The sequence below is a fragment of the Delphinapterus leucas genome, chromosome 15 (genome assembly GCF_059928025.1).
Source record: "Delphinapterus leucas isolate spDelLeu-1000000601 "Yukka" chromosome 15, BTC_Dleu_Yukka2, whole genome shotgun sequence".
Taxonomy (NCBI): domain Eukaryota; kingdom Metazoa; phylum Chordata; class Mammalia; order Artiodactyla; family Monodontidae; genus Delphinapterus; species Delphinapterus leucas.
In genome coordinates, this window is record NC_143143.1 from 63,528,219 (window position 1) to 63,591,144 (window position 62,926).

Here is a 62,926-nt window from a genome sequence, read left to right on the forward strand (position 1 = left end):
GTCTCAGGCAATTGGACAGAGGTCTGTATCACAGAGCTGGAGTCAGGTCCAGTGTGGTGGGGCTGGAGGTCCAGAAAACAGGGTTGGGAGGTGCCTGTGTGCAACAGGGATGGGGTCAGTGCACAGAGTTAGGGGTTCAAATTGAGACAGGCTGGGACCTGGGACCCTTTGCTGCAATGCTGCAATGCTTGCACCTGGACACACATCTCCCTGAGCAACAAAATACAAAGAAACTATATGGGACTAAAAATAACTGTGTGCATGCATGCACGGTTGGGGCAAATTATGGACCCCAAAGATACAAAAAGACAAAAAAACCCAACTGCCATTTGTGAAGAACCAGGAACAAAAACTGGGTGTTGGGAGCAAAAGCAGGGTACTGCACATGTCCCCTTGCACACAATACCACCTAAGGGGTGGACAAAACACCTAAGCCACCCCTCCACTTAACCCCTGGACACACCCCTACCTTCACACCATATAAGGAACAAGCTTGCCCTCCCTCAGCAAGCAAGCAAGGGAACCTGTCGTTTGCTCTCCCTCCCTGCTGCTGCAGCAAGGGCCCCAATAAAGCCTTGCCTGAATTTCTTATCTGGCCTCTAGTCAACTTCCATTCATTGGGGAAAGCCAAGAACCCTGGTTGGTATCAAAATGCTGCAGAGATAGGGGTCCACGTGTCCAATAACTGGGTTATCCAGGTGGGGCTGGGAGAGCCCCGGGATGCTGGGGGTCCCGCGAGCCATTCCTGGTTTTCCGGGATGGTGGAGGAGCTCCGAGGGGGAAGGAGGGCGCCCCCTGGCGGCCCCGACGCCGCCGCCACCACGGCTCCCACAATGCTCGCGCAGCCCGGCTTCGGGCTCCAGCGGCGGCGGCTCCAAAATGGCGCAGACGATCTTCGAGGCCCTGGAGGGTGAGCGGCGGCGGGGACTGGGGAGGCGGCTGTTCCGCCTTGCGCCTCCTCCCGCCGCGAACTCGCAGCGCGGGGCCCAGGGCGCGTGGCGCCTGCGGGGCGGAGGGCGCCGGGCCGGAACAGCCAGCGGGGCGGGAGGGCCACGGATGGGAACAGCCGCGGGAGCGGAGGTCGGCAGGGGTGGGGGAGCAGTGGGGCCTGAACAGAAGCGGAGTTGAGGCTCAGTGGTGGTTGTGGGGGCATCTCGTGACCGGAACAGCCGCGGGAGCCTAGGCCCGGCGGCGGCTGCGGCGGCGGGTGGGGGGTGGGTAGGGTGGTGCGTTCAACCGGACAGGCACAGCGGGAGAGAGAAGGCCCTGGGGGAGAGCACCGAGAGCGGAACAGCCGTAGACGGCTGGCGCAGCGGGAGGGGAGCCTCGGACCAGAACAGCTGCCGCCGCTAGGGCCCGGGCGGCGCGCGGTTGGGGCTGGGGGGCAGTTTCCTGGAGGGAACAGCCGGGAACCGCGAGGCGAGCATGGCTGCACCGCGGACGCGAGGGCTGGGGAGGGCTGCATCCAGGGGGACCGTGGTGCAGCAGCGGCTGCGGGGGGAGAGGAGCTGAGCGAGGGGTCTTGACCATTAAGAACTTGTATTGAGCGCCAACTGTGTGCCTTGCGCTCTGACATAGTGTCTTCAATTCAGACCAGGAAAGGATCGGCGCCGCCTGTGTACAAGGCCAGGCCTTGGACCGAAACCAGCAAACACGGGGTGACTACTTTGTGCACCATTATGGGGTGCAGAGTATTATAAACCCAGACCAAGAAAGGATGGGTGCCAACGGTGTGGTTGGCCGGGACGCCAAGTTACCAGACCCAAACCAGCAAACACCGCACCGACTGGTTGTCCCATGCTCTGCGAGATCCTAGGATGTGAATGGTCCTCAGGCTCTGGGAATTGTGAGCTTTGGAGACAGGCAAACACTGAGAGCCTCCATGTGCACTTGCTAGGAGTTGGAAAGGAAGCCTCAGAGAATTCAGGGCCATGGCCCAGAGTTGATGCTAGGGGGATACAGACCCAAGAATGCTCTTGGAGGGATGAGATGAGTATACACATAATTAGAGTGCAAACTGAAAGTAGGCTGGACTAGTGGTATGTGGCCGAGGCTTTGAGTCCTGCAACTCCCCAGGAGGTCTCAGCTGTGTCTCTTAACATCTTGGAGGATCAGCTCTCTCACCACGAAACGTGTAATCCTCCCCACATCTGGGAAGGTTAAGTTTCAGGAATACTCGTTGGTAAGGGATGTAGAAATTATAGAATTATAGAAAAGGTAAACAGTAAAGATAACCTCAGCTGGTGTTCAGTGCTGTGATGGGTGATGGATGCGGAAGGCCAGGGTCATTGGTGGCTCCCTCTGGAAGGCCAACAGGATGGTGTGAGGCCTGCTTTCTCTCTAGGTTCATGGACTTCCTCAGTGTTTGAATTTTCACTACAAGAATGTGTTCCTGTATTGAGTGATGAAGAAGGTAAAGGAAAAATCAGTTCCCGGGACTGTGTTTTGCGTGCTGGGCTAGGAGAAGGGCAGCAGAACTGTGGGGATCCAGAGGTGACCCAGGCAGTGGGGACTGCATTTGCAAAGCCCTGGTGGGGAGAGAGGTCTAGGATTCACAGAAGTTCATGTGAGCAGCTAGAGATGAGGCTTCTGAACTTTGTCTTGGCATCAGTGTGGAACTAAGAAAGGGTTTTCAGCAGGGGAGCTGCACAAGCTAACGTATGTTTATTATAAAGTTCACCCTGGCTGCTCTGAGAACAGACAGGAGGGGTCAGAGTGGCCGAGGGGAGGTGAGACCACTGCGGCTGTCCTGCTGGGAACTGATGGTGGCCTGGGCTCTGGGGACAGCTGTGGGGATGGAGGAAAAGTGGATCTGAGAGATATTTGGGAGACAGAGTAGGCTAGACTTGCTGAAGGACCGGAAATCAGGGTGTGAAGGGAGATAGTTTAAGGGAAGAATCCCTTAAGGTTAAGGGGTGCCCCAGGGGCTTTAGCTGGGTGGACAGTGGTGCCCTGTTCTTATTGATGAGGATTACTAGGAGAGGAACAAACTTAGGGGTGGGGAATGACACATTTGGTTTGAGTTTTACGTAGACAGTATTTTTTTCAAAGACAATTTCTTTAGAGCAGTTTTAGGTTTGCACAGTTGAGAGGAAGGTACAGAGACTTTATGTATACCTTTGATCCTACACATTCATAACCTCCCCTTTAATCAACATAACTCATCAGAGTGGTACATTTGTTACCAAGGATGAACCTGCATTGACACATCATAACCACCCGAAGTCCATAATTTATCTTAAGTTTCACTCTTGGTGGTGTACATTCTATTGGACAGTTGTATAATGACATATATCCATCATTGTAATATTATTGTACAGAGTATTTTCACTGCCCTAAGAATCCTTTGTGCTCTGCCTATACATCCCTCCCCCCACCCCTGGCAACCACTAATCTTTTTATTGTCTCCATAGTTTTGACAGGCAGTATTTTTTATTTTATTAAAAGAAAAATAGTCATTGATTTATTTTGGCTGCACTGGGTTTTACTTGCAGCATGCATGTGGGATTTAGCTCCCCCGACCAGGGATTGAACCCGGGCCCCCCGCATTGGGAGCGTGGAGTCCTACCCAGGCTGGACCACCAGGGAAGTCCCAATATATTTTTAAAAATAAATTTATTTATTTTTGGCTGTGTTGGGTCTTCATTGCTGCGTGGGCTTTTTCTCCAGTTGCGGGGAGCCGGGGCTACTCTTTGTTGCGGTGCGCAGGCTTCTCACTGCGGTGGCTTCTCTTGTGGAGCATGAGCTCTAGGCACGCGGGCTTCAGTAGTTGGGGCTCGTGGGCTCTAGAGCGCAGGCTCAGTAGTCGTGGTGCACGGGCTTAGTCGCTCCGCGGCATGTGGGATCTTCTCGGACCAGGGCTGGAACCTGTGTCCCATGCATTGGCAGACGGATTCTTAACCACTGCGCCACCAGGGAAGCCCCCAATATTTTTTTTAAATTAAACTTTTTATTTTGAAATACTTTTTTTTCTGTAGATTCACGTGCAGTTGTAGAAATAATACAGAGAGATTCCATTTATCCTTTACTTAGTTTCCCACAATGTAACATCTTGTAAAACTATCCTATAGTCTTATAACCAGTCGACATACAGAACAGTTCTATCACTACAAGATGTTGCCCTTTTATGGCCCCACCCACCTCCTTCCCCTGCTCCCCATCCCTGGTGTCCGCCAACCACACTAATCTGTTCTCCATTTCTAAAATATTATCATTTCAGAATGTCATGTAGGGCTTCCCTGGTGGCACAGTGGCTGAGAGTCTGCCTGCCAATGCAGGGGACACGCGTTCAAGCCCTGGTCTGGGAAGATCCCACATTAAACGGAGCAACTAGGCCTGTGAGCCACAACTACCGCGCCTGCGCGTCTGGAGCCTGTGCTCCGCAACAAGAGAGGCCGCGACAGTGAGAGGCCCCCGCTCGCCGCAACTAGAGAAAGCCCTTGCACAGAAACGAAGACCCAACACAGCCAAAAATAAATAAATAAATTTATAAAAAAGAATGTCATGTAATTGGAATCATAAAGTATATAACCTTTGAGATTGGCTTTTTTCACTCATTGTAATTCCCTGGAGATTCGTCCAAGTTGTTTATTGTATCAATAGGTTGCTCCTTTTTATTGCTGAGCAGTGCTCCGTGGTATGGATGCACTGCAGTTTGTTTAACTGTTCACCCACTGAAGGACATCTGACTTGTTTCCAGTTTTTTACTATTATGAATAAAACTGCTATGAACATTCATGTACAGATTTGCACACAAATGCTGACATACAGTTTTGCATTAGATGATAGAAGATTTACTGAAGCTCCTTCTGGAGGAGCATGAACCCCAGGTTTGAAACTCCAGATATTAGGGAGAACTAAATGAGGGCAAGCGAGGATTCTCAGGGAGAGTGTAAGAGGGAGAGGAGAGAGACCAGATGGAAGGAAGCCTTCAAAAATAGAAACATTTAGGGGATGGACAGGAGAAGAGAGTAAGGGAGGCTGGGAAAGAGCGAGCAGAGAGGTAGGGGAAGACCCAGGAAGGGTGGTGCCCTGGAGCCCGAGAAGGGAGTGTTTCAAGAAAGAATGTCTGATGCTGCCAGGTGGTCTTTGGTGATTCTGGTGGAATGATGGGGGCTTAAGCCCCACTGGAGTGGCTGAAGGAGGACTGGGAGGTGGGCAGAGGAGATGGAGGGTGTAGCCAACTCTCATCGGATGCTTGATGTTGAAGGGAGGAGAGATGAGAACATGAGTTCGAGGGAGGCCATTCTAGAGAAACCTGAGTGTGCGTAGCCGCTGCTGGGAAAGAGTTGTGGGCACAGTGTGAGATGGGCCAGCTAGCGGAGAACGGCTTCTGAAGGAGCTGGAGGAGGTGGAGAGAAGGGCTGGCCTCAGGAGGCACACAACCTGCACTGTGACCGGGGAAAGTATGCATTCAGTTTGGCTGCAGGAGCTAAATGGTTCTAGTTACCTTTCAGTTAGAAGCTGGGGCAGGTGTCCAGGTGAGAGGTTGGCTGTGAGGACAGAGAGAAGGAGGCGCCCTCTGGGTTATTGGGGAGGGAGGCAGTGTGCCTTGGTGGCCACTTAGATGTGAGGAGGCCTGTCTTCCAGCTGGTGACACGGCTGGACAATGTACTACTGAGAACCTCAACAGTAACAACTGGTTGGAAAACATGGACGTAGGCAGCTTCTCAAGAGTCCCCCCGACCACAATCCAGATTACGCTGTTTATTGAGGAACTGAAAAAATAAGCACACATTGGAAAACAAGAGAAGCCCAAGTGCAAGCAGATTTGTGGGATTTGTGGGGTGTGGATGGGGAAGACTTAGTAACATGATTTCCAGAGGGGTTGTTGCATTTCGGATTAGATTCAGCCATGAGTAAGAGAGAAGCCCAACCCAGCCGTGGCTTAAACAGGCTAGAAGTTTATTTCTCTCATGTGGGAGTCCAGAAAGAGGCAGTCTAGAGCTGTGACAGTGGCTGTGTTCTACAAGGTGCTCAGAGACCCAGAATCTTTCCAGTCTTTTGCCCTGTAGTGCCCTTGTCCTCATGATCTGGGATGGTGGCTAGAGTTCCCACCATCATCTTCTTGTTCTAGGAAGCAGGATGGAGGATCGGACAAAGAAGGGGGGTCACGTGCCAGGCAGCTTTTAAGAAAACTTCCCCAGAGCTCCCGTTGACCAGAACTTAGACATTCTCTAGCTGCAAGAGTGGCTGGGAGGTGTAATCTTTATTCTGGGGCCATGTTCCCAGCCAAAAATCTTGGGATCTATTGCAATAGAAGTTGGAGAGAAAGCATTTCAGTGCACAGACAGACATTTTTGCCGTGGGGGCCTTGCAATGGGTCTGGCTTGTAAGGGTGAAGTCAGGGTGGGATGCTGGGCCCACCTTCCAGAAAGGCTGCTTTTCTTTCTTCAGGAATGGACAATCAGACTGTCCTAGCTGTCCAGTCACTGTTGGATGGCCAAGGAGCAGTTTCTGATCCAACAGGCCAGAGCGTCAGTGCACCCCCTGCTATCCAGCCACTGGGTGAGTATCTGCTCAGGTTCACCAGTGGGAAGGGTAAGTAGCTTCATGTGAAAACAGGTGGGGCTGATGAGGGGGTGTGGGAGTGAACTGCCCACTGTGGTTCCCAGGTTGTCCTCTCACGTCTGAAGCCTCTCCCCTTCCTCCCAGCCTGGATCTTCAGGCTCAGACTTTTCTCTGCTTAGCTCTGAGGACAGTCTTTTTCAGTCACTTCGTGAATGTGGGGATCATGACAGAGAATGACTAGGAGCCCCGATGCTTAGCAATGCTTGTCCCTTTGACCCAAAGTCATTTCTCAGCTTCCGCTCTATGAGGCTAAGCATGAATCTCTCCAATTTACAGCCCAGGCCTTTGCGACACACAGAGGGCAACGAACTTCCTTTAGAGCCCTGTGTGAGTCTAGGTGTTCATCCATTCATTCTACAAAGATTTTTGAGTACTTGGGAACCATGCTGGGGACAGAGAGACACACACCTGAGTTTGAATCTTTGTTCACATAGTTTGGCTCTGTGACCTTGGGCAAGTGAGTTAACCTCTCTGTGCCCTCAGTTTCCACATCTGTAAAATGGGGATAATAGTCCTACCTCATAGGGATCTTGTGAGGGTACTTGGGATTCGGTTTTAGCTGTCATAAATAAGAAATGCAAGTTTCTTGTAGTTTGTACAAGATTAAAGTTTATTTCTTTGTTGCATAAGTCCTGATGACTCAGACCCCTTCTTTCATATGGCTCTGCTGCTCTCAGCATGTGGTCCAAGATGGCTGCTCCAACCTCCCACTTTCATTTCCACACTCCAGCCAACAGGAAGGGAAGAAAGAAGGAAGTAGAAGTCATACCCCTTCCTTTTAGGAGGAAGTTGTGTAGACAGTATACTTCTCTTCTCCTATTGGTCAGAATTCAGTCACATGACATGTCTAGCTGCAAAAAAGTCTGGGAAATATGGTCTTTAACTAGATGGCCATGTTTCTCACTAAAATTTGTATTACTTTTTAAGAAGGAAGAGTGAATATTGAATGACAATTAGACATTTCTGCCACAACATATCAAGAGCTTGGCACAGTGCATGGCCTGTGGTGGGCCTTCAATAATGGATGGTGTTAACTGTAGCTGATTGATTTAGTTTTTCATGCATTCAGCAGACATCCACTGAAGGCCTCCTATGTGCCCAGAAAATATTTTAGTTATGGTGATAAATAAGAGATATTTCCTTCCCTTAGGAAATATGGTGGTGATGGGAAAAATGTGATAAGAGAGTCTTGCCCAGAGGAAGGAACTGTGAACACTGCTTGAGGAGGGCTTCCTGGAGGAAGTGACATCTGAGCTGAACCTTGCAGAATGAGTTGTTCTGAGAGAGGCAGCTTGGCAGGGAGGACAGGGGATGCAAGGGCACTGAGGAGTGTGATCATGCAGCCCATTTGGGGACTGGTGAATAAATTCAGGCAGGATAAAGATTCTGAATGTCTCAACTTTTGAAGTGAACCCACCTTACGATTTCCTGATTTCTAATTTTTTGATTCCTGGGCGAACCTGGCTGGATATTCCTTCAGGTGCCAGCATGGTTTGAAAGCTCGTAGGAAGCACAGAGTTGATGCTTGACCCTCACGTGTTGAGTCATGGAATGCCGTTACTTTGCCTTTCTCATGGTCCAGCCACGGGCCTCCCGTTTCTCTCTGTGATGCCCCCTCCTTTTTTCTTGCTTTTTTTCGTTATTTCCCTCCCTCTGCTGCTCTGTGGGCATGACCCCTAGATGATGAGGATGTCTTTCTCTGCGGGAAGTGTAAGAAGCAGTTCAACTCACTGCCGGCGTTTATGACCCACAAGCGGGAACAGTGCCAGGGGAGTGCCCCACCCCTGGCCACAGTCTCACTGGCTACCAACAGCATCTACACACCTTCGGCAGCACCCACAGCAGTCCAACAGGCCCCGCCTCCTGCCAATCGCCAGGTATTTATCCATTCGTTTGTTCATTTATCTAGTCAAGTCTTTTTTGAGCACCCACTGTGTGTCAGGCACTGTGTGGGCACTGGGGGTACAGGGGTGGACAAACAGACCAGGTCACTGCCTTCATGGCATTGAGTGAGATAGATAGTACCCAAACAGATGTGTAGAGATGTACTTTTCCCAGGATAAGTGCAGAGAGATAGGGGATGTCAAGACAGGGATGGGAGCTTTTGCCCTTTTGTATATGGGGCTCTGGGACGAGCTCTGTGAAGAGGTGACATTTGTGCAGAGACCTAGGGAGGTGAGAAATAGTCATGAAGCTACTTTGGGGAAGAGTATTCCAGGGGGCCGGATCAGCAAGTGCAAAGGTCCTGAGGCGGAAGCGTGCTGGCTTTATTCCAGGAACAACAAGGAGGTGAGAGTGGCTAGAGCTGAGTGAGTGAGTGAGGAGGGTGAGAGGTGATAAGGTCAGAGAGGCAATAGGGGCATCCTGGCAAATCGTGTCGGTCTGTGGGCTTTTACTCTGCATGAGATGGGAGCCATTGGAGGATTTTGAGCAGAAGAGGGATATAGTCTGATTTACACTTTAACTAGGTCACTGTAGCTGCTGTAGACAGTAGATTTTGATGGGAGTCAAGAGAGAAATCCAGGAGCCTGATTAGGGTGCTACTGTACAAATCCAGGCAGTGGGTAGTGGTGGCTTGACCAGGATAGTGGCAGTGGAGGTGGAGAGAAGGGGTGAGATTTTCAAAATATTTAGAAGGTGGAGCTGACAGAGCTTGTGGATGGATTGGATGTAGGGTGTGAGCTTAAGAGGAGTCAAGGATGACTAGAGTTGGAGTTGCCATTAACCGAAGTGGGGAAAACAACAAGGAGAAGGTTTGTGTGTTGGGGGGGGGTGTCAGGAGTTCAGCTGCTCATGTTGAATTTGAGACGCCCATTGGACCTTTAAGTGGAGGCAGTGAAGATGCAGACAGATATATAAGTCTGGAGGTCACAGGGCAGGCTGTGGGTATCTGGAGAAGTTTGCAGAGTTCTCAGTCAGGAACACAGTTCTGGAGCAAAGACACTGTGGGTGGGAGCTCAGAGGGATTAAAGACTCCTCTAGGGAGGGTGGGAGGGAGGGAGACGCAAGAGGGAAGAGATATGGGAACATATGTATATGTATAACTGATTCACTTTGTTATAAAGCAGAAACTAACACATCATTGTAAAGCAATTATACCCCAATAAAGATGTTTTTTTAAAAAAAAAATAGGGGGCTGGGCATGTCCCATGATGCCAGGTCACGGGGACAGGTTTCCCTCTGGCTTCCTCTTGTCTCCTTATTCCTCTAAAACATTATCTTCACCCATTGTATAGACATAATTCCTGCCATCAAGATAAAAGTGTTCACCTCCAGATCCATAGGACATGTACATTTTCAAGTTACCATAGACATCTTCTAACACAGAACAGTCATTTTCTCACTCCTTGATTATGAGTTTTGTTAGTAGAAAATGTTCCTTCTCCCCCCACTCCCTTTTTTTTTTTTTTTTCAGTAGGAGAGAGGGAAATTCTTCCAGTCCTGGGCAAGGAAAAAACTTTAGAACACAATCCGTTGTTAATGGGCAGACACGAATCCCTCTGCCTAAGTGAGTTGGATGGACGTGAAAATGATTTCCCATTTTTTGTCTCAGCCTAATGCATGTGACATTGTAAAAATACATGTCACTGCCTTTCCTGGCCATGACATGGGGTGTGTCCCTAAACTGCCTGGGTTGTCCTTGCTTGGTTGAGGGCAAGGACATCCTGTTTGAGCAGGGACTCTGGGTTCAGGGGCCCAGTTGCTGCTGTCCCCAGGGGTCCTCCAGACAGATGACTTAGGAAGATGCCAGGAAAGAAAGGCAACAAATAAACAAAACAAAACACGCTTTACATCTGCTGACAGGAATAGTCACTGCATGTTTGACACCCTCTTGTAAGGTCTGCCTTTCATCCTTGCTGTTAACCTGAGAGCATATTATTATACTTTCACACACTTACTTAAGTACGCACAGGAATTACATAGTAGTATCGTTTTAGATTTTTAAAGATGAGGATATATAATGTACATGTTATTGTATAATTTGATTTTCCATGCAATACCTCTTACTTGCTCTCTATAGTATTCTATCCATGACTATATTGTATTTTTTGATCTATTCTCCTACTGATGGACATCAAGGTTATTTCCAGTTTTTCACTATTAGAAACAAGGCTGTGCAGAGTACTCTTTTTCTGTGGACTCCCTGTGGACAGGTGTGAGTGTTTCTCTAGGACAGAGGCCCAGAAGGATTGTTGCTGGGTCACAGGGTATATGCCTTACATGGAGGTGTGACTTGTTCTCCTCGTTTGATAGACGAGGGAATGGAGGTTGAGAGAGGTGGAGTGACTTTCCCAGGGTCACATGGCAGGGAGCAGTAGCAGAAGTGGAAATAGAATCCAGGTCTGTGGGACTTCAGAACCCAGATCTTTTGCATCATGCCATCTGCTTCCTTCCACAGTCTCAGGCGTGTTCTTTCTCTCCCTTCCTCTCCCTTCCTCTCTCTCTCTCTCTCTCTCTCACTGTCCAGATCTCCACGTACATTACCGTGCCCCCATCCCCACTGATCCAGACCCTGGTGCAGGGGAACATCTTGGTAAGCGATGACGTGCTCATGTCTGCCATGTCGGCCTTCACGTCCCTGGACCAGCCCATGCCCCAGGGCCCCCCGCCTGTGCAGGTAAGAAGGTGGCCAGTTTCTCACGGGATCTTGATTCTAGGCCTGCATGTTGACTCCTGCAGATTCAGAATCTTGTAGAGAGAAGGGGGCTTGGCCCCAACTCTCCCTCAAGCTAAGGAGGCCTGTCAGCTTCCCCTTGGCCAGCCCTGCTGTGGGTGGGGAAGCTGCCGCATTCAGCTGGGACCCGGAACATGACTTTGGGGTTTCATAGCCACAGTCCAGTTGTTTTGATTCCTATTTTTATTCTTAACAGAAGTGTTCCATGTGCATTAGAAAAACACTAGAAAGTACACAATAGAAAAGTAAAAAAAAAAAATTTTTTTTTAAAAATTATTCTCAACTGGAAAGTAGAGGGACATGGCAACTGACTGAATTTACAATTCTTGGCTGGATCCTGTATTGGGTGGGGTGTGGGGGAAGCGGTAAAGGCCTTATTGGGACACTTGGGGAGATTAGAATTTGGAGGAATCTGAATATTTTATTTTATTTATTAAAAAAAATATTTATTTATTTGGTTGTGCTGGGTCTTTAGTTGCGGCAGGTGGGCTCCTTAGTTGAGGCTCACCAGCTCCTTAGTTGAAGCACATGGGCTCCTAAGCTGTGGCAGGAGGGCTCCTTAATTGTGGCATGTGAACTCTTAGTTGTGGCATGCATGTGGGATCTAGTTCCCTGACCAGGGATTGAACCCAGGCATCCTGCCCTAGGAGCACAGAGTCTTAACCACTGCGCCACCAGGGAAGTCCCGGAATCTGAATATTTTAGATAATAGTATTATATCGATATTCAATTTCCCGTGTATGATCATTGAATTGTGGTTATATAGGAGAATGCCCTTGTTCTTAGGAGATGCATCTGAGTACAGTTTTAAGGAATAAAGTGTCGTGATGTCTGTAACTAACTTTCAAGTGGCCTGACAAAGCACAAATATGTGTATGTGTGTGTACACACACAGACATTGCAGATGTAGCAAAATGGTAGCAACTGGTGAATTAGATGAAGTATAAAGACTGTTCATTGTATTCTTTTTGCAACCTTTCTGTAGGTTTGAAACTTTACAGAATTAAAATTGGGAAATCAGGGAATTCCTTGGTGGTCCAGTGGTTAGGACTCCACGTTTCTACTGCTGAGGGCCCGGGTTCAATCCCTGGTTGGGGAACTAAAGTCCCACAAGCCAGACGGTGCTGCCAAAAAGAAAAAAAAGAAAAAATTGGGAAATCAGTCAATCAGTCAATCACCCTTACTCTCTCTACCCAAAGAAAACACTGCCAAAATTTTGGTGTCTGGCTTTCCTGACCTTCGAATGCACATAGAGGGACTTCACTGGCGTTCCAGTGGATAAGACTCCACGCTCCCAATGTAGGGGGCCCAGGTTTGATTCCTGGTCAGGGAACTAGATCCCACATGCATGCTGCAACTAAAAGATCGCATGTCGGGATTCTCTGGTGGTGCAGTGGTTAAGAATCCGCCTGCCAATGCAGGGGACGTGAGTATGAACCCTGGTCTGGGAAGATCCCACATGCTGTGGAGCAACTAAGCCCGTACGCCACAGCTACTGAGCCTGCTCTCTAGAGCCTGCAAGCTACAACTACTGAGCCTGTGTGCCACAACTACTGAAGCCTGTGCGCCTAGAGCCCATGCTCTGCAACAAGAGAAGCCACTGCAATGAGAAGCCCGCGCACCACAATGAAGAGTAGCCCCTGCTCACCACAACTAGAGAAAGCCTGCGCACAGCAACAAAGACCCAGTGCAGCCAGAAAAAAAAAAAAAGCTATTTCTGGGCTTCCCTGGTGGCGCAGTGGTTAAGAATCTGCCTAGCCAATGCAGGGGACACAGGTTTGAGCCCTGGTCCGGGAAGATTCCACATGCTGTGGATCAACTAAGCCCATGCGCCACAACTGCAGAGCCTGCGCCCTACCTAGAGCCTGTGAGCCACAACTACTGAGCCCGTGTGCCACAACTACTGAGCCCACGCACCTAGAGCCCATGCTCCACAACAAGAGAAGCCACTGCAATGAGAAGTCCGTGCACTGCAACAAAAAGCGGCCCCCACTTGCCGCAACTAGAGAAAGCCCGCGCGCAGCAACAAAATACCCAAACGAGGCCAAAAATAAAAATTAAATTAAAAAAAATACATACATATCTATATATATACACACATCTATATAAATGGGTCAGGCTATATGCACTGTTCTGGAACTTGCTTTTCTTACTTTGCCTTTTGTATAACATCATTCTCTTTCTGTGCCTACAACCCTACATCAGTATTCCCAAAGTGTTCCTTAGAACAGTGGCTCCTTGGGATTTTCCAATAGAAAAAGGATCCCTGGTCAAACCAGGCTGTGAGGGAGGCATTCTGCCTCTTCCCTTGTTCTGTCCCTGGGTTCTTCCTGCAGTAAAGAAATACTTTTGATTTTGTCACCCCCAAGTTTTCTCTAGACATATATGACTATGGAACCCAAGGAATAGCAATTAAGAGAGACACCCTTTAATGAAATATTGATCAGCACCATCACTTTTTTTTATTTTTATTTTTGTGGTACGCAGGCCTCTCACTGTTGTGGCCTCTCCCGTTGCAGAGCACAGGCTCCGGACGCGCAGGCTCAGTGGCCATGGCTCACGGGTGCAGCCGCTCTGCGGCATGTGGGATCCTCCCGGACCAGGGCACGAACCCGTGTCCCCTGCATCGGCAGGCGGACTCTTAACCACTGCGCCACCAGGGAAGCCCAGCACCATCACTTTAACAACCACAAAGGGTTCTGTTCCATTCCATGTGGATGGACCATCCTCTGTTTAGCCAGGCTTCCATGGAAGGACATTTAGGTCGTTGCCATTTTTTGCTGTTATAAAAACTACTGGAATACCATCCACGTATGGTTATCTTTGCCCACCTGCTTGATTATTTTTGTAGAAAAAATAATTATTTTTGTAGAATCAATTTCTAGAAGTCATTGGCTGTGTTTCGGGGATCCATGCCACCAGCACATTTGGTGACTCTCTAGAAAGACTCCCAGAACTCAGGATGGTTGTGCTCACGGCTGTGGTTTATTAGGTAAAAGGATACACAGCAGGATCAGCAAGGGAAAAAGGCCCAGCAGCTGAAGTCTGGAGAAAATTAACGTTCTTCCAAGTCTCCAAAGTGTTCTCTCTCAGGGAAGTGGCGGGGCTGCATACAGCATGCATCTTCCTTTAGCAGAAAAGAGCAGCAACACGTGCACAGTGTTTCTGCCAGGGAAGCACACCTACGACTCTAAGGCCAGGGCTTTCATTGGGGATCGGTCACGTAGGCACCCAGCCACAAACCAAAATTCCAGACCCCCATGTGGGAAGGAGGGGTTCACCATCAATCACATTGTTTGTGCGAACAGTCTAGCTGGATTGTTGTAGGGTCAGTGCCCAGGTTGGCAAAATAGCCTTATCAACATAGGAAACCTTCTGCAAGGCACGTTCTCAGATGCCAGTTCAGAGTCAGTCTCTCAAGCAAGCCCTTCTAAAGACAACAACATTAGGCCTGCTCTGTGAGCTCATTTCTGCACAAGCTGGGCCATTTTTCTGACTGTCATGGAGAAAAGGGATAGCAACGCCAGACTGATGGCTCCTCGAACTCTCCCATGACTTTGTTTCCATGCCCCCTCTCAGCCCCGTCCTCTGAGCTGCCTATGAGTGGCTGTTCTTTCCGCATGGCTGGCTAGGGCAAATGTCCTTCCCCACTGATAAATCAGACAGCTGGTATCAAGAGGCTGTGACACTTTAATTTTCTCTTCTGATTTCAGAGTAGCCTGAACATGCATTCCGCGCCGAGCTACCTCACCCAGCCTCCACCTCCTCCTCCACCCCCTCCACCACTGCCTCCACCCCCACCCCCCCAGCCTCCACCACCCCCATCCCAGAGCCTGGGTCCCCCTGGACGTCCCAACCCTGGCGGGAATGGCGTGGTGGAGGTGTATAGTGCCACAGCACCCCTGACTGGGAGTGGAACGGTGGAGATCCAGGCATTGGGAATGCAGCCCTACCCACCCTTGGAGGTGAGCAGACGCTGGGGCTTGGGGTGAAGGGGGAGAAACTGGTCATGGTCATCATGGGTAACCTGAACCTTTTCTGAACACCAGCTGTGTGCCAGACACTGCTAGAGATACCGTGGAGGGCAAAACCAGATCGAGCCATTACACGTGTAAATGTAAAATGCAAACCACGAGAAACTGGAATGAAGTAGAGGTTGTAGCAGAAATACAAGCTGCCCTCAGGGAATGCTCAGGACAGTCAAGAGAATACCTGCCTTTTGGGGAAAGGATTCCAAAAAATTACATATGTGAGTGTCTCATTTTTTAACAAGCTAGGTATATTGGTTAGCTATAGCCTTGTAAGAAATATCCACCAAACCTCAGTGGTATATAGGAAAAAGTGTTTATTTTTCTCACGTCTATGGTTGTCAGCTTGGCAACTGCTGATCTTGGCTGGGTTCTCCCACATGTCTGGAGGTTGGCTGGCATCCGCTGCTCTAGAACGGCCCGGTGTGGGATAAGTCTGGTGGGGTGACCCGGCTCTGCTGCATGCATCTTTCATCCTCCAGCAGTTTAGCCAGGCCTGTTCTCACCACAGTGGTGGACGTGCAGTAACGCAAGCAGAAATGCTCAAGACTTCTTGAGGCTTAGGCTTGTAGGTGATACAGTGTCACTTCCGTTGGTCAAAGCAGGTCACAAGGCCAGCTTAGATTTAAGAAGTAGGGAAATAGGTGCCCCCTCTTGATGGGAAAAGCTGCAAGTCACACTGTAAAGGGCCTGGCTACTAGAAGAGGTAAAGAACTGAGGCCATTGAGTCAGTGTACAGGCATACCTTGTTTTATTGCACTTTGTAGATATTGTGCTTTTTTTTTTACAAATTGAAGGTCTGTGGCAACCCTGTGTCAAGCAAGTCTATCAGCGCCATTTTTCCAACAGCATTTGCTCACTCCATGTCTCTGTGTCACATTTTGGTAATCCTTGCAATATTTCAAACTTTTTCATTATTATTATATTTGTCATGGTGATCTGTGATCTTTGATGTTATTACTATGACTCGCTGAAGGCACAGGGTGATGGTTAGCATTTTTTAGCAATAAAGTCAAAAAATTTTTTAAATTAAGGTATATATATATATTTTTTAGATATAATGCTGTTGCATACTTAACAGGTTACAGGATAGTGTAAGCATAACTTTTATATGCACTGGGAAATCAAAATTTTTGTGTGACTTGCTTTATTGCGATATTCGCTTTATTGCAGTGGTCTGTAACTGAACCCACAATAACTCTGAAGTGTGCCTGTTCCATATGTACCATATTAATTCCCGGCTAAAGAGCTCTGAGCTACAAGCAGTCTACTCTCAAGGCACTAAGAGTTCAGAACCATGCCAGACGCCAGTGCTGGGGGGCATGGTTACGATAGAAAGAGACTACCTGCACTTGAGGTCACATTATCTCAGACTCAGTCTAGAATCCAGCCATATAGACATTCCATGTAAGGTAGCATTTATATGGAAAGAGAACTAGACCAGTGGGAAAATTCCTCCACCAGCCATGTGATGTTATAAGAGCCTGCAGGGGGATTTTCCCTAGCCTGGGAGAATAACGCAAAAGGACCTTGTTCAATTAAAAAAAAAAAAATTAAGTCAGTGAGATGCTGAGAGGACGGTGGTGGTCTCATAGGCAGAGGGGGCCAGCATAGGGGTAGCTGCCATTGTTTATTTTCCATGTAGACGAGGGTGCTCTTTGAGGACAGAGCCTGAGCCTTTTTTTTTTTTTTTTTTTTTTTGCGGTACGCGGGCCTCTCACTGTTGTGGTGTCTCCCGTTGCGGAGCACAGGCTCCGGACGCGCAGGCTCAGCGGCCGTGGCTCACAGGCCCAGCCGCTCCACAGCATGTGGGATCTTCCCGGACCGGGGCACGAACCCATGTCCCCTGCATCAGCAGGTGGACTGTCAACCACTGCACCACCAGGGAAGCCCCCTGAGTCATCTTTGATTTTGCATCCTTAGCACCTGGCAGCGTGCCTGGCCTGTGGTACACCTACAGTAGGTATCTGAAATAGGGTCCTCTGACCTCAGTTTCCTTTCCTCTAGAATGGGAACTCCCCTTGCAGAGCTGCGAGGATAATGAGAACTAACCCAGTGGCAGTCATGTAATTGCTCAGTAATGACTTGAACGATGAGTGAATTCATTCACTGTGACAAATATTTACTGAGTTGCATATTGGTCAGGAAAATTGAAACCACTCTAGGTATTTCTGGCAAAGGGATTTAATACAGGAAATTGGGTGCTTACAAAGCTGATGAAGGGCTGGAGGAGCAAAAGTCAGGGTTGTTGAGCACCACTCATTTTCAGGGTCGCTGGTGTTCCTTGGCCCTTAGAACCAGGACACTGCTGCTGTACCCAGAGGTGAGGAAACTGTAGGATTCTGTTGCTGAGGTTCCAGCTGCACTGCTGTCCTTGGGGCTAGTGGTCAGGAGGGGAATGTAGGGCTCAGCCAGCCACTCCGAAACTCATGACTGCAAACCCACCTATCTCCCAGCACAGCTGCCGGAGGAGAATGGTTTCTACCTCCCTTCTGCCTTCCAAATCTCATGCAGATGTTTCTCATGGGCAGAACTTAATCTGTGTTCAGAACTGTGCTGGCAAGGATGCTTGGGAATGTGGTTCCCAGCTTCCCACCTTTACATTTCAGGAGAGGGCATGGGCAGGTGTAGGAATGGTTCCAAGGCCCGACAGACAAGACCCGGCAGAAGCACCTACTGGTGCCATATTAGATGCCCATTACGTACGTAAATGAGTTCATTCATTCAACAAATATTTATTGAGTCCCCACCCTGTGCCAAGCATTGCTCTAGGCCTGGGAATAGCGGAAGAAACAAAAGCAAAGCAAAAGTCCCTGCCTTCACGAAACTAGGCAGATAATAGACAAGATAAGTAAGTAAAATGTACAATTTATTAGATAATGATATGTCTAAGGAGAAAAATAAAGCAGAGAAGGATAGGAAATGGAATTTTGGATAGGCTAGCCCAGGAAGACCAATGAATGCTGAATAGATGAATGAGTAAATGAATTCTTCACACCCCAGTGTCATGATGTAAGCTTAGTGGTCACTGAGTTTGGGTGGCTCAGAATTCATTTGGTAATTTTCTTGTGGCTTCAGTGTCAATTCTTGGCCGAGGGATGTGTGCTGGTGTGGCATCAGGTGGAGTCGGTTAAGAAGTGGAGTTGCTGGTGAGGGCATAGACCCTTCTGACTTCCTAGTTCTCCTGTGCAAGCAAACTACTACTACTAATAATAATGGCAATCACAACAGCTAATGTTGATTGGGTGCTTACTATATGCCAGGCACTGTTTTAAGCTCTTTACTTGTTAACTCGTTTAATCCTCATAACCCCGTGAGAGGGGTGCTATGATTAGCCCCATTTTACAGATGTGGAAGCTGAGACAGAAGTTTAAAAGACTTGCCCAAGGTCAGTTAAATGTTAAGTGGCAGAGTCAGGATTTGAACCCAGGCAGCCTGGTTCCAAAGCTCCTTCTAGCCTGCTGGCATCATGAAGTTCTTGGGAGTGACTGGGGTGACTGAGCAAGGTGGAAGAGTTAGGATGGTGATGTAGATTGGGGGTGGCTAAGATCAGCCAGGGACACAGTGAGGGTCCCACTGGCTGGGGCAGGTCTTCCCCTCCCTTCCCAGGGCACTCTCCCTGACTGTTCTGTACTTATAGGTGACAAACCAGTGTGTGGAGGCTCCAGTATACCCCACCCCCCAGGTGTACAGCCCCGGCAAACAAGGATTCAAACCGAAAGGACCAAACCCTGCTGCCCCCATGACCAGCGCCACCAGGGGCGCAGTGGCCACCTTTGACTCCCCACCATCGCTGAAGACCCGACGGACCAAAGGTTCCAGTGGACTCCCAGAAGGTGGGCCCACAGCCTGCCATGGCATCTTTCCTCAGCGTGGGCCTATCCACAGGCTGCTTAGTTCCAGTCTTCCCTTTTGTGATAGTTAGGATTAAGTTTGGTTGCATGTAATGGAAAATCCAAAATAAGAGTGACTTCAAAATGATACAATTTTGTTGTTCTGTGCGAACTAAGTCCAGAGGCAGGCAATCTGGAGATCGTGTGCCTATATAATTACCAGGTACCCACATTTCTTCTATCTTTCTGCTCTGCCATCCCTAGAACATGGCTTTTGTTCTCAGGGTGCCTCACCATGTAAAATGGCTGCTGGAGATCCAGTCATCAATTTCATATTCCAGGAAGTAAGAAGGATAAAAGAGGCATCTCCCACTCCCAGACGTTCTGCATGATGCTTTTGCTTACCTCTCATTGGTCAACACTTAGTCACTTGACCATATCTAGTTGCAAAGGAAGCTGGGAAATGTCTCTTTTGCTAGGAACATTGGTGTTCCCATTATGTAGGGGATTTATGAAGAAAGAAGAAAGGGTGAGTGGTTAATAGGCCGACAAGCAGTGATGTCTGCCACCCCTTTGGAGATGGTAAGCATGGGGTTAGGGGCAATGTCAAAAAGTGGTGGTAGTGGGGAAAGGCAGAGGAATTCAGAATTCTTCAGGGGGTTTCAGTCAACCTTCCTTCCTTTCACAAACGTGTTGAGCATCTGTGTGCTAGGCTTGGTGTCAAAAACTGGAAATCTAGGGACTTGCCTGGTGGTCCCGTGGCTAAGACTCCACACTCCCAATGCAGGGGGACTGGGTTCCATCCCTGCTCAGGGAACTAGATCCCACATGTCACAACTACGAGTTCGCATGCCGCACCTAAAGATCCCAAATGCCACAAAGAAGATCCCGCATGCCACACCTAAGACCTGGTGCAGCCAAGTTAATAAATTAAATAAATATTAAAACAAACAAACTGGAAATCTAGCATCTTGGGTCATGATTTCCTTACCCTTAATTATTCACAGTTTAATGGGAGAGACAGGGAATAAATAAATATTTATGGGTCACCCTAGGAAGGAGATTAACAGAGTACTATGAGAGTACTGGGGAGAGGCTGGACAATGATGCTGCCTATATGTCTGGGATGAGAAGGAAACAGTCTTGTGACTATCTGAGGGACAAGCATTTTAGGGAAGGGGGAACAGCGGGTGCAAAGGCCCTGAGGTGGGACCATGTTTAAAGTCTTTCAAGGTTAGCAAGGAGTCCGCTGCAGCTGGATGGTAAGAATGATGAGGTTGGAAGGAAGTAGAGGATGCAGAGCCCCATAGGCCACAGCAGAGAGGTTGAATTTTATCCTAGGGCAGAAGGGAGCCTTTGAGGGGTTTGCTCTACTCTCCCAGCCAGAGCGTGTCCTGGGCTTTTCTCCCCCAGGCACTGTGAGAGACTCACCTGTGCTTCTTCCCCTGCCTGTCCATGGGTGTAGACCTCCCAGGGTCTGAGCTGTCTGGCCCCAAGTCCAGGGGGTAGAGTGGCTGGAAGCTGCCCTTGGCACCTTCAGTTCTGTCCTCAGGCTCACCATCCCCTTCTTCCCTCTTTGTCTTTTTTTTTTTGTCAGCTGCAGGGAAGCCAAAGGCTCAGAAACTCAAGTGCTCGTATTGTGACAAGTCATTCACCAAAAACTTCGACCTGCAGCAGCACATCCGAAGGTACCCAGGCATGGTGTGGCAGGCGTTTCCTGGGGGGAGGTAGGCTGAGGGATTCACGTGGAAGCGATGCTCCTTTCTCAGCCCCTTGGTCTGGGTGGTGACCAAGACCCCATATGGCCTGTCATGGTTCTCAGACCTTCAGTCCAGCTCAGGATGATTTTTCCCTTTTTTTTCTCAGGGGCAGTGGGAAGGATCTGTGGGGCCTGCCTGCTGTGATGGGGAAGGTCCAAGTGGGCTGAGGTGGGGGAGGAATTTACTTGAATGGACAGGGGCTTTGTGGGTGGGAGGCATGTCTCAGTCTCACTTCTGCAGAAAGGGCTGACCTCGAGGACAGCCATGCTGTGTGAATATGCCTCTACAAGCTCTCTGCTCACTAACCTTGACACCCCTTGTCCCAAGAACCTGCAAGGAGCCCCTCTGGGCCTCAGGTTTTCCATTGTGAAGTGGAGGGGTGGACTTGTTCAGCGTTTCCCACAGAGTGGCACATTGGGACATGAGATGATTTTAGGTGGTTTATGGATATTGGTGTTGAAAAGACTTGAAAGACATAGTGAGAAAATTATTTTTTCAATTTCTTTCAGGCAAAGGAGAAAGCCTCAGTTTGGTGTAGTCTGTCTTTAATGCCTCTCACATACTTGTTCATCTTTTATAACAGAGAGAGAGAGAGAGCCTGAGATTCCAACCACGGCATGCAGCAGCTTCTCTCTAGACCAGGGTCTACCAGCCTATTGAGATGTTTTAGATCACATCATGCTTTTCTCTGGGGGCTGCCTGGGGCTTGGTAGAATGTTTAGCAGCATCCCTGACCTCTAACCATTAGATGCCAGTAGCACCCCTCACTCCTCAGCTGTGACAACCAAAAATGTCTCCAAACATTGCCAAATGTCCCCGGGAGAGCAAAGTCAATCTCTCTTGAAAACCACTGGTCTACACTAGTGTGTGTCAATAGAACTTTCTGCAAAGAAGGAAAGGCCCCAATAGCCACTGTCCATAGGGTAGCCAGTAAGCATATGGCTACTGAGTACTTGAAATGTAGCTAGTATGACTGAGAAACTGAGCTTTTAACTTTATTTTATTTTAATAAGTTTAAATAGTTCCATGTGGTTTGTGTCTATCTTACTGGATGGTGCACCTATAGATCTTAATAATTGCATTTTTTTGTTACTTTGTATTTATAAGTGGTTTTCCATGTATAATAACAACAGGAAACTTCACTTTAAATTATTAAGTTTTTAAAAAGTACATTGATTTGAAGGAAAATGTTAAATAATGGTACAAGTGCTGTGCTGTGACAGCTAGGATGTCTTCTCCTTCAAAAACCAGAGATCCCTATTTAAACAATTAGGAAATGTTTTCTCTCACAATGTGAGATGGCCACAGAGAAGGTCAGCTCCAGGGCTGGTTGATTCAGCAGCTCAGTAATGTCACCAAGAGCCCAGGGTCTGTCTGTCTCTGGTCTGCCTGCCTCAGCAAGAGGGCTTGTCCTCATGCTGTCAGGATGGTGGCCAGCAGCATGCTCTGCCTGGGCCTTCCTGGTGGCTGTGAGCTCCCGGGCTGAGGCCACAGTCCCGTTCCGACACGCGGGTGCTGACAAGCCTTGTGTCTGCAGCCACACTGGTGAGAAGCCCTTCCAGTGCATTGCATGTGGCCGTGCCTTTGCCCAGAAGTCTAATGTCAAGAAACACATGCAGACCCACAAGGTGTGGCCTCCAGGACGCAGCGGTGGCACCGTTTCTCGCAACTCTGTGACTGTACAGGTCATGGCCCTGAACCCCAGCAGGCAGGAGGATGAGGATAGCACAGGTGGGTAGAAGTGGCCATTGGGCTGTGTCTGGCTGGAGCCTCCCTATGCAGCCCTGGGGGTGAGCAGCGCCAGCCACAGGCAGCTAATGTGCAAGCAACATATGCCCACTTTTACATGACCTGCCAGTTGGAACTACCCTCCTGCGTTGTTTAGCCATTCTGTGTGTGCCCTCTGAGTTCTTGTGAGCTCTAGAGAAAAAACCATTTCTTTCAAAACTCCTACAGTGCCTGGCACCAGAGGGTCTACCATTGAGCAAACATTTGGAGGGAGGCCTACTGTGTGCCAGGCCACTGGGCCTACGGACATGAGGTCAGAGGCCCCCATCCTCAGGGAGAGTGAGGGAAGGACGACTAAACAAATGCTTATAATTGGAACAAGGAGCTGGGAGGCATTGTGAGTACGGCTGGGGGTGGCAGTCAGTGTTGTTAGCAACCACGGAGAGGTCTAGCGTGTCCAAGGGGAAGGCCTGCGAGGGGAGACTTGAGGCATCGCTCTCCTGGAATGTAAGCATTCAGTGCGTTGGCCCCTGGGATGGCTGTGTCTGTGTGCACCAGCTGAGTGTGAGTGCAGGGCCTCGGGTACGGCGTCCAACCCCGAGCTCGTGGGAGGTGGCGGGGTGAATGCAGGGGAGCCCGCAGGAGGTGCCCTGGGAGTCCTTCCCGAGGGGCGTGGCTCTGTCCTGGCTCTCCCTCTGCCTTTCTCAGTGACTTCCCTCCCTGGCTTTCTCCATAGGGTTGGGCCAGACCCTGTCGAGTGCCCCGCAGCCCCAGGCCTTGCCCACAGCAGGCGAGGAGGAGGGGGACAAGCTGGAGGCCAAGCAGGTGGTCCTCATCGATAGCTCCTACCTGTGCCAGTTCTGCCCCAGCAAGTTCAGTACCTACTTCCAGCTCAAGTCCCACATGACCCAGCATAAGAATGAGCAGGTAAGTGGGTGGCGGGGAGCAGGGGTCGGGGTGGGCGGGCAACACCGACTCTAGTCGTGAGCCTTGACTGGTGCTGCCTAGAAAGGGACAGGAGTGGGCCTCGGCTGCTCTGAGCTACCATGTGACCATGATGGACCAAGCTTCCTCGTCTGTTCTGCCTGGGTGGGGCCAGCTTACTGGGTGGTTATGGTGCTTGCCCAGGGGAGGAAGCCCACCTCTCAAGGGTCGTATAATGAAGGGACCAGACACAGGAAGCATCCTTACTCCTCTGAGAAGACCTAGGGTCTAAAAACCTACCTATGGGGATTTAAGACTACAGCCTTTTTTTTTTCCATTGAGGCATAGTTCATATACCATAAAATTCACCCTTTTAAAGTGTACACTTTAATAGTTTTTAATCTATTCATAATGTTACACAGCCATCACCACACTAATTCTAGAACATTTTTATCACCCTGGAAACTTTATACCTGTTAGTAGTCACACCCCCCTACTCCCAGCCCCAGGCAACCACTGATCCGTTTTCTGACTATGGATTTACCTGTTCTGGACATTTAATAATGGAATCATATAGTACGTGGTCTTTTGAGATAATGTTTTCGTTTGTGTTGTAACATGTATCAGTACTTTATTCCTTTTTATTGCCGAATAATATTCTGTTGTATGGATATAGCACATTTTGAATATCCTTTTATCAGTTGATAGACATTTAGGTTGTTTCTACTTTTTGGCTTTTATGACTGATACTTTTGTGGACATTTGTGTACAAGTTTTTGTATGAACATATGTTTTCAATTCTCTTGGGTATAAACCTAGGGGTGGAATTGCTGGGTTATATGGTAACTCTATTCCAGTCTTTATTTTTTTTAAATAATCTTTATTAGTTATTTTTCTCCTTATAAAAGTATCATATACCCAATGTAAGATTAGAAAATTCAGAAAAGTCTGAAGAATGTTTAGGTTAATATTTACTATTTATTATATGCTGGGTATTCTGCTAAGTGCCTTACATTCAATACTTTATTTACTTCTCATAACAACCTTAGAGATAGGCATTTTCAGTATATCCAGGTGAAGAAACTGAAGCACAGAGAGGTGAAGTGACCCATCCTAAGTCACACTGCCAGTAAGTGACGGAGTCAGGCTTCAAAGCCAGGTTGATTTGACTCCAAACCCCATGTCGTTAACCACCTTGCAATGTGTCCTCCCATGAATGCAGCCCAAAATGCAGTATGTTTTGTAGATTTTCTGTTTTTTTTAAAATTATAATTGGGATCTGTACACATATATAATTCTGAAGTATGCTTTTTTTCTGAGATAGATTTTTAAAAGACTTTTTAAAGAATTATAGGTTCTCAGGAAGTTGCAAAGATGGTATAGAGCGGTCCCTCATACCCTTCAGTCAGTTCCCCTCAATGGTTACTTCTTACATAACCAGAGCACAGTATCATAAATAGGAAACTGACTTTGATATAAAGTGTATGTATAGTTCTATGTCATTTTATCACCTGTGTAGATTTGAGTAGTCACCACTGCAATCACGATACAGAAGGATTCCATCACCACAGAGACTCCCTTGTGCTGGGTTTTTGTAGTCACACCCACGCTCCTCATCAACATCCCTGGCCTCTGGAAACCACTAAAATTAATTTGTTCTCTGTCCTTATAAGTTTGTCATTTTGAGAATGTTGTATATGTGGAATCGTCAAGTATGTGGCCTTCTGAGACTGACTTTTTTCACTCAGTGTAAATTTTCTTGTGCTTTTTGTTTTTGAATCTAATTTTATATTCTGAGCATTTACTCATGTCACTATTTTTAAAAAATATTTATTTATTTAATTAATTTTTGGCTGTGTCAGGTCTTAGTGGCGGCGCGTGGCTTCTCTCTAGTGGGCTTTTCTCTGGTTGTGGTGTGCGGGTTTTCTCTCTCTAGTTGTGGCGCTTGGGCTCCAGAGTGCGTGGGCTCTGTAGTTGCAGCACACGGGCTCTCTAGCTGTGGCTTGCATGCTCAGTAGTTGCAGCGCGCGGGCTTAGCTGCCCTGCCACGTGTGGGATGTTAGTTCCCTGACCAGGGGTCAAACCCGTGTCGCCTGCATTGGAAGGCAGATTCTTAACCACTGGACCACCAGGGAAGTCTCCATGTCACTATTTAAAAAAACAAAACAAAACATAATTTTTAACGGCTACATTTTTTTTTTTTTGGCCATGCCATGTGGCACGAGGGATCTTAGTTCCCTGACCAAGGATCGAACCTGTACCCGCTGCAGTGGAAGCAGTGGAGTCCCAACCACTGGACCACCAGGGAATTCCCAATGGCTACATTTTTTTAAATTCCCTATTGTTGAACATTTAGGTTACTTCCTGAGTTTTGCTATTATAAACAAAACTGTTGTGAACATTGTTGTAATCAAATCTTTGTCCACATCTCTGACTTCTTCCTTATGATAGATTCTTTTTTTTTTTTTCTTTTGGCTGTGTTGGGTCTTCGCTGCTGAGCATGGGCTTTCTCTAGTTGCAGCGAGCAGGGGTTACTCTTCGTTGCGGTGCATGGGCTTCTCACTGCGGTGGCTTCTCTTGTTGCGGAGCATGGGCTCTAGGGAGCGCAGGCTTCAGTAGTTGTGGTGCGCAGGCTCAGTAGTTGTGGCGCACAGGCTTAGTTGCTCTGTGGCATGTGGGATCTTCCCAGACCAGGGATCAAACCCGTGTCCCCTGCATTGGCAGGAGGATTCTTAACCACTGCACCACCAGGGAAGTCCCCTTATGATAGATTCTTAGCAGGGAGATTGATGGAGTTAAGTTAGGATATCTTTGGGGGAAAATCACAGAAAACTTTGACTCAAACTAGCTTAAACAATTAGGAAGTTTGTTATCTCACATAACAAGAAAACCCAAGATAGGGCAGCTCTGGACCTGAGACAGTCAGTTGACTCAACCCAGCATCAAGGACCCTGTGTCTTTCTAGCTCTTGTCTCCACTATCTCAGGGTGTGGCCTTGTCCCCTGCTGGTGGTTTGCCTGTGGTCCTGTGATGGTAGTCACTCTTCCTAGGCAGAAGATCAAACACAGTATTATCCGTGATCATAAAGGGGTTGTATTTTCTGTGTCTTCTTTAGGAGCAAGGAAACCTTTCCCAGAAGCCTTCTGTAGACCTCTCATTGGTCAGAGCCGGTGCATATGCTCTGTCATTTAGGAGTGCATTGTCATGCTGCAAATAATAGATAACTGGCTTACTGGTTAGGGTTTTTATCCTCTCACATCACAAGAGGTCCATAAGTAGGTAGCATTGGGCTTATATAGCAGGGTTCTCTTGGCTTTCTGCTCTGCCATCTTTAGCATGTGGCTTTCATCCTCAAGGTTGCAGGATGGCTGCTATACCTCCGGTCATCACATCTATATTCCAGTCAGGACAAATGCAAAAAACAGAGGGAACTTCTCCTAGGAAGCTTTTGCCTTTTTGTTCTGGGAGTGATTCCTTCCCCAAAGACTACTGCCTACTTATCATTGGCAAGAAAGGAGTCACATGGCTGACACTCGATGTAAGGGAGCCAGGGGATCAAATGCTTTAACTTGATTTGGCATCTTGCCGCTCTGAACCAATCAGGGTTCACTTTATTAGGAAGAAAGGGCATGTGGAATTGTATCTGAGTGTGTCATGAAGCCCTATGAGGAGTGTGTACTACTTGTCAAAGTATAATTTTCAAAATGTTAAAAAACATCATTCTCATACAAATAACATAGTGAACATGAGTCAGAATTTTACTTAACTCATTAATGAGGGAACTGGGAGGATGACAAAGCCAGTCAAAAGAGGATATGAAACACTGATATCTATACCCTTATATAACTATGTCAGTGAAAAAAAGGAATCCTGAAATAAGATTACTAAGTTAGATACAAATCTGGTTAATGTCTTCAGGGCACCAAAACCTTTGGAGTTATCTTTTCTACATGAGAAAAATCATTTACATTGGATCAGTTTTCTACAAATTGACATTTAACTTTAGAGTCTGGGTCCTAATCAGTAGTAAACAGTCAAAACAAGTCACATCACCCAGAGGGTGAGATGACCCTCAGTGGCTTAACTGCCTTTACCTAACTGCCTGCCAGACAGCAGTTCTCAAATTGAGGTCCCTGGCCCAGCAGCTTCAGCATCACCTGGGCACTTGGTAGGAATGCACATATTCAGGCCACCCAGACCTGCTGAATCAGATTCGCTGGGAGTAGGATAATCTGTTATCGTGATGCAGGCTCAAGTTGGAGAGCCACTATTCTAGCATGACATTGGAAGGACGTCATGTCATCTTTTCACATCTTTTCAAGATGTTATCATTCCAGGTTTTGGATATTTTTTCTTAAGCATACCCAGACCACACAGAGCCTGCAGGGAGGGTAATGGGGCCATTGTGACTGGCTGAGAGGAGGGGACCCTCTAATCAAAATAAGACCAAGGCTGCAGCAGCAGGGGAGCAGGGAAACAGCGGTTGGGTCTTCCACAAGCAGTGTTCGAGGTGGATGCCACAGGGCAGGGGGCGGCAGTGGAGCAGCTCTCCTGCCTTTCCTCACCGACCCTGCCTCTTCCCTCAAGGTGTACAAGTGTGTGGTCAAAAGCTGCGCGCAGACATTCCCAAAGCTCGACACTTTTCTGGAGCACATCAAGAGCCACCAGGAGGAGCTGAGCTACCGTTGCCACCTCTGTGGCAAGGACTTCCCCTCACTTTACGACCTGGGTGTGCATCAGTACTCACACAGCCTCCTGCCCCAGCACAGCCCCAAGAAGGACAGTGCCGTCTACAAGTACGTGCCCTCCCTTTTCCCTCTCCCTGCAGGGAGCCCAGGGGTCTGGTCCCTTGGTGGTTCTGACTGCTCAGGACCAGTGGGACATCTCAAAGGGGAATCTGAGGCTCCAGGGTCCAGCCTGGCAGAGAGGGTTCTGTGTCTTGGCACTGAAGGGGGCAAGAGATGCTGGCCCGCCTTATATCATTCTTCAACTTGGCAGACAGTTATCCTAAAAAAAAAAAAAAATCTTAAAAAAGGGAAGCCAATGTTCTTTCCTTGTTCATAATGGAAAAAAGATTTGTTTTTTTTCTAAAGTAAAATATTATGAAAATAGTATTCCGTCTGATAGTCTACACAATTTAGGTTACAGTTGGAATGGTACGCTGATTCTTAAATGAAAAAATGAACAAGTCTGAAAGCAAAATCTGAAAGCAAAAATCATAAAAATAAGATTCATTTGTTTTATAATCTGTAAAATTTAGGTTAAAGTTGAAGCTATATGCTGATTCTTAGAATGGACAAGGAATGAATCAAATATAGATTTCATTGGGGGTAGTTTTCTGACAACCCTTTACATTGTTGTAGTTTTCTGTTTCAGTCATAAAGAAGGTCCCTTTGGCAGAAATGATGAAGGGCTCCCTCCGTTTTGCCTCATGCTTTTAGTCCTTAGATCTTCAGATCATTCTCTTTGGAGCCATCGATCCTGTGATCATCCTTGTAGAGTTTCTCTTCCTCGATTGCTTTCTGGTCCCTCTTCTAGACTCTCATATGCCGATGGTGTCATCCAGCATCACTTTCATGACTTGATGGAACCCCTCATTTTTGCTCTGCATTCATTTCGCCACGCATTTCCCTTATGTCTCTTGGGAGCCGCTGCCTCACAAAACCCAGCACGTAGTGCATGGGGATAGTGAAAAAAATATTGGAGTGTTTGTCTAGGGACTTCTTCTAGTCCATTAGTGAATATTTTCATGTTAGAATGGCTTTTGCTTCTCTGTACAAACTTGTGTCTGCACAGACTTAGCTGATGACCTCTGATAAGGGGGCCCCCCTCTAACTCCTGGGTGAGGCTTCTGGGGTTCAAAAATAAGTAAATACAGACCTTGAGTTTAGAATGCATGGGCTGCTTAGGGAGACAGGAGTGTATATATTCTTAGGATATACTGTGATAAAATGCTATCATAGACATATTACGCAAAGTGGGAGGTAGGGCAGCAAAGGTGTCCCAGGAACAATGATATCTGAACTGGGTTTTGAAGGATGGGTAGCAGTTTGCCAGGTAGACAGTGGGTAGTGGGAAGTGCATTCCTAGCAGGAGGAACAGCAGGTGTAGCGATATAAAATAAAATAGCATGTGGTTTAGAATGACTGTTCTGTAGAATGGAAGGGGGAGGAGATGTTTAGATGGGGCCTGGGAGAGAAAGTGGGGCCAGGGCATGAGGACCTTTTAGAAGTCACAAGAGCTTTGAGAAGTTGGCAGGGGGACTGGGGCTTGAGAAATGGGATGTAGGGCAACTGACCCTGAGGGAGATTGGGAAATGGGGCCAAAGAGGCAGGAAAACCAGGTGAAGCTCTGACCAACTAAGGGGTAGAGATTTCTGGATAATGATGAGTAATTCTCATTTGTTCTCAGAGGGCATTTTCTTTTGCTTTTGCCATTCCAATCTGTGGATATTCTATAAGTCCCTGTAGCTGTGTGTCTCTCTAGAGTGAGATGCCAAGTAAAAGGAAGGGAGCAACTACTAGGTGCCTTGGCCTGACTTAGGGACATTGATCCCCGCAATCCTGGGAGGTAGGTTGTATCAGTCAGCTGAGGTGGCTATAACAAAATATTACAGACACATGAGAGAGAGAGGGCATCCTTTCTGTCTGGTCTTTTCTTATAAGGGCACTAACCTTACCTGGAGGATCCCACACTCATGATCTCATCTAAACCTAATCACTACCCAAAGGCCCCATCTGCAAATACCATTACATTGAGGGTCAGGACTTCAACATGCAGATTTTGGAGGGACACCATTCAGTCCATAGCTGTGGTGTTCTCCCCATTTTGAAGATGAGGACATTGAGGCTCAGAGAGGAGAAGTGACCTGCCTACCAGAGTAACAACATCAGTACGAGCTGGGATTCAAACTCTTGTCTTGGACTGTGGAAGCCTCATAGCTCTGGTTTTGGAGTTCACAGGCTGAGAATTGAGCCCCATGATGGCCCTGTGCCTGCAGTAGATCACTTCTCCCAGGTTCTCTTGCCAAGCTTAGAGTGTCAGAGGCCCTTTGTAGCCATTGGAGCTTCTGGCCCCAGAGTAAGGTGCAGGGAGGCAGGACACCATCTGGATGGCCCAAGGGTGGAATGGTGTAGTGGGTAATGATAAGAGCTCTGGAGCCACCTCCCTGTGCTCAAATCTGAGCTCAGCTGCAAACCTGATGGATGACCTCAACAAGATATTCAGCCACTCTGAACTTCAGTCTCCTCACCTGTGAAATGGCGATACGATAGTGCCTACCCTATTGGATTATTTATAAGGATCAAGTAAGATGAGTATGAAGCAGTTAGACATGGTGCCTGGAACATAATAGGTACTCAATAAATATTATTGCTGCAATGTTTATTAATTATATAATTTAAATCTAGGTTTGGTTGCTTGTAACAGGGACCCAAAATAACAGTGGCTTTAACAAGGTGAGAGTTTATTTCTGTCTCATGGTGACATTTAAGTGGGTGTGGTGGTTTCATTCCATTTTCACGGGGGCAGGTCCTGTCAGTCCGGCTGCTCTGCCTGCTTTGGGCCACATTGCCTTGGCCTGCCTGTGGAGCCTCCCCAACTCCCTCAAGTGAATTTCATACATGTCACTATATATATGCTGTATGTTTACTTTTTCCTTTTAAAACTAAGATGTGTTTTTTTTTCTAGTTACAAAAGTCATCCATGTTCAATGCACAGAAATGAATTTTTAGAAAAACCCACAAGAAGACAAAAAACAAAACCCTGTTAACCTCTTGGTACATGTCCTTTGATATATATCTGTAATAAGCATATTTATAGCTATAAATATCACAGGCTATATTTGAGTTAGGTTATCCCAAACACAGTTATTGAATCTGGTGAAAATTCATCACACCATCTTCCTGTTGCACAACTTCTGATAAACAGTCTAAAATTTAATAGGATCATTCTGTATACTTGGCGTTACCACTTAAAACTATAATGTTTATATCTTTGCACCTCAGCACAAACAGACCTGCCTCAGTCTTTTAAACAGCTACTTAGTATTCCATTGTATGTGGATGGGCTGTAATTTATTTAACTCATTCCTTATTGCAGGTTAATTGGGTTATTTCCAGTTTGTCATTATTATAAACAACACTACAGGAACAACTTTGGACATATATCTTTGCTCATTTGTAAATAAATTCCTAGAAGTGATTTTGCAGGTCAAAGATCACAGAGGGGTTTAAAAAAGATTAATTACCTACTTGAAAAAAAAAATTGCTATGTGCATACAATGCAATATTTAAAAACTACAGGAGGGCATAGAGTGAAAAGGAATTCCCTATCCACCCTGACCCGCTCCCTCATCCCATAGGCAATCACTTTCAGGAAGTGTTCTTTTTAAACTTATTTTGACATAATTTTAGACTTCTAGAAAAGTTATAAGAATAGTACAGAGAATTCCCTTCATACACCCTTCATCCAGATTTCCCCGATATTACAATCCTTACACACTTACTTTATCACATTCTGAGCTTTTTGGGAATAATTTGCAGACGTGATGCTCCTTTACCCTTTCTCTTTAGTGTGTATTTTCTAAAAATGAGGATAACCTCTTACATAAGCACAGTGTAGTTATCAAGATCAGGAAGTTAAATCAATACAATTCTGTTACCTAATGTACCCTATTCAAAAATTTCTAATTGTTCCAATAACATCCTTTATAGACAAAGAAAAAAAAATGTTTTTTCTGGCTCAGGATCCAATCCAGGATTCCAGATTGTATTTGGTTGTTGTGTCTCTTTAGTCCCCTTTAAGCTGGAACAGTTCTCATTCTGTCTTTGTCTTTCATGACCTTAATATTTTGGAAGAGTATAAGCCAGTAATTTTGTAAAATGCCCTCAGTTTGGGTTTGTCTGATTTGACCTCAGGGTGGAGCCAGGATTGGCACTTTTGGCAGGAGTATCACAAAGCGACGCTGTGTCTTTCTCAGCGTGCTGTATCAGGAGACACGTGACTCTGGTTTGGCCTGGTGCTGGGGATGTTACTTTGGGTGACATAGTTAGGGTGGCGTTTCTGGCAGGGAGTTTTCATTTAATGGTGCTGCGAAACTGCATCCTTGCTGCCGGAGCCTGTGCGATTCCTGTTTTCTTCCTCCCACTAGCTCACCAGGTCTCTGCCCTCCTGGTAGCTCTGCTCTCCCCTCTCCTGCTCCTTCTTTCTTGCCATCTGGAGGCATTTAGCTTGTGGTTTTCAGGGTGTGGCCTGAGGGGGCGTCCCCGGGGCCCACCACAGGTGCAGCCTGACTGCGGGTTTCCCACGTGCCCTGGTGTACAGATAGCAGGGTCCATGGTTCTGTTTTCAACATGAATGGCCCACCTGCCTCTGGCATTCCTCAGTGGTACTGCATTGTAAACGGGCCCATTTGCTGGTGAATGTTCTGTGGTGGGGGGACGGTGGGACCTTTTCCTTAGAGCGGCTTGAGGCCTGAAACTGCTCTTTTGTGGACATGTTAGCAAGTGATGTTTAGAGTAAAGACCATGTCTATGTGCTTTGCAGTTTATGAGCTGTTTGGCACCAGTGTGTCCTTTGACTCTTGTTATGATCTTAAGAAAAACTGAGAGGCAGGTCCACTTGGAATTCCTACCTCATTTTATGGATAAGGAAACTGAGGGTCAGAGATGGGAAGGAGCCAGACCTGGATCCTTGTCTGTCTGACTTTTTTTTTTTTTTTAATTTTTATTGGAGTATAGTTGATTTACAATGTTGTGTTAGTTTCAGGTGTACAGCAAAGTGACTCAGTTATACATCTATCCACTCCTTTTTAGATTCTTTTCCCATATAGGCCATTACAGAGTACTGAGTAGAGCTCCTTGTGCTCTGCAGTGGGTCCTTGTCTGACTGTTTCATGTAAGAGATTGTCCCTGGTGCTCAGAGCAGGTTATGAACAAGCCAAACAAGACAGATATGGTCCTGGCCTCCAGAGCCCACTTGCTGGTGGAGGAGACAGAGAAGTAAGCAAATAAATGATTCCAGATAATAATTGCTAAGAAGAAAATACAACTGGAGAGCATAGTAGGAAGTGGCTGGGGCTGGGTTCTGGGGGGCACCTTGAGATGGGGTGGTCGGGGACGGACTGTCTGAGGAGGTGACATTTGAGCTGAGATGTGAAGGCTGAGCAGGTGCTGCCAAGGGGAGGACTGGGGGGAAGAGTGTTCCAGGTCATAAAAACAGCAAGTACAAAGAACCTGAGGTGGGGTTGAGTTTGGTGTGTTCTGGGTGCATTCAGGAGACCGGGGGGCCTGGAGCAGAGGGTGTGAGATGGGCAATGGGGAAAGGTGAAAGCTGAGAGCTGGGAGTGAGTCAGGCCAGTAGGGCCTTGTAAGCCAAGGTGGGGATTTTTAAGCAAGGGTGTGACATGGTCTGATTTTGATTTTTTTTTTAATAAAATAAGTAAATTTATTTTTAAAAAAAGGTTTTGTCGTAAACACATAATTTTATTTTTAAATTTTTATTAACATCTTTATTGGAGTATAATTGCTTTACAATGGTGTGTTAGTTTCTGCTTTATAACAAAGTGAATCAGTTATACATATACATATGTTCCCATATCTCCTCCCTCTTGCATCTCCCTCCCTCCCTCCCACCCTCCCTATCCCACTCCTCTAGGTGGTCACAAAGCACCAAGCTGATCTCCCTGTGCTATGTGGCTGCTTCCCACTAGCTATCTATTTTACGTTTGGTAGTGTATATATGTCCATGCCACTCTCTCACTTTGTGGCACATATATACAATGGAATATTACTCAGCCATAAAAAGAAACAAAATTGAGTTATTTGTAATAAGGTGGATGGACCTAGAGTCTGTCATACAGAGTGAAGTAAGTCAGAAAGAGAAAAACAAATACTGTATGCTAACACATATATATGGAATCTAAGAAAAAAAAAAAGGTCATGAAGAACCTAGGGGCAAGACGTGAATAAAGACACAGACCTACTAGAGAATGGACTTGAGGATATGGGGAGGGGGAAGGGTAAACTGTGATTTTGATTTTTAAAGGCTCCTACTGGCTCCCCTGTGGAGAATGAATTAGGGCAGGGAGGAGGCTACTGCACACGTTCGAGCAAGATGGTTTGGATTAGGATGGAGGCGGTGGCAAGCGAGAAGAATGGACTGATTTGAGAATGAATCAGATGTGGGATTTTGCCTCCTGGTGTTGGGGGCAGGGAGTGGCCGGTTCCCACGCCTGCTGGGGCATCCAGCCCCGAACACAGCTCTCTCACTTCTCTGCTTCTCCCCATGTAGGTGTGTCAAATGCGTCAACAAGTACTCCACCCCGGAGGCGCTGGAGCACCACCTGCAGACCGCCACTCACAACTTCCCCTGCCCGCACTGCCAAAAGGTGGGGAACCCTGCCCTTGCTGGCTGGGCGAAAATAGGGGCGAGAGGTGATGGAGTGAAGACCCCACCGTCTCCTTCTCCCCTGCTGCCTCAACACACGTGCAGGCCAAGCTTGGGGTTGTCTCCGCAGACGACTTTGCCTTTGAAGAGCGAGAGCTCTGCCTGGCCCGTCTCACCCGTTGGACACCACCCGTGGCCATCCCAGTGCTACTGCTGGGCCAGGCGGGCCAGGCCGGGCTGACGTGGAGTGAGGCCTCTCCTGGGCCCAGGCCCAGCATCTGAACAGCGGCCTCCAGCTTCCTGATGTCTTATCATCCTTGTTATTACTGGTTCTTCTTTTCAGTGGATCTGGAAGCCCTCACTAAAGCCTGGCCCTTCATATCATCAAATATCCAGGCAGTGTTCCATTTTCCACTTTTCCAAAAAACATAATTTTTGTAAAGTTTGTTTGAATCAGGTCGGTATATTGTGATTGGTTGATACGACCAAAGTTTCTGTTAATCTACAGATTCCCCCCATCGATGCTCCTTTCTTTTTTCTTTTAATGTATTTGTTGAAGAAACTGGGCCATCGGTCCTGTGGAGTTTCCTGAAGTCTGGATTTTGCAGATTGCATCCCCCTGGTGTGTTTAACCGGTTTCTTTGTTCTACTCATTTTCTTACAACCTTATGAGGCAGATTTTCCAGGACAGACAGCCCTGGTTTCACTTCGGCCTCATTGTAGATGTTTCTAATTATACAGCCTAATTTAGGGGTTTGGAATTTGTGGTCTGAATAAAAGGTATCGTGAATTAGCAAGAACCATGTGCCAGATGCTATTCTGAGCATTTTGTCTGAACGGACGCATTTAACCCTAGGAGGTAGGCAAATTATTACTGTCTCCATTTTATAGACAGGGAAACTGAGGCACAGAAAGGTCATCCAGCTGGGAAATGATGGGGCTAGTAAGTTGATGGGTCTGTGTCCTTGACCACTTCTCTGTATCAGATGAATGAAAAAACGAACGAATGCTTTTCCTATGCCTGGGGAGGAAAGAGATTTTGGCTTCTGTGTTTTCTGGCTTTTTATTACCTTTCCATTTATTTCTTCAGTTATTTGTTCATTTTTTCATTCATTCCTTTGCTTGTCAGTCATTTGATTCAGGCCCTGTGCTGAGGAATGAAAGCCCCTCTCTGCCCTCTTGGAGATCCCGTACAAGCAAAGGGCTGTGTTTCACTAAGTTAGATGCTGACTTTAAAAATATGGGTGGACATTCAAGGGAGGAATTTGCTTTGCCTGGTGTGGCATTGAGGAGTCAGGGAGGGCTTCACAGAAGCAGTGACCTGAGTTGGGTCTTAAAGGATGAGGAGGAGTTTGTCAGGCTAAGAGAAAGGCTCCCTGGGTAGAAACAACAGCCTGGGCAGAAGCTCAGGGCACGCGTGTCTTGACTGGGCTTATGGGTGAGTAGTGGGAGCCATGAGGATCTAATGGCTGAGCTTGACACTGTGGGCCTTGACCCCCAGTGGGCAGAAAGGAAGATGTTTCTGTAAGGGCTGGTAACGAGGGGCCCCTTGAGCTCATAACGTGGTGAGGGCTGGTGAGTCAGACCTGACGCTGACTCCTCTGTTCTGCCAGGTGTTTCCTTGTGAACGCTACCTGCGGCGTCACCTGCCCACCCACGGCAGCGGGGGCAGGTTCAAGTGCCAGGTGTGCAAGAAGTTCTTCCGGCGGGAGCACTACCTCAAACTGCATGCTCACATCCACTCAGGTGGGTACCCTGTCCCCCACCAACTCCTGCTCAGTCCCCCTTCCCCTCCCTCCAGACACCCTCTCTGTTCCCCTTCCCATCCCCCTCTGGCCTTCCTCCCCATCTCCTTCAGCCTTCTTCCTGAGCCCCCTCCTGCCCATCCCCTCCCTCTCTTCATCCCCGCTTCCCATCCCCTTCCTGGCCCCTGCCTGCCCCCTCAAGTGAACAAGGGGTTCCCACCAACACTAGAGTGGAGATGAGCCTCGGGAGGCGGGTGGGGGGGACTCTTGGCTCTGCCCCTGAGGCCATTCTGAGCCCCTGGGGGTGGGGGCGTTGTGCTCGATGCAAAATTCCCTCCCAAACCTGGATAGAACCCTCTCTCCTTAGTTCCCCAGCTGAGATACATCGACACTTTATTTTCTTTTAAGCTTTAAAATGTTTTTTATTAGTTAAAAAATTCTGTTCTGCTTTATACTGAAAACAGTCTAAAGATTGAGAAAACCTGAGGAAAAAATCCTTGATAATACAAAAGCATCCTCAGATGGACAATCCTTTTTTTTTTTTTTTTTTTTACTGTGGCGTGCGGTAAAAAATACATTTTATATGCAACCCAGGAAACACATACTTACACACAGAATATACTGAAACAGAAGTTTCACAAAACAATATTTTCTATCTGTACAGTTTTAGTTGTTAAAATAACCACCATCAGTTTGCGACTTGGAGTTTGCAATTTGAAGAGTGATCCTAATTCCCCTCCTCAAAGGTGATCACTGTTAGTGGTCTCACCTGGGACATTCTAGTTTTATTTTCCATCTATACAAAACATGTGCTTACTTTTACACAAACAGGCACATATTATAACTCTATTATGTGCCATTTTTCTTCACTTATCAAGTACCTTGAAGATGTTCCTAATGGCACCTTCTTTTTCTCAGCTGCATAGTATTCTCCTGCGTTTACCGTCTTTGATTTAACTAGTTCCCTGTGGATGGACACTTAACTTATTTTTTCAGCTGTTAGTTTGTATACACAATGCTGTGTGGGTCTCTTGACAAGCTTTTGGGAATATATCTGAGGTGTACATTCCTAGCAGTGGAAAAAATGCTAGGTTAAAATGTATACGCAGTACCAAGTTTTAGTTTGGGATGATGAAAAAGTTCTGGAGATGGATAGTGGTGATGGTAGCATGACAGTAAGAATGTAGTTAATGCCACTGAAGTGTACACTTAAAGATGGTTAAAATGGTAAATTTTCTGTTACATATATTTCATATTTATGATAAAAGAAGAAAAAAAGTAACTTCATTGGCAATTTTGATAGATACTACCAAATTGCTTTCTTTTTGGTTTTTAAAATAATTATTATTATTCAAAAGTAATACATACTTTTTGTAAAAATGGAAGCAGTATGGAAGTACCTAAAGTGAAATGTTAAATTCCCCCTTCAAATCTTAATTGCTACTGACAGTTTGGTGTGTACCCTCCCCTACCTTTCTCCCTGCATATTCTGTGTCGATACAAACCCATATGGCCAGGGCTTCTTTGGAGTATGGGGATTGTATTTTTTTCTAACAAAAATGAGACTGTACTAAGCTGTCCTACACTTTTCTTTTCCCCCTAGCAATATAGCCAGGAGATCTTTCCAGATCAGGAAACACAGATTGACCTTAATCTTTTTAATGACTGCAGAACATTCCATTGTAAGGACCAGAATTTCCTCAATCATTGGGTTGGCATTTTTCAAAAGTACTTTATTCATCCCAGAGAGGAGAACAGAGAGGAAATAATGGCAGGAAGTAAAGCAACCCAGTAATAGCCCTTTTCCAAAGGGCAGTTTCTGACCCCTGACCCCTGTTAGGTGAGAGCTGCTCTCCATGCCACCCCTCAGCCCCAGCCCCACGCATGGGTTCTGCAGCAGACAATCCGGGGCAACTCAGGTGGACTCTGGGTCACACTGCTGGGCTGGAGTCTTACTTCCCCCAAACACTAGGTGTAGACCAGGAACCTAAGTTTTCTCTTCTAGGACTTACTTATGGTTTGTTGCAAGGATTCAACCAGATAAGGTGTAATTCCCCCCTCCCCTATGGTGGACCCCATTTCAGTAAATGTCACGGCCATCCACCCAGCCCACGCCTTAGATTCTCTCATGCCCCACAGCCAGTCCGTTGGCAAGGGCTGCCGATTCTGCTTTCTGAACATCACCCGTACTTGGCCACTTCCCATTTCTTGTACCAGCCTCCTTCCTGCCTCCACCCTCACGCCCTCAATCTGTTCTCTACACCCAGCCAGCCAGAGGGAGCCTGTGAGACTCTCGAGTCAGATCCTGCCCCTCCTCTGCTCAGCCCCTCTGGTGGCTTCTCATCCGGCTCAGAGTAAAAACCTTGGCCTCCCAAGCCCTCCCTTTTGGGCCTGGCTGCCTTGTCCACCTCCTCTTCTGCCTCATTCTCCCTCTCCTGCTCCAACCCGGCCACATGGGCCTCCCCATTGTTCCTCAGACACATGCAGTGCCCCACCTCTCCTCCTGCCTGGGACCCTCACTCCCACATTCCTGCATGGCTCGCTCCCTCACCACCTCAGGTGTTGCCTCGTCAGAGAGGCCCTTCCTGCCCATCCTAACTGAAACAGCCTCCTCTTCTCCCTGGCAAAGCAAAGTCCGAGGAAAGGGAGAGGCAATATTCCCCCAGGCCACCTCCCTAGAGGAGTTGCTGTCCTCTAATGGAGACCCCTGCGCCCCATATTCAGACTCCCTCTCACGGCACCCTTGGTCCCGCATCTGTGTTTCCTCCTGCAGGTGAGAAGCCCTACAAATGCTCAGTGTGTGAGTCCGCGTTCAACCGCAAGGACAAACTGAAGAGACACATGTTGATCCATGAGCCATTCAAGAAATACAAATGCCCCTTCTCGTGAGTAGAGACGGTGGGTGGGAGGGGGCAGGTTTACCCAGCTGTGGGATAGAAGGGGGTCAGGGCCGAGGGCTGCAGGCCCTCTCTCCTTTCGTCCTGTCTTGGGTCCTGCCTGGCTGCTTCACTCCCCACGCTGCTCCCCTGCCCAACCCTTAGGGTGGATGAGCGAGTCCATCCTGCCCAGGGCTAGCAGGGGGGCCAGCAAGAGAGTCCTGTGCTTAGTGAGCTCCCCTGACCAGCGTTTTGGATCCTAGGACACACACGGGCTGCAGTAAGGAGTTCAACCGGCCAGACAAGCTGAAGGCTCATATCCTTTCCCACTCCGGTAAGTGGCTCCTGGACGTGCCAGGAGGGCCTGGTTCAGCTCAAGCCCCCTGGGCAGGAGCCCCAGAAAGAGCAAACACATCCTGTGAGGCTTATTTTCCCTGCCTGGTACCTTCCAGCCAATAGACTTTTGCTCCTGTGAGCCATGAGCCTGGCCTGTGTTTGGGTCCTCAGGGTGTACGGAGGTGAGTCAACCACAGTCCCCCAGGCTGAGGAGGAAGCTGACTCAGGAGGAGATGACTGTATACCAGAGAGGCACCCAGTGTGACAGAGGTGGGGTCAGGTGTGGAGGGAGATCCAGTTCTGAGTGGGTCCAAGATAAGGCCAGGGAGGTTCCTTGGCCCACTCGGCAGAGCGAGGAAGCTGGGGTGTGGAGTAGGGGGTCTCCACACCACTCCTCAGTTTCCCGGTGGCTCCGCAGAGCTTCTCCTGGGGCTGCTGCTTCCCCAGAGCAGCTTGGCTGGCTTTCCACATACCACTTGGTCTATAGAGCGAGGTTTCTCACTATCGGCACTATTGATATTTGGGGCTGGATAATTCTTCGTTGTGGGCGGCTGCCCTGTGCACTGTACGATGTTCAGCAGCATCCCTGGCCTCTACCCCGTGGTTATGACAGCCAAATATGTCTCCGGGGACAAGCCAAACGATCCTTGGGGAATAAAGTCACCCCTGATTAACAACCACTGGTTTATAAACAGGATCTGGTGGCTAAAGAAAGTGTGAAAACTAAGAGAGTAGATTGAGGACTTGGAGACAGAGGGCCTGGGCTTGATTCTTGGCACTACCACTGTGCTGCTGGGTGGCCTCGGGCAAGTCACTGCCCCCTCTCTGAGCTGTCATCCCAGGGAGGCTGAGGGGGCTATGGCACAGTCTGTGTGTGGGACGGAGTTGACTTCATGGTGGATATGGAGGCACCAGTGATTCATCCAGTGAGTGACTATTGCGAGAATACCATGTGTCAGGCACTGGGGGTGCCATGGGGGAATCAGGCAGAAGCCCACCCTGCCCTCCTGGGGAAGCTTAGCATTTAGTGGCAGAGATCGAAAATGAACAGCGAACAAGTAAGTATGTTACAGTAAAATATGCTGAGGGCAAAGATGGAAATAAGTAGAGTGAGCGGGCAGAGAAAGAAGGGAAGTGGGTATCAGGGAGGGCTTCCCGGACGAGGTGACACAAAAGCTGAGTCTGAGAGAGGAGAAGAGCCGGAAATGGCTTCCAGGGTGAGGGAGCAGCAAGTGCGAAGCCTTCAGGCAGGGAAGAGACTGGCGGGTGTTTGAGACAAGGAAAGGCGGGCGGGAGGCCTGGAGCTCAGAGAACAAGAGGGGGGAGAGGAAGGGGATGTGTCTGAGAGGTGAAGGGGGTGGCCAGCTGCAGGCGGCTCTGTGGGAAATTTGGGGAATCACTGGAGGGTTTGGAGCAGGGAGTGTCATGGAGAGGTTTTACCAAGACCTCTCTAGCTGCCCTGTGGGGAATGGTCTGAGGCGGCCAGGGTGAGGCAGGCAGACCAGAGAGGAGAGAGATGATGGTGACCTGGCAAAGTTAGTTAAGGTTTAGGGGCTGAGCTTGCTGTTCCAGGCAGAGGGGAAACAGCACAAGCAAAGGCCCAGAGGCAGGAGGCTGGCACAGGGTAAGTGGCTGGGAGAAGGTGGGAGATGAGAGTGGAGGGAGCAGGGCCCAGATCACACCCATGCTCGTAGGGCAAGCTGAGGAACTGGGCTTCGTTCCAAGTGCCAGGGCAGCATTGCAGGGTGAAGGGTCTGGGTGCCTCTCACTGCCTTCCCCTCGCTCCCCAGGCATGAAGCTCCACAAGTGCGCCCTGTGCAGCAAGTCCTTCAGTCGCCGTGCCCACCTCGCCGAGCACCAGCGCGCCCACACAGGCAACTACAAGTTCCGCTGTGCCGGCTGCGCCAAGGGCTTTTCCCGCCACAAGTACCTCAAGGACCACCGCTGCCGCCTTGGCCCCCAAAAGGACAAGGACCTGCAAGCCCGGCGGCCCCCCCGGAGGAGGGCAGCCCCCCGCAGCGGCAGCACTGGTGGCCGCAAGGTGGTGACCCCCCTGCCTGACCCGCTGGGGCTGGAGGAGCTGAAGGACACAGGGCCTGGGCCAGTGCCCGAGGCCGCCCCAGGCAAGCCACCCTTCTCGGAGCCCGATGCTGTGCTGTCCATCGTAGTGGGTGGGACAGTGGGGGGTGAACCTGAGCTGGTGGTGCCCGGGCATGCTGAGGGCCTGGGCTCCAACCTGGCCCTGGCGGAGCTGCAGGCAGGGGCCGAGGGCCCGTGTGCCATGCTTGCTGTGCCTGTCTACATCCAGGCCTCGGAGTGATGGACCCATGGTGTTTGCTCCTGCATCCTGCCTGATACTCACCTTTGGGTCCGGGGCCTCTAGGAGCAGACTAGATATCCTTCCCAGTGGAAGTGAGCCATTGGTCAAAATCCTTTTGGAACATGCTCTGTAAACCCTGGACCAAGGTCGCCTCGCTGGGCCCCCTGTCCTGCTGGGAAGCCCTGCAGCATTCTGGGATCTGAGGCAGCTGAGCCTAAATGGCCCAGGGTCTGGCTGGTCCAGGCTGGTGGTCAGGCTGCCTGAGAGAGAAGACAGGGGAGTCCCACCCACCCCTCCTCCAGGCTGCCTAGGGGCAGTCTCTAGTTAAGCTGCTCTTTAGGGACCTGATATGTTTGGAGCCCTTACCTGTTAAACCTTTTCACGTGCAGTTCTCCCAGCATCCCCAGACGACTCTGATGTAGGCATGTAGGAGGCACTCGAGTGTTGTGGTTAGAGTTCAGCTGTGAGCCAGATCTGGATTCAGATCCAAGCGCTGACACTTACTTGCTGTGTGACCTTGGGTAAGTCACTTCACCTCTCTGAGTCCCGCATTCCTCATCTGTACAATGGGGCTTATGACAGTACTACCTCATAGGGCTGTCATTGGGATACAGTATGATGAAATGTACAAAGAGTTTGGCATAGAGTTTGGCATAGTGCCCGGCACTCAGAAAGTGCTCAATAAATGTTTTTATCAATATGGCTCAGGCCCTAGCTTTGGCAGTTTCTTTCTTAGCCCCTAGGTGGCAGCATTCCCCCCACCAAAGCTTGTGCGGGCTGAGGGGTCACTTGGCTTCTCACACAGCTGCGCTGCCCCGATTGCCATAGGGAGGTTTGGTGCATCCAGAACAGTTATTTCAGAATATATCCCATGGAAACCCCTGGAGGAAGGGGTTTATAACTCACTTTTGAAAATGCAGGGTCCTGGGCCTTGCCATAAAACCCTTTGGAATCAGAAACTCTAACCAGAGTCAGAGGACCATTTTGAGCAGGCCTCTGGATGGCCATAGGTGCCCCCACATCCAGCATTCCCTTCCGCATCTCCAGCTAGTCCAGGGGGGAAGCAAACTAGGCTGCCTAGGAGACAGGGAGGGAGAAAACGGGCCTTCACCTGTGCTTTCTTATTTGTCTTCACCACCACCCTGCTGGGCCACATTGCCTCAGTTACAGGAGAGGACTCTGAGGCTGAGATGGAACAGGGCAGGATGCGGGAGGACTGTCGGACTCAATTTGATCACTGAGTTTCCCTGAAGGCTGATATCCCTCAGACATCTGTGTGTGGGCCTATGGCTGGAGCTCAGAGCAAGGTCGAGTTCCCCACATCCTCAGGAAGGGTGTGATGCAGTGGGAGGGATGAGTGAGGCAGCAGTGCACAGCTGAGGGGGTAAGGGCGGTAAGCGTACCCAGCCCTCAGAAGGGCCAGGGGAGGGACTGATGGGGACAGAAAGTCTCAGAGGGGGAGGTAACACTTGATCTAGGCCTTGACACAGAGTGTTTGATGGACAGAAGAAGGCATGCCAGGGGGATTGTTTCAAGATGGCGGAGTAGAAGGACATGCGATCACTCCCTCTTGTGAGAGCACCGGAATCACAACTAACTGCTGAACAGTCATTGACAGGAAGACACTGGAACTCACCAAAAAAGATACCCCATATATAAATACAAAAGAGAAGGCACGATGAGACGGTAGGAGGGACACAATCACAATAAAATCAAATCCCATAACTGCTGGGTGGATGACTCACAAACTGGAAAACACTTATACCACAGAAGTCCACCCACTGGAGTGAAGGTTCTGAGCCCGACGTCAGGCTTCCCAACCTGGGGGTACGGCAACGGGAGACTCCACTCTTGGAGGGCACACACAAAGTAGTGTGCGCATCAGGACCCAGGAGGGAAGGAGCAGTGACCCCACAGGAGAATGAACCAGACCTACCTGCTAGTGTTGGAGGGTCTCCTGCAGAGGTTGGGGCTGGCTGTGTTTCACCATGAGGACAAGGACACTGGCAGCAGAAGTTCTGGGAAGTACTTGGCGTGAGCCCTCCCAGAGTCCGCCATTAGCCCCACGAAAGAGCTGGGTAGGCGCCAGTGTTGGGTCGCCTCAGGCCAAACAACCAACAGGGAGGGAACCCAGCCCCACCCATCAGCAGACAAAGTGGATTAAAGTTTTACTGAGCTCTGCCCACCAGAGCAACAGCTCTACCCACCACCATTCCCTCCCATCAGGAAACTTGCACAAGCCTCTTAGATAGCCTCATCCACCAGAGGGCGGACAGCAGAAGCAAGAGCTACAAGTCTGCAGCCTGTGGAACAAAAACCACATTCTCAGAAAGACAGACAAGATGAAAAGGCAGAGGGCTATGTACCAGATGAAGGAACAAGATAACACCCCAGAAAAACAACTAAATGAAGTGGAGATAGGAAACCTTCCAGAAAAAGAATTCAGAATAATGACAGTGAAGATGATCCAGGACCTCGGAAAAAGAATGGAGACAAAGATCGAGAAGATGCAATAAATGTTTAACAAAGACCTAGAAGAATGAAAGAACAAACACCTAGAAGAATTAAAGAACAAACAAAGAGAGATGAACAATACAATAACTGAAATGAAAAATACAACAGAAGGAATCAATAGCAGAATAACTGAGGCAGAAAAACGGATAAGTGACCTGGAAGATAGAATGGTGTAATTCACTGCTGTGGAACAGAATAAAGAAAACAGAATGAAAAGAAATGAAGACAGCCTAAGAGACCTCTGGGACAACATTAAATGCAACAACATTTGCAGTATAGGGGTCCCAGAAGAAGAGAGAGAGAAGACCCGAGAAAATATTTGAAGAGATTATAGTTGAAAAGTTCCCTAACATGGGAAAGGAAATAGCCACCCAAGTCCAGGAAGTGCAGAGAGTCCCAGGCAGGATAAACCAAAGGAGAAACATCTTGAGACACATAGTAATCAAATTGACAAAAATTAAAGGCAAAGAAAAATTACTGAAAGCAACAAGGGAAAAACGACAAATAACATACATGGGAACTCCCATAAGGTTAACAGCTGATTTCTCAGCAGAAACTCTACAAGCCAGAGGGAGTGGCATGATATATTTAAAGTGATGAAAGGGAAGAACCTACAACCAAGATTACCTGACAAGGATCTCATTCAGATTCAATGGAGAAATCAAAAGCTTTAGAGACATGCAAAAGCTAAGAGAATTCAGCACCACCAAACCAGCTCTACAACAAATGCTAAAGGAACTACTCTAAGTGGGAAACACAAGAGAAGAAAAGGACCTACAAAAACAAACCCAAAACAATTAAGAAAATGTTCATAGGAACATACATATCGATAATTACCTTAAACATGAATGGATTAAATGCTCCAAATAAAAGACACAGGCTTGCTGAATGGACACAAAAACAAGACCCATATGTATGCTGTCTACAAGAGACCCACTTCAGACCTAGGGACACTTACAGACTGAAAGTGAGGGGATGGAAAAAGATATTCCATGCAAATGGAAATCAAAAGAAAGCTGGAGTAGCAATACTCATATCAGACAAAATAGACTTTAAAATAAAGAATGTTACAAGAGACAAGGAAGGACACTACATAATGATCAAGGGATAAATCCAAGAAGAAGATATAACAATTATAAATATATACGCACCCACATAGGAGCACCTCAATACATAAGGCAACTGCTAACAGCTATAAAAGAGGAAATCGACAGTAACACAGTAATAGTGGGGGACTTTAACACCTCACTTACACCAATGGACAGATCATCCAAACAGAGAATTAATAAGGAAACACAAGCTTTAAATGGCACAATAGACCAGATAGATTTAATTGATATTTATAGGACATTCCATCCAAAAACAGCAGATTACACTTTCTTCTCAAGTGTGCACGGAACGTTCTCCAGGATACATCACATATTGGGTCACAAATCAAGCCTCAGTAAATTTAAGAAAATTGAAATCATATCAAGCATCTTTTCTGACCACAACGCTATGAGATTAGAAATCAATTACAGGGAGAAAAACGTAAAAAACATAAACACACAGAGGCTAAACAATCCGTTACTAAATAACCAAGAGATCACTGAAGAAATCAAAGAGGAAATCACAAGATACCTAGAGACAAATGACAACGAAAACATGACAGTCCAAAACCTATGGGATGCAGCAAAAGCAGTTCTAAGAGGGAAGTTTATAGCAATACAAACCTACCTCAAGAAACAAGAAAAATCTCAAATAAACAATCTAACCTTACACCTAAAGGAACTAGAGAAAGGAAGAACAAACAAAACCCAAAGTTAGCAGAAGGAAAGAAATCATAAAGATCAGAGCAGAAATCAATAAAACTAAAAGCTGGTTCTTTGAGAAGATAAACAAAATTGATAAACCATTAGCCAGACTCATCAAGAAAAAGAGGGAGAGGACTCAAATCAATAAAATTAGAAATGATAAAGAGAAGTTACAACAGACACAGCAGAAGTACAATGCATCCTAAGACACTACTACAAGCAACTCTATGCCAATAAAATGGACAACCTAGAAGAAATGGAAAAATTCTTAGAAAGGTATAACCTTCCAAGACTGAAACAGGAAGAAACAGAAAACATGAACAGACCAATCACAAGTTATGAAATTGAAACTGTGAATAAAAATCATCCAATAAACAAAAGTCCAGGACCAGATGGCTTCACATGTGAATTCTATCAAACATTTAGAGAAGAGCTAACATCCTTCTCAAGCTCTTCCAAAAAATTGCAGAAGAAGGAACACTCCCAAACTCATTCTACAAGGCCCCATCACCCTGATACCAAAACCAGACAAAGATACTACACAAAAAGAAAATTACAGACAAATATCACTGATGAATGTAGACGCAAAAATCCTCAACAAAATACTAGCAAACAGAATCCAACAACACATTGAAAGGATCATACACCATGATCAAGTGGGATTTATCCCAGGGATGCAAGGATTCTTCAACATACACAAATCAATCAATGTGATACACCATATTAACAAATTGAAGAAGAAAAACCATATGATCATCTCAATAGATGCAGAAAAAGCTTTGACAAAATTCAACACCCATTTATGGTAAAAAAAAAAACCTCACCAGAAAGTGGGCATAGAGGGAACCTACCTCAACATAATAAAGGCCATATATGACAAACCCACAGCAAACATCATTCTCAATGGTGAAAAACTGAAAGCATTTCCTCCAAGATCAGTAACACGACAAGGATGTCCACTCTCGCCACAATTATTATTATTTTGGAAGTCCTAGCCACAGCAATCAGAGAAGAAAAAGAAAAGGAATACAAACTGGAAAAGAAGTAAAACTGTCACTGTTTGCAGATGACATGATACTATACATAGAGAATCCTAAAGATGCCACCAGAAAACTACTAGAGCTAATCAATGAATTTGGTAAAGTTTCAGGATACAAAATTAATGCACAGAAATCTCTTGCATTCCTGTACACTAATCAATGAATTTGGTAAAGTTTCAGGATACAAAATTAATGCACAGAAATCTCTTGCATTCCTGTACACTAATGATGAAAAATCTGAAAGAGAAATTAAGGAAACCCTCCCATTTAACATGGCAACAAAAAGAATAAAATATGTAGGAATAAACCTACCTAGGGAGACAGAAGAGCTGGTTGCAGAAAACTGTAAGACACTGATGAAAGAAATTAAAGATGATTTAAACAGATGGAGAGATATACCATGTTCTTGGATTGGGAGAATCAGTATTGTGAAAATGACTATATTACCCAAAGCAATCTACAGATTCAATGCAATCCCTATCAAATTCCCAATGGCATTTTTTACAGAACTGGAACAAAAAATCTTAAAATTTGTATGGAGACCGTAAAGACCCCGATTAGCCAAAGCAGTCTTGAGGGAAAAAAACGGAGCTGGAGGAATCAGACTCCCTGACTTCAGACTATACTACAAAGCTACAGTAAGCAAGACAATATGGTACTAACACAAAAACAAAAATATAGATCAATGGAACAGGATAGAAAGCCCAGAGATAAACCCACACACCTACAGTCAACTAATCTATGACAAAGGAGGTAAGGATATACAATGGAGGAAAGACAGTCTCTTCAGTAAGTGGTGCTGGGAAAACTGGACTGCTACATGTAAAAGAATGAAATTAGAGCACTCCCTAACACTGTACACAAAAATAAACTCAAAATGGATTAGAGACCTAAATGTAAGACCAGACACTATAAAACTCTTAGAGGAAAACATAGGAAGAACACTCTTTGACATAAATCACAGCAAGATCTTTTTTGATCCATCTCCTAGAGCAATGGAAATAAGAACAAAGATAAACAAATGGGACCTAATGAAACTTCACAGCTTTTGCAAAGCAAAGGAAACTACAAACAAGATGAAAAGACAACCCTTAGAATGGGAGAAAATATTTGCAAACGAATCAGTGGACGAAGGATTAATGTCCAAAATATATAAGCAGCTCATGCAGCTCCATATCAAAAAAACAGAAAAACCAATCCAAAAATGGGCAGAAGAACTAAGTAGACATTTCTCCAAAGAAGATACACAGATGGCCAACAAACACATGAAAGGATGCTCAACATCACTAATCATTACAGAAATGCAAATGGCCATCGTCAAAAAATCTACAAACAATAAATGCTGGAGAGGGTGTGGAGAAAATGGAACCCTCTTGCGCTGTTTGTGGGAATGTAAATTGATACAGCCACTATGGAGAACAGTATAGAGGTTCCTTAAACAACTAAAAATAGAATTACCATATGACCCAGCAATCCCACTACTGGGCATATACCCTGAGATAACCATAATTCAAAAAGACACATGCACCCCAATGTCCATTGCAGCCCTATTTACAATAGCCAGGTCATGGAAGCAACCTAAATGCCCATTGACAGACGAATGGATAAAGAAGATGTGGTACATATATGCAGTGGAATATTAGCCATAAAAAGGAACGAAATTGGATCATTTGTAGAGACGTGGATGGATCTAGAGACTGTCATACAGAGTGAAGTTAGTCAGAAAGAGAAAAATATCGTATATTAACGCATATATGTGGAACCTAGAAAAATGGTACAGATGAACCGGTTTGCAGGGCAGAAATAGAGACACAGATGTAGAGAACAAACGTATGGACACCAAGGGGGGAAAGTGGCAGGGTGGTGGTGGTGGTGGTATGAATTGGGAGATTGGGATTGACCTATATATACTAATATGTATAAAATGGATAACTAATAAGAACCTGCTGTATAAAAAAATAAATAAAATTAAAAATAAAATGAAGAAGAAGAAGGCATGCCAAATAGAGCAGGGCATGAGCAAAGACCTCGAGGTATGACAGTGCTCAAGGTGTGTCGTGTTCTGGGGCTGGTGAATGGTCCAGGGTGACAGAGATTTGGGGGAGGTGGGTAGATCATGATAATCACTAATATGCATTGAGCCTCCATGTGATCGACACTGTGCTATAAGCCTTTTATGTCGTATCACCTCATCAGGTGAGAATTTTCACTTTCCTTATTTTACAGATGAGGAAATGTAGGTACAGAGAGGTAAAGTTTCTTGCCCAAACTCACACAGCTAATAAGTCAGAGAGTTGGGATTCAGGCTATGTGGCCTGCCTCCACGTGGCCTTAGCCACTCTGCTCTACTGAAATATGGGTTGATGTCTAATCAGAGAGAGCCTTGGATGTTGGGTTAAGGAGTTTTATTCTCTACAATGAATATATTCTCTATAATGGAAGAGTCATGGGTGGCATTAAACATTTTTTTAAAAATTGTGACAGTGGGTTTCCCTGGTGGCGCAGTGGTTGAGAGTCTGCCTGCCGATGCAGGGGACGCGGGTTCGTACCCCAGTCCGGGAAGATCCCACATGCCGCGGAGCGGCTGGGCCCGTGGGCCATGGCTGCTGAGCCTGCGCGTCCGGAGCCTGTGCTCCGCAACGGGAGGGGTCACAACAGTGAGAGGCCCGCGTACCGCAAAAAAAAAAAAAAATTGTAACAGTGATAGTAAAAAATGTTAAAAACCACATCTCCATCCTAATACAACTATTTAAATTATATTTCTCTTTTCTTCCTGCCAATGTACACATGCATGCACTTACCAATAATCATGAGGACTAAAGTTTACTAGGCACTTATATCATGCCTGGTATGTCCTAAGCACTTTAAGGTAGGTGCTACTTTTAATCATATTTTACAGCTGAGATGAGGCAAGGTTAAGCAGCCCCAAGTCACACAGCAGTAAGTGACAGAGCCAGGCCCCCAAACAAGGGCCATATCAAGATCAGGTCTAATACTTAACAGATGTGCAGTTGGACTGTGGGGGAGGAGGCTGGGGCACTATTGGGGTTCTCATAGCTGAACGTGTCCCAGGTTGGCAGATGAGAGACTGAGGCCCAGAGAGCGGAAGGCCCATGGTCAAGGGTCACTCAAAGTTGATGACAGAGCTTCTCCAGGACCCCACAGCCCCTAGATGCAGGACAGGGTGTAGTATAAAGAGGAACTGAGCTGGGCATCCAGGGTCCCACAGATTTTGGCATCAGGCAGAGCTGGGTTTGAATCCTGGCTCTGCCTCTTCCCAGCTGTGTAACTGTGGCAAGTCACTTCACCTCTCTGAACCTTGGGGTCCTCACATGTCAAATGGGGAGAATAATAGTACCTACCCAATGAGACTGTTGTTGCAGCTGAGGGAGAGAATTCTGGTAAAGCAGAGATCACAAATTGGCAGCCCACAGGTTGATAGACTTTGGCATTCACAATGTTTGAAAAATGAGCCAACATTTAAAAATAATGAAATTAGAGACCTGCAGTCATGAAAAGTAAGATTCATTCCTTCTGTGTCAGGAACAAGACCGTGGTGCCAGCTATCATGACTTCAACATTATGTTGGAGGTCTAGCCAAAGGAACAAGGCAAGAGAAATAAATGATGTAAGGATTGGAAAGGAGGAAATAACAGCAAGGATGCTGAAATAATAGTAAGACAAATATATAAAAATTTACTGTGTTCCTATACTCTACAAGTAATTAGAAAATGTAATTTAAAGTTGGGAGATTTCACATAAAAATCTGGGTTTCTGACTTCTATTGAAAAATGGGGGGAATTCCCTGGTTGTCCAGTGGTTAGAACTCTGGCCCTTCACTGTTGAGGGCGTGGGTTCAATCCCCGGTTGGGGAACTAAGATCCCGCAAGGTGTATGGCGTGGCCACACACACAAATAAAATGATAAGAAAAATGGGGTATCTGGTACCATGGGGCAGTAGTCAGGTGGAGCTGGGCTAGCCAGCCCTTTAGGTGCGCACATATATTACATGTGTCTGAAAAGTGGAAAAGCAAGATGGCCAGGCAGGGCCACATTATTTTTCATGTCCCTGGCCCACTTTGCTCATTCATCTTATTTATAGACTCTGTGGGTACATGACTTTGAGGAACCCTGTAAATTCTGCTTCCTTTTCGTCCAGTCCTCTGTCTGCCTCTAAGCCAGAGCTGCCCTCAGTTTCTCTATCAATAAATGTGGGGAGTTGAGTCATGGCTTTACTGACTGTATACTAAGCACCATGCCCTGTGCTCTGTGCCTTATTTATATGTTACTGAGTCCTCAAGACACCCCTTGGAAGCAAGCTCTCTTATCATGCCCATTTTACAGGTGGGAAAACCAAGCCTCAGAGAGGTATAACAACTTGCCCAAGGACTCACAGCTGGGACTCCAGTCCAGGACTGACAGACTCCAGAACTCCTGCCTACTGTTAGGATTCTAAAGCTCTCACCAGCTCTGATGAGATGGTTATTTTTGGAAACACTTCTCTGAGGCTCCAGCCACAGCTCATCTCCTTGGCCACACTACCCTGTCCAGGCCACCAGGCTCTCCTGCATGGATGACCGTATCATCAGCCTTCTCTTTTTTTTTTAAATTAATTTATTGTATTTTATTTATTTTTGGCTGCACTGGGTCTTTGTTGCTGAGCGCGGGCTTTCTCTAGTTGTGGTGAGTGGGGGCTACTCTTCATTGCGGTGCACGGGCTTCTCATTGTGGTGGCTTCTCTTGTTGCAGAGCGCGGGCTCTAGGCATGCGGGCTCAGTAGTTGTGGCACAAGGGCTTAGTTGCTCTGTGGCATGTGGGATCTTCCTGGACCAGGGCTTGAACCTGTGTCCCCTGCATTGGCAGGCATATTCTTAACCACTGTGCCACCAGGGAAGCTCATCAGCCTTCTTTCTGATCTCCCTTCTTTCTCTCTTCCACCACCATGATCCATTCTCTTGACAGCAACCCAAAGGATCTCTCTAGAGCCTGATCAGATTATGCCACTTTCTTGTTTAAAACCCTCCAGTGGCTTCCAATCCCTCCCAGAGTGAAATCTAAAGTTTTCCCTATAGGTTTCAAGGTTCTATACCATGCAGCCCTCGTCTCCTACCACTCTTTTCTTTTTTCTTTAAATTTACTTATTTTGGTTTTCTTTTTATTTTTTGGCTGCGTTGGGTCTTCGTTGCCGCGCTCAGGCTTTCTCTAGTGGTGGCGAGCAGGGGCAGCTCTTCGTTGCGGTGTGTGGGCTTCTCATTGCGGTGGCTTGTTGCGGAGCACGGGCTCTAGGCTCGCGGGCTTCAGTAGTTGTGGCACGCAGCCTCAGTAGTTGTGGTGCATGGGCTTAGTTGCTCCGTGGCATGTGGGATCTTCCTGGACCAGGGCTCGAACCTGTGTCCCCTGCCTTGGCTGGCGGATTCTTTAACAACTGCGCCACCAGGGAAGCCCTCCTACCACTCTTTTCTTATTTCACTCCACTCCAGCCACACCTGCCCCCTAGCTGTTCTTCCATCATATAAACTAGTTCCTGCCTCGGGGCCTTTGCACTTGCTATTCCCTCTGTCTAGAATGCTCTTCTCCCAGATTTTTTATGGCTGGCTCCCTCCTTCTATTCACCTTTGTCCAAAAGTCATTTCCTCAGAGAGGCCTTCCCTGGCCAATCTGTCTAAAATAACCCCCACCCACTCCCAGCATTTTCTAGTCCCTTACCCTGCTTCATTTTTATTCATCACCCTTGAAATTATATTAGATGTTTCTTTATTGTCTGTTCCCCTCATTAGAAACCCACAAGGACAAGGACTTTTTTCTGTTTTGTTCGCTGGTATATCTGCAGCACCTAGAACTTTCCAGGAATTGCTCGATCAATATTTCTTGAGACATTTTGAACGAACAAGGTCCCCTCCACACATCCCCTCCTCCCACCTCACAGAGGCCAAGGGTAAGTTTCCCCCAGTAAGAATCCGCCACATAGGCTGAGAGAGAGTTGGGCGGTAACGTCTGGTATAAAGGACTCTTTCCTTTGTCTTAAAAGGGAGCTGAGAATATCTGGGACAAATGACAAAGGCGGTGGCTTGGAAGTCTCAGCTGACAGAGCAGGTATCCTGCCTGGCCCAGGAGAACCGGTTGCACCAATTTTATCACCCCTGGGGAGGAAGGAGTGGAGGTGGCAGCTGCAGATGCTCCTAACCCCCAAGGCTGCCAGCAAGTGCCCCAAGGGTTCTCAGGACCTGAAGGGTGGTGGTGTCAGGGAGTTTAGTAGATCTACCTCAGGGTTGGGGGTGACCCCCTACTGGCCAAGGGTGGCTGGTGTATGGTCAGGCATAGAACCTGAGGCAGGAGGCCAAGGCCCAACTTCTCTGTATAGAATCACGGAGAGTAAACTGAAGCCCAGAAAGCAAAAGGGTCTTGTCATGGCAAACTGAGTTCAGATCCAGCTCTCCTGACCCCCAGGTCACAGCTACCTCCGTCCATTCATTTATTCACTCAACAAATATTTAATGAGCACCTACTATATGCCAGGCATAGTTCTAGGCATTGGCGGTACACTGTGAACCCTTCCCCTGTAGAGGAAGCAGAAGATAAATAACAAAGTAAATAAGCAAATTATATAATATGTTAGGAGGTGATAAATTACTGTAGAAAAGAGAAAAAATAGAGGCAAATAGAGGTTTGGGGAGTATGGGGTGTGGGGCAGGTTGCAGCATTATTTGGGGTGGCCTGGAAAGCCTCACTAGGAAGGAAACATTTAGGAAAAGACTCAAGGAAGAGGAAATGAGCCATGTGGTTATCTGGGAAACAGCATGTCAGGGAGAGGGCACAGCCCTTGCAATGCAATGCCCTAAGGCTGGAGGGCCCTGCTGTATTTGAAGAACAGTAGAGAGGCCAGTGTGGCTGGAGCGAGGAGTTGGAAAGGCAGTGAGGTGATGGGAGGATCATGACACATCATGTAGGGACTTGAGGGACATTGAAAGGCCTTTGGCTTTTACTCTGAGGTATGTGGGGAGCCATCGGGGGGAGCTGTGAGCAGTGGATCTGACATGTATTTTTTAAAGGACCCCTCAGGCTGCCATTTAGAGAATGTGCTGGAGCGGGTAAGGGTGGAGACAGGAAGGCCAGTGAGGAAGTGTATTAGTTTCCTATTGCTGCTGTAACAAATTACTACAAACCCTGTGGTTTAAAACAACTCAAATTTATTATCTTTCACTTTTGGAGGTCAGGGGTCTGGTACGGTTCTTAATGGACTGAGATCAAGTTACTGGCAGGGCTGTGTTCCTTTTGTAGGCTTTTGGGGAGAATCCATTCCCATGCCTTTTCCAGTTTCTAGAAGCCAACTGCATTCCTTGGCTTGTGACCCCTTTCTGGCTTCAAAGCCAGAAAGGTACTATCTTCCATTCTCTCTCTGACTCTGACCCTCCTGCTTTCTTCTTGTGATTGCATTGGGCCCACCAGGATAATCTCCCCATCTCAATATCCTTAATTTAATTCTTCTGCAAAGCCCTTTTTGCCACTTAAGATGACATTCTATAGAATGTGGACATCTTTGGAAGGCCAATATTCTGTCTACCACTGGAGGCTACTGCAAAAATCCAGGCAAGAAATGATGGTGAAATGAGTCAGGGTGACAGCAGTGAAGATGATGAGAAGAGGTGGGGTTCTGGATATATTTTGAGGGTAGAGCCAACAGGATATTCTGAGATTGGATGTGGACCTTTCTTTTTCAGTGGAGGGGGACTTCTGGTCTACCTCTGTGTTGGGCCAGGACCTGGGTGAGGATGTGGATTTCTCTGGCATGAGGACCAAGGAGTCATCAATCCATTACTGGAAACTATGTGGCTCCCTAGGGCCTGGTGCCTGTCACATGACCTGCATGTGCTCAGTTGAAGGGGTATGAAGTACATCTTGTAACCCACCATTAGCTCAAGTGCAGGGGCCCCTCCAGGGCACAATCTCCCCCGACTCCCCACTGTCCAGGTTCTGCTGGGCCTGACCTACCCCTATTCCTAACTTTGGCCTGTTCCCCAGGAAGGTCACACTTGCTCCCATGTCCATCACACTTTATTTATGTGTGAAACCGAGTCTCCCTAAAACCAAGTTCCTGTACTGAGTTTATGATTAATCTCTGTATCCAAAACTTTATTCCCCTGCTTGTCTCCTCTGACCTCAATCCCTTTTTTGTCCCCTCTGGCCTCAATCCTGTGCTAACTGAACACTAATCAACCAGGGTCAGCTATTGTTGATAACATCATCAGTGTACTAAAATTGCTACTACGTCATCATTAACTTACAAACTCAGGTTGTTTCTCTAGGGCAAGATGAGCCCACAGATCCTCAAGCCATGGACCGCCTGGACAGAGAATTATAAGGAGGAGACCTCCTGATTCCTGAAACCATGGTTAAGAAAGGTCACAAGACGATAATTAATTCTAGTTCCTTTGTTCTTCCCCCTTAAAACATCCCTAACTCAAAGACCAAGATGAAGTGGATCTGAGACTTGTCTCCCACTCCTTTGCTTGATGCCCTGCAAATAAATCCTTATTTTGCTGCAAATGCCCGGGCACACGAGCTCTTGCTCGGTTTCACATGTATCTCTCTGTCCATTTATTCGTTTGGATGTAGGCAGTATAAGCATAGTGGCTAAGCAGGTTGTATTTACAGTAAGAATCCCAGCTCTGCCCCTACAAGCTGTGTGACCTTGGGCAAGCTATTCAACTTCTCTGTTTCTCCAGTATCTAATGTACAAAATGGGGACAATAATAATGCTCATTTCATGCAGTTGTGTGGGCTAAATGAGCTATTTCTTGTAAAATGCTCAGTTTGGTGTCTTGCTTAGAACAAAGTGCTCAATAAAGATTTTCTATTACTTGCTGGGGCATCAGATGCCAGCCACACTACTTAATAATGGTGTGACCTTGGGCAAGTCATTCAAACCTCTCGAAGCTTCTGTTTCCTCAGCTGTAATCTGTACCTACCTCATCGAGCTATAGTTGGGATGATTAAATGAAGTATTCTATGTAAGCCATCTGATTCAGCATGAGGGCTCAATAGATGTTATTGACTATTATTCCTGTCATTATTGTTTATTTATTGTGTAAATATATATTGGATGCATATTCTGTGCCAGGCCCTTTACCTGTATTCTCAATGAATCCTCAGAATGTGGCCTGGTATGGAAGTTAGTGTCTCTTTCACAGATGGGGAAACCGAGGCAGATGACGCACCTTGCCATATGGCTGAATGGAAGAGCCCCAGTTCTAAACTAGGTTTGTGTGGTAGGCACCAAAACATGTTTTCTTTTTGTTGATGTACAGTATTACATAATTTACAGGCGTACAATATAGTGATTCACAATTTTAAAGGTTATACTCCATTTATAGTTATAAAATATTGGCTATATTCCCCATGTTGTATATCCTTTAGCTTATTTTATACATAATAGTTTGTACCTCTTAATCCCCTACCCCCAAACATGTTTTCTTTTCATTACTTCAACACACTTTTTTTTGAGTTAAAATTCACATAACATAAAATTCACCATTTTAACTATTTAAAGTGTACAATTCAGTGCTTTTTAATTGGGTTGTTTGTGTTTTTTGTTTTTGAATTGTAATAGCTTTTTTTTTTTTAAAGATAATTTTATTTAGTTTTTTAAAAATATTTATTTATTTATTTATTTTTGGCTGCATTGGGTCCTGGTTGCACGGGATCTTTGTTGTGGCATTCGGGATCTTTCGTTTCGGTGCGTGGGCTCTTCTTTGGGGCACACAGGCTTCTCTCTAGTTGTGGCTTGCGTGCTCAGTAGTTGCAGCACATGGGCTTAGTTGCTCTGCGGCATGTGGGATTTTAGTTCCCCGACCAGGGATCGAACCCGCGTTCCCTGCACTGGAAGGCAGATTCTTAACCACTGGACTACCAGGGAAGTCCCTTTTTAAAAAACGTATTCTGGGGCTTCCCTGGTGACACAGTGGCTAAGGATCTGCCTGCCAATGCAGGGGATACAGGTTTGAGCCCTGGTCCAGGAAGATCCCACATGCCGCAGAGCAACTAAGCCCACGCACCACAACTACTGAGCCTGCTCTCTAGAGCCCTCGAGCCACAACTACTGAGCTCACACACCACAACTACTGAAGCCCACACGCCTAGAGCCCGTGCTCTGCAACAAGAGAAGCCACCGCAATAGAAGCCCGCGCACCGCAACGAAGAGTAGCCCCTGCTCGCCGCCACTAGAGAAAAGCCCACGCGCAGCAACAAAGACACAACACAGCCAAAAATAAAATAAATTAATTTTTAAAAAATTAAAGACAAATGTATTCTGAATATTAACTCCTTGTCAGGTATGGAATTTGCCAGTATTTTCTCTCATTTTGTGAGTTGTCCTTTCACTTTCTTGATAATGGACTTCGGTGCACAAAAGTTTTTAATGTTGGTGAAGTCCAATGTATCTATTTTCTTCTTTTGTTGCTTGTGCTTTTTATGTCATATTTAAGAAACTCTTGCCTAATTGAAGGTCACAAAGATTTATACCTATGTTTCCTTCTAAGAGTTTTATAGTTTTAGTTCTTACATTTAGGTCTTTGATCCATTTTGAGTCCTTTTTTGTATATGGTGAGAGGTAGGGATATAAATTCATTCTTTTGCATCTGAATATCCAGTTGTCCCAATACTGTTTGTTGAAAGACTGTTCTTTCCCTATTGAATGGTCTTGGTACTCTTGTTGAAAATCAATTGACCATAGATGTATGGGTTTATTTCCGGACCCTCAGTTCTATTCCATTGATCTATATATCTGTCTTTATGTCAGGGCCACACTGTTTTTGTTTTGTTTTGTCTGGGTTTTGTTGTTGTTTTTGTTGTTTTACTGAGAACTTTTTTTAAATTGAGGTATAGTTGATTTACAATATTGTGTTAGTTTCAGGTGTACAGCATAGTGATTCGATTATATATTTTTTTCTGATTATATTCCATCATAGGTTATTACAAGATGTTGAATATAATTCCCTGTGCTGTACAGTAAATCCTTGTTGCTTATCTATTTTATGTATAGTAGTTTGTATCTGTTAATGAGGGTGGGCTTCTTTGCATTTTTTTATTGAGATATAATTGACATATAACATTATAGTTATCTCTTGCTATCCTCAGGAGATTCGTTCCAGAATCCCCCTCAGATACCAAAATTTGAGGGTGCTCAAGTCCCTTATTATAAAATGGTGTGGTATTTGCATATAACATCCTCCAGTATACTTTAAATCATCTCTAGGTTACTTACAATACCTAATACAATGTAAATGCTATATAAATAGTTGCTGGTGCACAGCAAATTCAAGTTTTGCTTTTTGGAACTTCCTGGATTTTTTTGTTGTTGTTGCTACTATTTTCAAACCTCAGTTGGTTGAATCCATGGATACAGATCCTGCGGATATGGAGGGCTGACTGTATATTAGTTTCAGGTTTACAACATAATGACTCAATATTTGTGTATATTGTGAAATGATCACCACAATAAGTCTGGTTAACATGCGTCACCATATGTAGCTACAAATTGGTTCTTTTGTGTGTGCTGAAGATATTTTTAAGGAGCAATCCCAGATACCCTCCCTCCCCTGCAAAAAAAACCCTCACCTAAATCCGATTCCCCCACATTGCTCTTCATGGGCCCCTAGTCCGTCTGAACCACCTGAAACCAAGCCGGTGGCTCACTTTTAAGGTCGCTCAGCTTCTGCTCTGAATTGAGGAATGTGTACTTGAACTTTAAAACAGATTCTCTCCTGGAAGGAGAGTCACAGGGCAGCATGCTCAGCAGAGTAACTGCCAGGGCATTGTTCGGGGTAAATAATAACGACCAGATAGCTGCCGCTGGTTATGGGATGTTCATGAGCTTTGGGAGGAGGCTGGAACATTGAGGGCCAGTGCAGGTCTCCCCGTGAACAGGCATATAGAACATGGGACTGAGAGGTGGGCTCCCAGGCTGAACATGAAGACCCTCAGGGAGATGGTGTCGCCAGCACGAGGCGTGGGGATGTGTGTCCCTCTGGTCTGTGAGATCCAGGTGGTCGTGCACCAGATACACAGTGTCACAGTAGGTCAGAGATTCCAGCAAGGGAGCCCAGCGAAAGGCATGGCAGGAGGCTGTCCCTACCACTGGGGGCCATCTTGAGAAGGCCAAGTGTGGGTTTTGATGCAGAACCAAAGGTCTGTGTTCCCTGCCAGAATGATGCCTACAAGGTACCATCTGGGTTTTGCCTTTTCCTGAAAGTTCCTGCCACCAGGTGTGCATTTGCTTGTCAAGGAGCAAAACTGTCACCCTGAGCAAGTGGCTAACCCAATCTTACCCCTGCCCTCATCCCCAGGGCCAGGCCGTGACTTGGCTTCTCTGCTTGAGCTCCTGGACCACAGAGAGCTTCTCTCTGCTGTGATGAGAGACCCAAGGGTGACTCCTGGGCCTGGTTACTCTGAGATCCCCCAGTTACCTCCTCCCCCAGTTACCTCCTTCCCCGGTTCTGCCAGCTGTGTTGCAGGAAAAAAAAAAAAAGGGAGGTGCAAGAGGATGGTCACATTCCAGGTCTCACGCGAGTCCCTGGGACGGGCCGCCAAGTAAGGGTCCTTGGCTTCGCTCAGGAAGGAACTCAAGAGTGAGCCCAAGTAGAGGGAAAGCAGATTTCTTTAGAAATATACGCATTCCATTGACAGAATGCAGTCCCTCTCAGAAAGTGAGAGTGACCAAGGACTACATCATTTTGACTATTGCAGATTTGCAGTAAGTTTTGAAATTGGGAAGTGTGAGTCCTCCAATTTTGTTTTGACTATTCAAGACCCTTTAAAATTCCATATGAATTTTAAAATGCAGCTTATCCATTTCTGCAAAAAAAAGCAGCTCATATTTTTATAGGGGTTGTATTGAATCTGTAGATAAATTTGGGGAGTTTTGTGACCCAACAATAATAAGTCTTCCAATCCATGAATATGGGATGTCTTTCAACTTATTTAGATGTTTAATTTCTTTCAACAAAGTTTTGTACTTCTCAGTGTACAAGACTTGACTTTATTAGGTTGAACACTTCTCTTCTGTTCCTAGTTTGTTGAGTGTTTTTATCAGGAAAGGGTGTTGGATATACTCTGCTTGGTTTTTACAGCTAAAAATTAACAAAGTCCTCTGTATTTGACTTGGTATAATTATGTGAGACCAAATCATAATAACTTTTATGATTCATATTCAAAACCCATTCTTCATAATAGGCTTTATTAATTCAGCTTTTCTTGACTTTTTTTTTTTTTTTTGGCTGCATCACACGGCTGGCAGGATCTTAGCTCCCTGACCAGGGATCGAACCCAGCCCCCTGGCAGTGGAAGTGAAGAGTCCTAATCACTGGACCGCCAGGGAATTCCCTCCTTGACATATTTTTAAAGAAAATTACAAATATATGGCAGGGTATCTTTAACCATGTGACCTTGGACAGTTTTTACTTCTATGGTTCTCAGTTTCCTCAGCTATAACATGTAGAGAGTATAGTAATGCTTATTTCATGGGGCTGTGGTGGATGGAAATAAGATGAGATTTTTGAAGGCAGGGTACTTGGTAAACAAATCAAAACTGCATGCTTCTATTGCTGCTCTTACCAGAGATATTTTAACATTGCAGTGTAACGTGTTTAGTTAAGTACATAAGATATGTAAAGGACATTGATCTTAAGTACAAAAATATAAATTTTTATACACCCATGTGAACACCATTGGATCTTGATACTGAACCTGTCAGCACACCACCATGGTCATTCTTCCTGGTCTGTACTATCCCAGGAGGTAACTACTATTCTGACTCCTATCACCACAAATTATAAATTAATTTTGCCTGTTTTTGAACTTTGTATAATTGGAATCATACAGGCTTTTGTGTCTAATTTCTTTCAGTCAGCATAATATCTGCAAGTTATTCAAGTTGTTGGAAGTACTGGTAGTTCATTCTTTTCACAAAGTTTTTAATGAGCTAACACCAGTCGGTCACAGTTTGAAAAGGCTGTGCATTTGCCCAAGAGACCAGAAAAATGAGGACCAGGGAAGCCCAGGGCTCTCCAGTATTGAGCCAATACACCCTGTGAATCTCTACCAAGGCAGTTGAATCCAGGATGGCAGCTACCTTGCCCATGTTGTCACTATCTCCCATCCCACATGCTAGGCAGACATCGTGAATTTTTTTTTTTTTTTTTTTTTTTTTTGCCATGCTTCGTGGCCTGTGGGATCTTAGTTCCCCGACCAGGGATCGAACTCGCACCCCCTGCATTGAAAGCGCAGAGTCTTAACCGCTGGACTGCCAGGGAAGTCCGCAGACATCATGAATTGATCTCAGAACATTTTTAAGAGATGTCCTGATGCAGACTCAGAATTCTTCTCAACCCAGTAATCCGAGTGACCCACACACCAATTAATTGGAGTTGGTACTAAAGATTAAATCGGAATGTTCTGCTATCATATTCCCAAGATGTATTTCTGGGCTCCCAGAGTTATGACGTGAGGGGCTCTGCTATCATCCCGGCTTACCCCACAGCAATATGAGACTGAAGATGGTGAGGTCTGCAGAGTCAGACTGTTCATATAGTCTTTGGGCCATGGCTCAAACCCAGCAAATGTTTTGCTACCTGTGTGCCTGGTTGCAGCATGACTTAGATAAGGGGGGAGAGGCAGATTTTGTAGATATGGAGGGGTTGCTGTACCCATTAGATGGCTTGATGGAACCCACCTCGTTTTTGTTTTTTATTTTGATAAAAACATTGCAATGTCTCAATTACAAAACAAACAGAAGTGTGATTTATGTTTCGCAATTTATGCTGCTGTGAATTCTTGACAGTTCTAGTATGTCTCTCACATTTGAAAAATTTCTTCCAACCTGGAAAGTTGGGTGAGATGAACTCTGTCATCCTCTGGGAATAGTTACCTTTAGGTGCAGGCTGGGGTTGTGGCAGATTACAGCAACAACAATGACAAGGACAACATTCAAGGCATATTTTTGTCTATATGTAGATAATAGTCTGGGGAGGAGACAAGACTCATATATGTGAAATAATAGAGGAAAAGTTCCATTAAGCTCTCATTTACTTGAAACTCTGTTCCTAAGCAACAGAGTCCAGGAAGGGATAAAAAAGAAGCCGAGTTTTTCTTCATTGGAGAGCACTTCAGAACTGGTTTACTCAGAACTGCTTTACTCTTTGTTTTCATGCAAGGCTAATAAATGCAAAAGATTGGAAGCAGCAAATTAGATTGGTGGGCTTGGGCGAAGTACTGGCTACTAGACACAGCCTCAGTGCTAATAGATGGAGAAGTGATTCTTTTTTTTTTTTTTTTTGGCCACACCACGCAGCATGTAGGATCTTAGTTCCCTGACTAGGGATCTAACCCACGCCCCCCGCATTG

The 62,926-nt window shown here is 46.6% G+C and overlaps 1 protein-coding gene across 2 annotated transcripts; it reads left to right on the plus strand.

Annotated features, from left to right (window-relative positions):
* The first annotated feature begins 588 nt into the window (after positions 1-588).
* ZNF341 (zinc finger protein 341) lies at positions 589-42,886 on the plus strand. Of its 2 annotated transcripts, none has more exons than XM_089896716.1 (15): positions 589-910; positions 6,397-6,507; positions 8,251-8,447; positions 11,039-11,188; positions 14,959-15,210; positions 18,914-19,109; positions 20,710-20,794; positions 22,404-22,597; positions 23,331-23,521; positions 28,106-28,314; positions 34,811-34,907; positions 36,520-36,652; positions 39,425-39,536; positions 39,791-39,861; positions 41,654-42,886. In XM_089896716.1, the coding sequence occupies exons 1-15, from the start codon at positions 721-723 to the stop codon at positions 42,181-42,183; spliced, it is 2,718 nt and encodes a 905-aa protein (XP_089752842.1). In that variant the 5' UTR covers positions 589-720; the 3' UTR covers positions 42,184-42,886. The 2 variants fall into 2 exon arrangements, with proteins under 2 accessions (XP_089752842.1, XP_022448365.2); XM_022592657.3 differs by having other exon boundaries at positions 590-910; positions 20,704-20,794.
* Positions 42,887-62,926: the final 20,040 nt, after the last annotated feature.

Excerpts from the sequence above, each read along its gene's own strand:
- ZNF341 (XM_022592657.3), top strand. The coding sequence starts at position 721 with ATGCTGGGGGTCCCGCGAGCCATTCCTGGTTTTCCGGGATGGTGGAGG. Across the intron at positions 15,211-18,913 it reads AGCCCTACCCACCCTTGGAG|GTGACAAACCAGTGTGTGGA; the intron begins GTGAGCAGACGC and ends CTGTACTTATAG. Across the intron at positions 23,522-28,105 it reads CCCAGCATAAGAATGAGCAG|GTGTACAAGTGTGTGGTCAA; the intron begins GTAAGTGGGTGG and ends TCTTCCCTCAAG.